Source organism: Staurois parvus, unplaced genomic scaffold (genome assembly GCF_062004578.1).
Source record: "Staurois parvus isolate SC_StPar_1 unplaced genomic scaffold, SC_StPar_1.0 ptg000006l, whole genome shotgun sequence".
Lineage (NCBI taxonomy): Eukaryota > Metazoa > Chordata > Amphibia > Anura > Ranidae > Staurois > Staurois parvus.
This window is the reverse complement of record NW_028317802.1, coordinates 18,481,487-18,553,575: the sequence shown is the minus strand read 5'-3', so window position 1 is coordinate 18,553,575 and position 72,089 is coordinate 18,481,487.

Sequence of the window (72,089 nt, the reverse complement as noted above, 5' to 3'; positions counted from 1 at the left end):
TTGTGTCCCTTCGGGTCAACTCACTGTGTGGGTGGCCCACATGCACCAGGAAATATATCACCAGGGATGGAACACTAAGGATAACGACCTTATTGATTCTGGATCTTCTCCTATATCAGGGATACTCAAATCCACGTGACCGTAGTAGGACGATATTAAAAACAGAAAAAATCCTCCATCCTGCTTTTTATTAGATATATAAATAAACAAAGCCAATTGCCCACTCACATTAAATAAAGTACATAAACGCCTTTTTCCCATATCATGGGTGTATACTCATGGTTCTGATGCTGGATAACATACAGCTCCACGATAACTCCAAAAATGGCGTCCACACCGGAAAACGACGTCACCGCGTTCCTGGAAATGCAGTCAGTGCGTGCCGACGCATTGCGTCACGATCCACGTGACTTCTTTAGGGTGAAATGCCCCTCCTGACAGCACAGCCTTAAATAGGCAGCAAGGGCGTTGATCCACCATAGGGAGGGACGCCCCTTGCGGCCATAATTCCGGAGACCGGTCTACAGCTCCATATTAATGGTGACAGATATTTCATCAAAACACGGACTAAAACAAACCACTGAGTAGGTGTAACAAAATTAATCAGAGCTGCTGGTCAGAGAACTTAAATACATACAGGAGCATATAGGAAAAAACATCCTAAAATTTATATTCATAAAGGTGCGGAACAGCCTTCATAAATATCCATACCTATCTAAGGCAACAAAAAAACCCAAAACCGTATACTCATAAAGATGCAGGATAGCCTTCATAAATACCCATACATTATCAAAAGGACTAAAAACCCCATCATAAAAAATGGGATGTATACTAGGGAAACCTATAAACCCATACCAATATAGATAAAAATAAAATTATAAACACAGAATATACAAAAAGTATATAAAATTTTTTTATATAAAAAGTATATAAAAAAGAGAGACCAAGAGGGTAATAAAAGCATCATGCCCCATGCGAACACACACGACCCAGGATCACATAATCTAAAACATCACTTAATTCATAAAACAACATTAATGTCTAAAACACAGCATGTGTCTTAAAACTAATCTCAAATGGTACATGTCCTCAAGACTAACCTAAAATGGTACATACATCAGGATCCACAAATAAACCAGATATCTTACTTTGCTCAATGGAACACCATATAGACATAAACATCAACTACTCAAAAAATGTGAATAATAAATAATTTCTAAAAATCACTAATAAAGCAATTAAGGTCGAATTCTACATTGAGACCTTTTGGTATCAACGTCTGCATTAAAAATATCCACTTAGATTCAGCCTTACTAAGCGACCTAATTTTATGGCTGCCCCTTCAATGTCCATTATATTTCTCTATCCCCCAAAACTGAAGAGAGGAGGGGTCCTTATTATGGTGAATCAAAAAGTGTTTTGACACATTATGTTTCAGGTAACCTTTTTTAATATTCTGTGTGTGTTCCAGAATTCACTTCCATAACGGTCTTATTGTCCAGCCCACATACTGAAACCCACATTTACATTGTAGGCCATACACAACCCCCTCTGTTTTACATGAGATAAAATCTCTGATTTTGAACTCCTCACCACCATTAGTGGCTATAAAATTTTTTCGCCTTTTTGTTCATAGCTTTAGTTTCTTTACAGGCAAAGCACCTCCTATAGGGGTAAAAGCCAATATGGTCTAGAAATGTAACAGACTTGTTCTTACCCAGTGGGTCAAGAACATTTTTTACAAATTTTGTCCGGAGTGTGGGAGCTTTTCTATATATAAGTTTAGGATGTTAAGTCAAAATACCACTTAAAATAGGGCCCATCCTCAGTAGTGGCCAATGTTTTTAAAAAATTCTTTCGACCTTTTTATAATGTATGTTGTAGTCTAAAACTATAGCTACCTGATCATTCCCTGCTTCATACTCATTCTTGGTCTTATCGACCAATAAAAGATCTCTTGACATATCACCCACCATTTTACGTTTAGCCTCCACATCCTCATATGTATACCCATTATCGCAAAATCTGTCTGTAATTTTCTCTGCTTGTTCCATGTAATCATCCTGATCCGTACAGTTGTTTCTTAACCTAACGAACTGTCCCTTAGGGATGTTACAGAACCAAGGTGGAAAATGGCAACTGTCCCAAGGGATATAGCCAATACGATCCACATTTTTAAAGAAGGTTTTGGTACTAATAACTCCTTGGTTAATATTAATTTCCAAATCTAGGAAGTGTATCCATGTGTGGCTAACTTCCCAGGAAAGCTTGATATTTCTAGTATTCAGATTAAGTAGGTCAAGGAATCCAGACAAAGCATCCAAATCCCCTTTCCAAAGAATAAACACGTCATCTATATAACGTTTATAAATTAACAATTCTTTGGGGGCTTGATGATACACTGTTGTTTCTTCCCAATACGCCATAAAGAGGTTGGCTATACTCCGGGCAAATCGCGCCCCCATTGCCACTCCTTTAATCTGCTTATAAAATGATTTATTGTACCAAAAATAATTATGTGACAAGCAGAAATCGAGACATCTTATCAGAAATTTCCTTTGCTTCCAGGTAATATGGCTAAAAGCTCTAATTCCCCATTGGGCCGACTCATTGTAAGATGTGAGTTTTTAGCTTGTTTTAAATCAAGTGAGTGACTGGTTTGCATTATGAAAGTTTCCTGTGCTTTCTCATAATTCCGACACCCTGGGGAGAATGAGAGAAAGGTATGGATTGGCTGTGAAAGTTGAATCAGGGGATCAATGGGAGAGGTGGAGAGATACAAAAAAGATCATAGTGGTCCTTGCAGTGACAGAATGGATGGAATCCTTTTTTGGAGTGGAGGAGTGGTGGAACCCTCAGGTGTGGAGAGAAGAGGAAGAGCAGTGACACCTGAGGAGGAATGAAAGTCCTGAAGTGAAGGAATGATGGAACTAGGGTTGCCACCTCATCCCTTTAAAACCATACACATATTAATTACACGGGTTATCTGCTGATTAACCGCTCGCCTACAGGGCACTTATACCCCCTTCCTGCCCAGGCCAATTTCCAGCTCTCAGCGCTGTCACACTTTGACAAGTGCGCAGTCATGAACACTGTACCCATATGAAATTTTTATCATTTTTTTGTGACAGCGCTTTATTTTGGTGGTATTTAATCACCTCTGGGTTTATTTTTCCTTAAACCAAAAACCACTGAAAATTTTGAAAAAAATGTTTTTTCTTAGTTTTTGTTATAAAATTTTGTAAATAAGTGATTTTTCTCCTTCACTGATGTGCGCTAATGAGGCTGTAGTGATGGGCACTGATAAGATTGGACACAGCTGATCACATGACCGAGCCGACATCTTCGGCTCTTTCCGTGGATCGGTGATCCGCTGTGTCCGAGGGACACAGAGCACCGCCGATCGCCGCGCTGCGCGCTCCCTGAGCCGCGCATGCGTGGTGGGAATGGAAGGACATCAAAATACGGCCTATCAGAACAAGAGAACCACCTTGCGCCCACCATTGGACTATATGGTTAAGGTGGTAGTTAAAATCACTTAGTGCCTTAATTGCATTAATTTAGCCCCAGAACCTGTGTATTTAATGTTTGGTTTTAAAGGGATGAGGTGGCAACCCTAGGTGGAACCCCTCAATGCTTTTGTGAGCGCTTTTAGACCTGGTTCATAAGTGGGTCTAAGGATCTGGTGAGTGGTTCGTGCAGGAGGTGGTGATCATGTGGTGATTAAAGCAGGAGCACAAAGAATATACAGCAAGTGAATGAGGACACGGGGCAATTTTTGCAGCACATAGTTTATTTGTTTAGGATATGCATGGTTTGCACAGTTTAAAGGCACAGATTGATGCACTTAAATTTGTACATAATATATACAGTACATTTTTGTACATAGAGGTAATTGATGCACTTTAATTGGATGGTTTGCACAGTGTAAAAGGTCCATATGCATAATGCACTTTTAGGTAAAGGAATTTTGTATATACATGAAATCATTGAATTATATTGCGCTAGTTTAGAACACTTAAGAATTTTTTAGTGCATTGAGAAAAACCTGACAGAAGTTCTATCGCTTCCATACTCTATCCAAAATGAAGTAGAATGTTTTGGCTTGAGCTACTTTTTAAACATTAAGGCTCCATGCACACTAGCATTTTTTTTAAAGTGGCAGTAAACCGCAAAAAAAAAGTTCCCTGCAAGGTAATGTCGCAGTGTGCTAGTCTACATCGCAGACTAGCACATTATGTAAAACTTACCTTAAAACGGAGCCTTCCAACGGCGCACTGTGACCACTGCAGATGCTTCCAACTTCACCTGGTCTTCCTTCCGGGTTTGCAAGCTCCTGTTGTCTGACAGGCCAGGCAGCGATGATGTCCTGGACCAGGGCACACGGCTTTGAAGGATATGCAGTTCCTTCAGAGCACATGCGCCGACTTAAAAAAAGAGAATATCTCCTAAATGGTGCATGTTTAAGAGATCGATTTTAACTACAGGTAAGCTTTTACTATAAGCTTACTACCACTTTAAGCAAAAAAAAAAAAAAAAGCACTGGAAAAACGCTGAATAAAAAACACTGCTTAGGAGTGTTCGTTTTATTAGCATTTTTACAGTACATGCTGGAAAACAAGCTGTTAGGAGCATTTTAGTAGCTTTAGGGGCGTACATTGTTTTTTTTATCTGCTTCTAGAAGCTGAAGCTTGAAAAATGCTTCTAGCCTACATGTGCATGGGCACATAGGATAACACTATTTGCTTCTGCTAGGAACTTATAAAATAAGCTAGTGTGCATGGAGATTCATTTTACTTTTGTGTTTTTTTTTTTTTGTTTGCTTTATTGCACAGGAAACCAAGACAAAATAGGAAGCCTCAATAGTCCGAGTCTGTTTATTTGTTTATTGTTTGATTTTTATAAATTTGCTGGAGTGATCAGAATGTACTGATAATCCTATTAAAGCAGGTTTAATCACTAGATCAGGACCTGTAAAAATCACCATGAATGCCATAAGGACTAAAATGTACATCTAGGTATAAAATCTAAAATATTTACTTTCTTATACCTGTCTTCTGCTTGTGGCTCCTAGGCAAGGGTGATATCAAAATTCGGTGAGAACCTAGGAACGATCTTAGCATTTTAACAAGTTAAAACTCGATTTTAAGAGCCCATATTCAGCAATTCTATTCGAAACACTAAACTACCAGAAACATTTGGATATCAACAATACGGGATCAATTTGCAATGGGATATATTAAAATATATATCCCATACATTCAAATGTATGACATCTACTTCAATGAGAAAAACCTTACAAATATTAATGTTACATCTCGACCTAACACCATAAATATAATCTATAAATGATATATTATTTAAATGTATAAAACAATATTATGTGTGTGTGTGAAAAAATGTGAAAAAGTAATAATAAAAAATCTATAAAACCAGCCAAAAAAATCTAATAAATTCTCAAAGTATTTACCAAGGAAACTATTCTCACAAACAATCATTTCTATGTAAACCTAATAGGGTGGGGATAATAATTTTAATAATATCAGATGGCCACAACTATCTTACCATGTATTTTAATAAAATTAAAAAATTATATGTAAAAATTACAATAATACAGGACAACTTGGGAGCAAGGTGGGATAATATCGTTATTGACCTATCTCCGACGTCAAATTTATCTAAAAAAATCTTAATATATAGATATAAAAAATTGGAAGAACCAGAGCCAATTAAAAATATTATTTTATAAAAAAAGAACTAGGAGGCTAAAACATGGTGTCACCCACAAAAGTAAAACCAGTTACAATTTTCTTTAAAAATATTCATATTATTTACTCTACCGTGGTACTACATCTATCAATACATCATCTAGACAACGCTTATCTGGATATAAAATGCATATTATACAAATAACAAGACTGTTAAATTCAACTTCTACATTTTTTCAAAAGTCACTAATGAAGCAATTTACATCAAAGTCTACATTTAAAGCTTTGGGAACCTGTGTCTGCATAGAATATATCCATCTGGATTCTGTTTGACTGAGAGAGATGATTTTATTACTACCTCTCCAGTTCTTCTTATATTTTTCAATCCCCCAAAACACTAATGTAGATGGATCTTTATTGTGATGTACAGCAAAATGTTTCGATACACTATGCTTTGGATATCCTTTTTTAATATTTTGGATATGTTCACGGAGTCTCTTCCATAAAGGTCTCTTTGTCCTTCCTACATACTGTAATCCACAGGTACATTGCAATGCATAAACTACTCCTTCAGTCCTGCAGGTAATAAAACCTTTGATTTGAAAAGCAATGTCGTTACTGGTAGCAACAAACATGCTTGTTTTTTTATTTCGGCCTTTAGTAGTTTTACATTCATGACGCCTCTTACATGGAAAGAAACCTTTACTATCTAAAAAAAGTCATATGCTTTGTTCTTCATTGGGGGGTCAAGTACATTTTTTGCTAGCTTCAATCTTAAAGAGGGGGCCCGTCTATACACAAATTTTCAGAACATCAGGAAGTAATTCTTGTAGTGTTTTATCTGCTTTTAATAAGGCCCAATGTTTTCTAAAAATCTTTTCTACTTTTTTGTAGTGAACATTAAAATCCAAAATAAACGGTAATTGGTCCCCAAAGTCGTCTCTTTTCATTTTATCACTAATAAGTGTGACATGCTCCATATTAGTCACTTCTTCTGTTGCTCCTTCAATAGACTTCTGTGGATATCCTTTCACTGAAAAACAATTTCCTATCGTTTTAACTTGATCCTAAGTCGTACGAATTGCCCTTTGGGTATATTAAATAACCACGGATGATAATGGCAACTGTCCACTGGAATGAAGCCATTTCTGTCTACATCCTTAAAGTTTTTGTAATAGTGTTTCCTTCTTCCAATAAAATGGTCAGATCTAAAAAATTAATAACTGCCTCATTATTTTCCCAAGAAATTCTAATATTTTTGGTATTATAATTAAGTTGATATAAAAAAATTAATAAGGCCCTCTTTGTCTCTCAGCCATATAATAAACATGTCATCAATTTATCTTTTATAAAGTACCAATTCTCTTGGGGAATTCCTATATATAGCTTCCTTTTCCCAAAAGGTTATGAAAAGGTTAGCTACACTTGGAGCAAACCATACCCCCATTGCCACTCCTCTATTTTGAATAAGGAATTCCCCTTTATGCCAGAAATAATTGTGTTGTAATCCAAATTATAAGCATTCCAATATAAACTTTGTGGCCACTCTAAATTACTCAATTCTCTTAGGGCCTAACTTGTAGCCTCTATAGCAGTGGTGGCGAACCCGTGGCACGCGTGCCACAGCCGGCACGCCGAGCCTTATCTGTGGGCACGCCAGGAGAATCCAGCGGCGCGCTGTCTTCCCGGCTGTAGTGTGCGTGACAGCCGGGTCCCAAGTGCGCATGCACAAGAAGCAGTGCTCCTTGTGAATGGTAAGGCGGTACCTGGGACACATGACAGATCCCAGAAGCCGCCGGACCAATCACAAAGCGCAGCGCTTCTCGCGCATGCGCACTGGGCATCCGGCTGTCCGACGAGCGCCCACACTACAGAAGCCGGGAAGACAGAGCGCGGCTGGATCGAGGAACAGGTAAGATAAAAAAAAAAAACTCTGCGGAAGTAAGAGCGGGTACCTGTCAAATTCAGGTACCCGCTCCCCCTCCCTCCCCAAAGGTCAGCAGTCATCCCTGTGCTGTGTCCCCAGTCTCTGGTCATCCCTGTGCTGTGTCCCCAGTCTCTGGTCATCCCTGTGCTGTGTCCCCAGTCTCTGGTCATCCCTGTGCTGTGTCCCCAGTCTCTGGTCATCCCTGTGCTGTGTCCCCAGTCTCTGGTCATCCCTGTGCTGTGTCCCCAGTCTCTGGTCATCCCTGTGCTGTGTCCCCAGTCTCTGGTCATCCCTGTGCTGTGTCCCCAGTCTCTGGTCATCCCTGTGCTGTGTCCCCAGTCTCTGGTCATCCCTGTGCTGTGTCCCCAGTCTCTGGTCATCCCTGTGCTGTGTCCCCAGTCTCTGGTCATCCCTGTGCTGTGTCCCCAGTCTCTGGTCATCCCTGTGCTGTGTCCGCAGTCTCTGGTCATCCCTGTGCTGTGTCCGCAGTCTCTGGTCATCCCTGTGCTGTGTCCGCAGTCTCTGGTCATCCCTGTACTGTGTCCGCAGTCTCTGGTCATCCCTGTACTGTGTCCGCAGTCTCTGGTCATCCCTGTACTGTGTCCGCAGTCTCTGGTCATCCCTGTACTGTGTCCGCAGTCTCTGGTCATCTCCTGTACTGTGTCCGCAGTCTCTGGTCATCTCCTGTACTGTGTCCGCAGTCTCTGGTCATCCCTGTACTGTGTCTGCAGTCTCTGGTCATCCCTGTACTGTGTCTGCAGTCTCTGGTCATCCCTGTACTGTGTCCGCAGTCTCTGGTCATCCCTGTACTGTCCGCAGTCTCTGGTCATCCCTGTACTGTCCGCAGTCTCTGGTCATCCCTGTACTGTCCGCAGTCTCTGGTCATCCCTGTACTGTGTCCGCAGTCTCTGGTCATCCCTGTACTGTGTCCGCAGTCTCTGGTCATCCCTGTACTGTGTCCGCAGTCTCTGGTCATCCCTGTACTGTTAATTAGTTTGCACTACTGTACGAGTTGTTTTTTCTAAACCAAAAGCTCGATATTCAGGTTTCATTGCAGTGTTGGCACTTTGAAAGAAATAAGTTGGTTTTGGGTTGCAGTTTGGGCACTCGGGCTCAAAAGGTTCGCCATCACTGCTCTATAGCATAGTTATGATTAATTATGGTGTACAGTGACGATACATATGGACTGGCTAAGAATACCGAAGGAGAATTCATTTGTACTTTCTCCAATACCTGAATAAGATGTTCTGTATCTCTGAGATAAGATTGTGTTTGCTGTACTAATGGTTGTAGAAACCAATCTATATACTGTCCCAGTCATGCTTACACCGACTGTATCCCATTAACAAGTTTTATCCTTATGAATTTTTGGTATTGTATAAATCACTGGTATGCTACATGTGTCAGGTAGTAGGTACCTTGATTCTTTTTTAGTCAGCATTTTTTTTTCTACACCTTTTTTTTAATTACATATTCTAGTTATTTTTTATATTTTAATGTTGGGTCCTTTGGAAGCTTGTGATAAGTCTCCTTATCTGCCAGTTGTCCATCTAATTCCTTCATATAGTATTCTTTTGATAAGACCACAATTCCCCCTCCCTTATCTGCTGGTCGAATAACCATCACTGGGCATACCACCACTACTGCTAAACCGGATTTGTATATGCTGATTGGCTGTATTGGTGTATCTTGTATTGTGAAGGCTTATTGGCCCTTTGGGGTCACTGCATGAAGGTGATGGGGCAATCCAGCCGGTGACAGATTCCAATTTTTTCACCTTTATCACCTATTTTAACGTGGAATTTTCACTTGTTTGAAGAGTTCACATGGGGACATTTGTTGCTTATCATTATATTATTTAGTGGCACATTATTTGTGGCATTACGTGGCTAATAGGGTTGTTTTAGGTTTTTTAATTTATTTTGCAGCACATTGTGATATATTGTTGTGACATTTTTATGTGTTTGTGTTTAAACAAATAAATCTCAATTAGGGATTTGATCACATGAGTTATATATTGTTTATTTTTGTCACTTATCACATTTTGTAACACATTTATGTAGAACGACTTTATGTGGTCTGAAAGTTTTTTTTGTTTTGAGTCAGGCTTTTATCCTGACAGTCTCACTGTATATTATTCACGCCAGTTGTGAGTCTTCTGGTCACGGCTCTTTTTTTCAGTCATATTTTATGCCATTTATTTGTGATTTTTGTCATTTGTTTCCCCCCCTATATTAAGGGATGCATGTTTTATTGTCTCACCATTTTCGTCAGTGTGTGATGTTTATTTCTCGTTTTACACATATTTATATATTTTGTTGCATATTATCACATGATATTGTCCTTTCTTGATGCATATATCTCCTTTGTTAGAATTCATTTGAGATTTATATTTATGCACTAATTATGCCATTTAAGTGTATTTAAGGTACTTTGTATGGAAACACAACACCATTTTTTTTTTTTTTATGTTTGCAACGTATTCAGGTATATAGCCAGATGATAGCAGCTTCCTGATCTGTATATTTATTTTTATTCCGAGTAGCACAGGTGGTTTCCATACTACAGCCATCAAAACTGGTCTTTTTATGATAACACTCTAAAACACAATATGGTATCGGTTCTTACTAAATTTTGATCCTGTTTTTTTTCCCTGTTTTTCACTCATCTTCTTTTCCTCTATGTATATACATACAAATGTATATCCAGGCATAGGTATTAGACCTGATCTTCACATTCAGCAGGAACTGTACTGCTGTCTGTTCAACAGAAGCTGGTCTAACGACCGACTTATTTCTCATGGTCCTGTTGGAAAACCATATAGAAAAAACTAGACAGCGCTATGTAATTTAAATGCTTGATGCCAGGTGCAAAAGCATTTTCCAGTTAGTCTTTCTTCACAGAGGTAACACTAATGAATGTATTCTATCCTATCACATCATATTTGGTATTAAAGACTACAAACCCAAAAAGTCAGGTGCATTGGCATTTTGTGCAAAAATAGCATAAACCTACTGTGCCAGGAGCTTTGGCATTTTGTGCAAAAAATAATAAAGTGCATTTACATATAGTGCATGTATAACATATTCATAAAATGCTTTTACATACCGTATTTTTCTCTCCATAAGACGCACTCCCCCCCCCCAAAAAAAAAATGGGGAAAATGTCCGTGCCTCTTATTGAGTGAATATGGAGCGGCCGGCCTGGTATTTCCCCCGTGTTACAACACCGGGCCGGCTGCTTGGCTCTTCTCTGCAGACCTCCAGTGGTTCTACCTGTCCCTCGGTCTAGCGGCGAGAAGTGCCATGCTTTGTGAATGGCCTGTAGTCTTCTGGGACCTGTCATGTGTCCCAGAAGATTATGGGGAGGGAGGGGGAAGGACAACACTGTGGAAGTGGGAACGGGTACCTGTCAAATTTGGGTACCTGCTCCCCCCTCTCCGCTCCCCAAAGGTCCGCAGTCTCTGGTCTTCTGTACTATGTCCGCAGTCTCTGGTCATCTCCTGTACTATGTCCGTAGTCTCTGGTCATCTCCTTTTACTGTGTCCGTAGTCTCTGGTCATCTCCTTTTACTGTGTCCGTAGTCTCTGGTCATCTCCTTTTACTGTGTGCGCAGTCTCTGGTCATCTCCTTTTACTGTGTCCGTAGTCTCTGGTCATCTCCTTTTACTGTGTCCGTAGTCTCTGGTCATCTCCTTTTACTGTGTCCGTAGTCTCTGGTCATCTCGTTTTACTGTGTGCGCAGTCTCTGGTCATCTCCTGTACCGCGTCCGCAGTCTCTGATCATCTCCTGTACCACGTCCGCAGTCTCTGGTCATCTCCTGTACCGCGTCCGCAGTCTCTGGTCATCTCCTGTACCACGTCCGCAGTCTCTGGTCATCTCCTGTACCGCGTCCGCAGTCTCTGGTCATCTCCTGTACCGCGTCCGCAGTCTCTGGTCATCTCCTGTACCGCGTCCGCAGTCCCTGGACATCTCCTGTACCATGTCCGCAGTCTCTGGTCATCTCCTGTACCATGTCTGCAGTCTCTGGTCATCTCCTGTACCATGTCCGCAGTCCCTGGTCATCTCCTGTAGTATGTCTGCAGTCTCTGGTCATCTCGTGTACTATGTCTGCAGTCCATTGGTTTAGAATCTTTTGTTTCCTGTTTTCCTCCTCTAAAATCTAGGTGCGTCTTATGGTCAGATGTGTCTTATGGAGTGAAAAATGTGGTATATAACATACTCATAAAGTGCTTATACATATCGTGTGTGTATATAACATAATTGTAAAGTGACAATGCAAAATTATGTACCTCAAAATAAAGTGAAGATTTTTATATAACCAAATCAATTAAATCAAAAATCCAACACAGTTATTGATAATCCCTAAGGGGGAACGCTTATTGGGCTGGTTTATGATCTTATCAGCAACATCTTTTGATGAGTTGAGACTAGTAGAATTGGTGACAGATACACATTTTGGTGATAATTTAAGGTGCAACAGAGAGGACTCACTGCAGATGAAGAAAATTGTGTTTATTTATACACGGTGTTTGGTGCACCCAAAGAAAGAAGATTTAGAAATTTTGGACTCTGCACACTGATTTAATTTTAAGATATTTTTGGATTGTTATATAGCTAATATTTCATTTATGTATTATTGATTTAATTGATTTGGTTATATACATATCTGCACTTTATTTTGAGGTACATCATTTTGCATTGTTACTTTACAATTATGTTATATATACACGATATGTATACGCACTTTGAGTATTTTTTTATATACGTAAAGGCACTTTACGAGTATATTATATATGCACTATATGTAAAGGCACGTAATTTATAATTTTTTTGCTCAAAATGCCAAAGCTCCTGGCATAGGTATATGCTATTTGTGCACAAAATGCTAATGCACCTGACTTTTAGGGTTTATAATCTTTAATACCAAATATGATGTGATAGGATAGAATACATTCATTAGTGTTCCTGTGAAAAAAGACAAACTAGAAAATGCTTTTGCACCTGTCATCATGCATTTAAATTACATAGCGCTGTCTAGTTTTGTTCTAAATGTTTTAGGTTGATCTATATCACGCAGATAGCTGCTGTATTTTTTAAATTTTTAATTATTTTTTTTTGTTCACATTGAGTTGCCGTGGCGTGCCTTGATATAGAAAATATATCTGTTGGAAAATCAGCATTCAATCAGTGCTTGCAGACAATGGCTGCAGCACTGATCATTATATTCTGACGGGGTATACAGTAGTCCCTGCTGTGAGAATACAATAGTGTAGCAGTTAAGATCCCTGCATCTACATTGCTTGTATGGAGGCGGGAATCTGGGAGTTTTTTTTTCCTTTTTATTCAACCCACTGGTTTAATGAAAAAAAAAACTATGTGCATACCCGGCTTTAGATTGCATGCCACTGCAAATTTTGCTAGCAGATTTGTACTTGCAAGTACTGTGTAGTATTTTTGCTATATAAAAAAGCTAATTTTCAATGCACATGAGAGAATGCATAGTCAACATGAAATTATCCTGACAGTTTTATCTAAATGTTTTATTGGCAACAGAAGAAAATCTATTCTTTACATTTTATTGAAAATGTATTATAATAACTATAATTTAAAATGGAGTCAATGGAATAAAATAAATTTAAATCATGGAAGAACACTTGGTAAATTTTACACCACGTTATATCAACACTGTAGGTTATGTTTTTTATTCTTTTATTTATATCTGTAATTTACATTTTATAAGGAAAACATATTACTCTACAGTATAAATGAATTATTGATCAAATGTGTGAACATGCAGCTACAGGGATTCTTAGTTTACTGTTTATAGATTTGTGCTGGGAATGTCAGAAGGCTGAGTTAGAAGTGTATACTTTAGAGGGAAAAAAACATCCAAAAATACCATGAAAAAAATTCTTGGATGCTAGTATGACTTTCATGCTGGAGTTCCAAGCGCCGGTGTGCCATTATTTTATAACTCTAGTATTTCCCTAATAGCCTAAAGTAAAATAAAGGGTTATCTATTGTTTTGGGAATCCCAGAAAAGGCTCATAAGTCACACCTGCCAAAGACTGCAAATGTTCCGGAAAATAATATATTTCACTGATTATTTTAGAGTTTGTCCAGCTTTTAACAAGGACTACATTTCACTAACAACCACATTCCACCTGCAGCCTCATTGTAAGGCAAAATCTTATATACTGCTCTGCCTGTTCTGAAATGCTGGTACTCTTTGAGAGTTATAATAAAAAAGAAGGATGGAATGTAAAGCATCATCAATGAAAAGAACAATATATGACCACAATAAGGCACACAATATAGTCTAGGCACCCATTAAGTGCAGATTCTAAACAATATCTGTTCTTCACCATGGACCGCCATGGCCTGTCTTGGATTTGTTCGATGTCCCAAGACCAGAGTTCTCAGGTTTTCACACCAGTGACTGTTGAAGATAAAAGAAGATAGCTGAAACACAGCTCAAAACTAAATCTGAAAACAATGTGTCGTCAGGCAGATACGGTTCAGGGAGTTGTTAGTTACAGTTTGGTAAATAATTAAGGTTGTATCCAGAAGATTGACAAAATTTACAGATTACAGTACTGAAACACTACAAATGACCAGGCAGAACATTTTTCTTGGGTCCTGGTTCAGAATGCTGATTTATACATAACATCCAGTGATGACACTTGTTTAACTTGACATGCATGTACAGGATTCTCCTATTTAAAACAGCAGGAACAACACCCATGGGGAAACTGCTGATGAAAGAGTGACATTCAAAAAAAATACAACTGAGTTTTACCAACACTAGGATATCATCAAATTACTATATTGGATATGGATCGGTGGCTTCAACAAATGAATGAGGGGAGAACTGGGTATTTGCAAAAATGGGCAAATTTTGAGTTTTTAACCAAAATCAGTTAATTGGCATTAAAACTGTATATCAAAGACATATGCACCAGTTCATAGGACTGACTATTCAATCTTACCACTTCATGCCTAAGGGTAAAACAAATCTTAACGCCTAAGCACAATCTTGCAACTTTGACATGTGTTAGTAAAACCATTTATATCATCACAACTACTTTGTGCGTAAAGGTGGATTTTACCTTTACATAAAGGTGGATTTGTTAATCATCTCATAGTAATCTGGTATGTCAGCAGTGGTGGTGTACACCCAGGTACAGCATTTACAGTCATGGCCGAAATTGTTGGCACCCTTGATATTTTTCCTGAAAATCAAGTATTTCACACAAAAAAGGTATTGCATTAACACATGTTTTGCTATACACATGTTTATTCCCTTTGTATGTATTGGAACAAATATAAAACAGAGGCAGAAAAGCAAATATGACATAATGTCACACAAAACCCCAAAAATGGGCTGGACAAAAGTATTGGCACCCTTAACTTAATATTTGGTTGCACACCCTTTGGAAAACATAACTGAAATCAGTCGCTTCCTATAACCATCAATAAGCTTCTGACACCTCTCACCCGGAATTTTGGACCACTCTTCCTTTGCAAACAGCTCCAGGTCTCTCTTATTGGAAGGACACCTTTTCCCAACAGCAATTTTAAGATCTCTCCACAGGTGTTCAATGGGATTTAGATCTGGGCTCATTGCTGGCCACTTCAGAACTCTCCAGCGCTTCTTTGCCATCCATTTCTGAGTGCTTTTTGACGTATGTTTGGGGTCATTGTCCTGCTGGAAGACCCAGGATCTTGGACGCAAACCCAGCTTTCTGACACTGGGCCCTACAGTGCGACCCAAAATCCTTTGGTAATCCTCAGATTTCATGATGCCTTGCACACAGTCAAGGCACCCAGTGCCAGAGGCAGCAAAACAACCCCAAAACATCATTGAACCTCCACCATATTTTACCGTAGGTACTGTGTTTTGTTCTTTGTAGGCCTCATTCCGTTTTCGGTAAACAGTAGAATGATGTGCTTTACCGAAAAGCTCTATCTTGGTCTCATCTGTCCACAAGACGTTTTCCCAGAAGGCTTTTGGCTTACTCAAGTACATTTTGGCAAACTGTAGTCTTGCTTTTTTATGTCTCTGTGTCAGCAGTGGGGTCCTCCTGGGTCTCCTGCCATAGCGTTTCATTTCATTTAAATGTCGACGGATAGTTCGCGCTGACACTGATGCTCCCTGAGCCTGCAGGACAGCTTGAATGTCTTTGGAACATGTTTGGGGCTGCTTATCCACCATCCGGACTATTCTGCGTTGCAATCTTTCATCAATTTTCCTCATCCGTCCACGACCAGGGAGATTAGCTACAGTGCCATGGGTTGCAAACTTCTTGATAATGTTGCGCACTGTGGACAAAGGCAAATCTAGTTCTCTGGAGATGGACTTGTAACCTTGAGATTGTTGATATTTTGCCACAATTTTGGTTCTCAGGTCCTCAGACAGTTCTCGTCTCCTCTTTCTGTTGTCCATGCTTAGTGTGGCACAGACAGACACACAATGCAAAGGTTAAGTGAACGTCTCTCCTTTTTATCTGCTTTCAGGTGTGATTTCTATATTGCCCACACCTGTTACTTGCCCCAGGTGAGTTTACAGGAGCATCACATGCTTGTAACATTCTTATTTATCCGCAGTTGTGAAAGGGTGCCAATACTTTTGTCCAGCCCATTTTTGGAGGTTTGTGTGACATTATGTCGAATTTGCTTTCTTTCCTCCCTTTTTTTGTTTTGTCCCAATACACACAAAGGGAATAAACATGTGTATAGCAAAACATGTGTTAATGCAATACGTTTCGTGAGAAATACATGATTTCCTGGAGAAATATCAAGGGTGCCAACAATTTCGGCCATGACTGTATAATCAGTGATGGATGCACAAAGTCCAGTTAATGCTGCACTGATTTGTTCAACCCTCATCTCATTGATAAGTACTTGTTTTCTTAAAGCTCTTAATTCAACATTTAACCAATTCAATACCGGGCAATTTTACACCGTCCTGCCCAGGCCAGTTTTCAGGTTTCAGCGCTCTCACACTTTGAATGACCATTGCACGGTCATACAGTATTGTACCCAAACTAAAATTTTATCATTTTCTTCACACAACTAGAGCTTTCTTTTGGTGGTATTTAATCACCACTGAAGTTTTTTATTTTTTTCAATTTATTTTGAAACAAAAAAAAGTTTTTCTTTGTTTCTGTTATAAAAATTTGCAAATAAATAATTGTTCTTCATAAATTTAGGCCGAGATGTATTCTGCTACATGTCTTTGAAAATAACCCAAATTAGGATGTATTTTTTAGTTTGTAGGAAAGTTATAGAGTTCACAAACTATTATATAGATCTGAATATTGATCAATCCTGAAGTACTGACAACCAATCTAATTTCTTGAGGTCCAAGAATGTCAGAATAGTACAGATATCCCCCAAATGACCCCTTTTTGCAAAGTAGACAGCCCGATGTACTTCATAAGAGGCATGGCGAGTTTTTTGAAGTTGTATTTTTTTTGTTATTTTTCGGAAAATGAAAAAATTAAAAAAATTAGTTTCACTATTTTTGTTTTACATATTGTCACCAGTGCAGTACAGCATCATCATATAACTGGCATGGCGGTGATTAGGGATACTGACTGTGACAGTATAAAAAAAAAATCCTATATTTTTTTTTCTTTTTTTAAGATTTTTTTTTTTTATTTCACTATGACCAAAGTAGTACAATGTTACTATAAGCAAGCATTTACCTGAATGACATCGATTCATTCAGGGGTTTTTTTTTTTGGTTTTTTTTGTGCTTAGCTGTGATTTGGCCACAGTTAATCACATGACATATGCATGTGATTAGCTGTGACCATTCACAGCTAGACACTAATATACAATGTATGGCATGAATGAAGCCATCCATTGTATACAACTGTCATGTGACCTGCTGTGTTTGGTCACAGCAGGTCACATGGTACCGGCAACGGGGTCGATACTCAGATCTGTCATCGGCCGTGTCTGAGGTACACGGCCGGTGACAGATCGCGCCGCTCTGCAGGAGCGCAATCTGCGCATGTGCGGGAGGACGCCATATGGCGTCCACCCGGAACGCTGATGACATTTGCCGGCTGCCATTCGGCCATAGGGCGGGTGGCAAATGGTTAAGACCAGACTTGGTCATGGTTCCCTCCATGGACTGGATGGGGAATAGAATTGATCCATAATAAGAGTAGTTATTCATTCTTTTCATCAATTCTATTCCCCATCCAGTCCATGGAGGGAACCATGACCAAGTCTGGTCTTCTACCCTGAACCACTCTCTCCCGTATCTATGTTTCAAAGGATACCAGGGATGATGGCTAGCCAATAGAGCATCATTATGTTTTCCCCCCATAACATCTATTACTGGTACGAAAGTAGCTAGGTAACAACAACCCTCCTGATCCGGGGGTATCCAGGGGTAACAAACTTTCCCACAGCACACTTGGACTCCTTGAGTAAAAGCTACCTTTACATCAGAGTTGGGGTAACCTGCTAGGGCCAAATAACGAAAACTGGTCCTAATCCATAATGTTTTGGGTGGTCATTGTGGTCACTGATATTTTTAATATATTTCTCCCATTCTTTCCAAGTTGTATTTATTTGGATAAATGAGCCATCTCTAGGTTCCTTTCCAGTGATATTCAATTTGGATTTACTGCAAAATTCTTCCCCTTTCCTTGACCCTTTTACCCAGATGGAAACACCATTTGGGGCTCATAACAACTCCCAATACTCCAAATTTAAGTTGGGTGGTGACATTTGCCAAAATGATGCTCAGATTACCTTCAAACATAGGTGTGATATTTTAAAGGTGCTTCATATATAGGTATGTTCATTGTTTCAGGATGGAGCATACTGACAACTTTTAAACTCCGAGAATTTAGCATACTTATATTTAAACTTCAGTAATGACATGTTTTCAGTTATGGATCTCTTTCATTCCCTTTTTGTCTTGTTAGTATTATCAGGCAAAGCACAATTGAATTTAACAACTATTGTGTTCCTATTTCGAATTTCTAAAATTGTTCCCATTCCATGTACATTTTCTACCTTCCTTGCATGTTCCTTCACTACAATATGAGAGATTGTATCTAGTACCAATGTCCATCTGGCATTGACCATGAGAGGGTATGAGATGTGTTTGGGTCTGCAGTTTCCGTTCTACCAAATATGATTCTGATAAACTGTTCCATGTTAATATAGTGCATGTTCTATTTTTATCTGGTTGTGATGAGGTACAACCCCCCCACCCATCCTGAACTCCCAGGGAGTTTTTGAGCAACTGGTCCCTTTCTTTCATATAAACTCTCCATCACAAACCAAATTGGGACAATGATTGTAGTCACTAATGATAGGATAATAATCATACGTTTCCAGTCCTCATAGGGATCCAGTAGGATAGATAGCAGATTCTTGGGTCTTGACTCCTTCTTCAGTTGTTGGATCATCCTGATCGTGTCCTTCATCTTGGGAAATCCTTTTGACTCTTGATGCATGGATCCAGGTACCTGATCCCTCAGTAAGAAAGGCTGTTCGGGTAATGGCCACAATCACTGTAGTTTCTCCAAACCGGGGCCTTGCCCTTGGATCCAATTTCCAGATCACCACCTGATATCCCACCTCAAAGGGGTGTGTTCTTTGACCTGAAGGCAACGGAAAAGATGCCGAAACATCACCATAATCACTATTTAATTTTTCACATAATGCTCTCACATACTCTGCCTGTATCACCTCTAAATCACCCTTTTGCCATAAGGGGGCTGTGTCTTGTCCGTGGGGTGGGAAATGGTCTTCCCATCAGAATCTCAAAAGGAGATAACCTGCTCCGTTTATGAGGAGTCATCCTTATTTCAGCTAATATAGCAGGCAATACAGCTAACCAGATAATCAAAGTTCCCCCTGTAGCCTTAGCTAACTTATACTTAATGATCCTGTTAATTCTCTCCACTACTCCTGAACTCTGAGTGTGATATGGAATATGGAGCTTCCATTGGATGCTCAATGCATCTGAAACTCCTTGGGTCACTGTTGCAGTGAAGGCCGGGCCTTGATTGCTCTCTATCACTAGGGGACATCCCCATCTGGGAATGATTTCCTTACATAAAACCTTGATCACTGTATCAGCTGTTTCCTTCTTACATGGGAAAGCTTCTGGCTACCCTGAAAATCTGTCCACCACCACCAACAGCTTATCTCCTTCTCTTGATTTGGGGAGATGTGTAAAATCTATTTGTAAATGTGTGAATGGTGCTTCAGGGGGTCTCAAATGTTCATGTTTCCCATGTCGGCCATTCCCAGGATTATTCTGTAAACAAGTAAGACATCTGCCCAGTGTTTGTTGGACCAAGTCATGTAGAAACCATACACAAAAATATTTGTGCATTTCCTGCTCCACCAAATGTCTTCCCTTGTGACCTACTCCATGAAAATTCTGAATGAACAACACAGCGGCAGCTTGTGGTAAGCCCACAATCCCCTCTTTGGACATAAGACCATTTTTGTCTTGTGTCAAACCTCTGCTGGCCCAAAATATAGTTTCATTTTCAGAAGCCTGGTCCTGTAATGTGCTTAAACGTTTATTTGACAGTAGGGACGGGGTAGATAGCATTACCATAGTTAAATCTGCCCGACTATGCAGTTGCCCTGCAGTTTTTGCAGCTGCATCTGCCATAGCATTCCTTTCTGTAACTGGGTCTTTAGCATTAGTATGGGCTCGTACCTTGATGACTGCTATCCTCCTTGGAAGCTGGAGTGCAGCCAACAAATCCTGAATCAGAGAATGATGGGATATTGACTTGCCATCAGCGGTAGTAAAACTTTGGCGTTGCCAAATTCGTCCAAAATCATGTACAACCCCAAAGGCATATTTTGAGTCAGTATAGATGTTGACATCTTGTCCATGATATAAAGTGCATGCTCTTGTGAGAGCCACAAGTTCAGTGGCTTGTGCACTGGGGTATGGGATGGACCCTGTCTCAATGATATTTGGTGGTTCCACAACAGCATATCCTGTGACATACATGGGCCCTGATTTACTATTGGGCGTGGGCGCATATTTGTGGGCGACCGTCCAATTTTTATGAGCGACCGTCCAATTTTTATGAGCGACCTTCTACTTTTACCCCGCAACGAGATTTACTATTGAGCAGCGCCCATAAGTAGATGCCCAATCGAATTTACTAACAAGACACACGCCTGGAATCAGACTCACAAAGCAGACTTGCTAAGAAGCACGTCAAACACCAGGAAAAATCACTGCAGAGACATGTTCACTTAGAAATTTGCTTTGCCAAATATCAGGACTTCACTTTAAACAATATCTGCTATTTCCCAAAAAATTAAGAATGTGTTAAAAATCATTTTTTTAAAGGAAATCGACACAGTGAAAATCTAGACGCCTGTGCAGTGTCTTTGGCCAATATAAATGCACATGTGCAGAACACATTTTAGACGTCTGCCATGGGCGTTTGCTTTTTAGCCATTACTCAATAGTAAATCTCAGTGTGGATTCCTCTGACAGCCGACACTCGGTCGCATCTATTGTGTTAAACAAACAGCCCTAGGCATGTCTTTATGTATTCTAATTTGATTTCCTTAGTTCTAGTGATTCTATTTTTGTTTCTTATCCTTTTATAATTATTTCTGTAATGATTTTACTTATTTTGAAGGTCTAGATAATATTTATTTTGACAGCTGAATGTAAAAATAAAGGTCCGCAATTAAAAAAAAACAAAAAACAGCGTGGGTCCCCCCTCTCATCCATATCAAGCCCTTCAGGTCTGGTATGGATATTAAGGGGGAACTCCACGCTGAAATTTAAAAAAAAAAAAACAGCGTGGGTCCCCCTCAATATCCATACCAGACCCTTATCTGAGCATGCAGCCCGGCAGGTCGGGAAAGGGGGGGACGAGCGAGCGCCCCCCCCTCCTGAACCATACCAGGCCACATGCCCTCAACATGGGGGGGTGCTTTGGGGCAGGGGGGCTCCCCCCCAAAGCACTTTGTCTCCATGTCAATGAGGACAAGGGCCTCTTCCCCACAACCCTGCCCGGCGGTTGTGGGGTCTGCGGGCGGGGGGGTTTATCAGAATCTGGAAGCCCCCTTTAAGAAGGGGGCCCCCCAGATACCGCCCCCCCCTACGTGAATGAGTCTGCGGTACATGGTCCCGTGACTCATTAAAAAAAAAAAAAAGTGTGGTGTAAAAAAAACCAAACACAGTACAGGGTCTTTGACAAGTTCTTTATTTAAACAATGTCCCCCTGACATTTCTTATATAGGTATGGGGCAGGGCCAGTCGGGTGCATCATCCAAGTGACCCGCCCCATGTCACATGCTTGCTGTTCCCGGCTGGCCCCGCCCCATACCTATATAAGAACTGTCAGATTGTCTCCTGCATTCAGCTAGCTAGTTAGCCTCAGTGGAGAGACAGGGTGACATTTCTCAAATAGGTAAGGGGCAGGGATGATGTCCCCGGCTGGCCCCGCCCCATACCTATTTAAGAAATGTCTTTATTTCAGACGGCTGGAAGCCTCCGATAAGACCGGAACTTTTTTCTTTTTTTTTTCTTTTTTCGGTTTGCGCCGCCGCCGTGATTGACGTTGGATCTACTTCAGGGGACATTGTTTTATTAAAGGACTTGTCAAAGACCCTGTACTGTGTTTGTTTTTTTTTTTTTACACCACACTTTTTTTTTTTTGAATGAGTCATGGGACCATGTACCGCAGACTCATTCACGTAGGGGGGGGGGGGGCGGATCTGGGGGGCCCCCTTGTTAAAGGGGGCTTCCAGATTCTGATAAGCCCCCCGCCTGCAGACCCCCACAACTGCCAACCAGGGTTGTGGGGAAGAGGCCCTTGTCCTCATCGACATAGGGACAAGGTGCTTTGGGGGGAGCCCCCCCTGCCCCAAAGCAGCCCCCCATGTTGAGGGCATGTGGCCTGGTATGGTTCAGGAGGGGGGGTGCTCGCTCGTCCCCCCCCCCCCTTTCCTGACCTGCCGGGCTGCATGCTCGGATAAGGGTCTGGTATGGATATTGAGGGGGACCCACGCTGGTTTTTTTTTTTTTTAATTTCAGCGTGGAGTTCCCCCTTAATATCCATACCAGATCCGAAGGGCTTGGTACGGATGGGACGGGGGACCCCACGCTTTTTTTAAAATTATTTTGCAATAAAGGAAATTTATTTTACATTCAGCTGTCAGTGGGGAACCCCGCTGACAGCTGAAACATTAACACATGGCTAATAAATACAATAAAGAATGTTGCGCTACTCCTTAAAATATATGTACACATAAATATTAAGTGATGTGTAATCTCAAAATTGCATCAATTTAAATAAAAATAATAAAAAGTAAAAAGTGAAAGTGATATCAATTCATATTAATTATTAATTTGTGCCCATGATTCATTAAATCTATAAAAATAAATTCATATAATGGAAACAAGTAAGAAACACATTTAAATATATATAAATATATATATAATACCGTGCATATAAAATCACACGTGCCTCTCGTGTAGTGGGAACACCCCAATACAACTATACATCAAACAGTGCTCACAAAGTCCAATAGGTATTGATAGTGATAAAAATAAAAATAAAACACGTGCTTCCGATGACTACAGTTGGTGACCATAAATAAAGAGAAATCATGTGGATCTTTGGGTGAATGTGAATTCTGACAATCCGACCACCATCTGGATTAGCCTTTCACCTCATCACTTCGACCCTTGCGGATCAAAGCGCTTTTGTGGATCCCCCTCACAGATCCTCCAAGATAGCTATCACTCCAAATGCTGCTCCTTGTCGCACCCAAATCTCTCAGGATTTAGTATCCCACCAATGGCTCCTCTCCAGGAAATTTGCAGCATCAATCTCTCAAATGAGAAATAAGATAGATCCTCCCATAGTGCAGTATATTTTATTTTCCACAGTAGGGACAAATAGCATATAACCATATAAAAGTTTATAACTCACGTGGCAGCCAATTCAATACCCCATGCTTTCGGATAGGGGCATGTATGTATGGGTGTACAACTCTGCAAACAGATCCATAACAGATACTTATCTGAGCATGCAGCCCGGCAGGTCAGGAAAGGGGGGGGGGGCGAGTGAGCGCCTCCCCCCTCCTGAACCATACCAGGCCACATGCCCATACCAAATTATTCAAACATTTGTAAACAGACCAATTAACTGAAATGGTTTGGCATTTGTACCCCAAATATGACATTCCCCGAGGCGTTGGTAAACCGAGGTACGCCTGTATTAGTATTGCAATCCTTTGTATTGGGATACATAGAACCAACATACATCTGAATTGGCAACATAGCACAACATTTGTGTCACATTAGAGATATCTGACTAGTTACACTGACCTTGCCCGGGGACTTAGGATTGATTCACAACACAGAAATACAGGCAGGGTTAGCAATGTAGCTCCGTGGATTAGTGGTTAGCACTACTGCCTCACAACTCTAGGGTTGTCGGTTTGAATCCCAACCACGGCAAGGAAGTAGCATGATCTCCGTGTGTGGCTGTCTTCAAATAGATGTTCTGGTAACATCTTTGCTTTCTGTCTAAATGATCCCTAAAATGTGAATTAGAATGAGGCCTTGTCTGTTGAAACACCTTCAAAGCTGCACCTTATGTGAATGTCATACAATGGGATAAGATAAGGGCCTGGACCACTAATAGATTTGATAATGATAGTTTACACTCCACCCACTTTTGTGAAGGATTTGGCAAGCAAAGAGCTGACAGAGAGAGAGAAGAGCGAGCCAGTGAGACAAAGAAGAGTGAGCGAGAGATACATACAAAAGGGTGAGTGAGAGAGAAGAGCGAGCTAGTGAGACAAAGAAGAGTGAGCGAGAGAAGAGCGAGCCAGTGAGACGAAGAAGAGTGAGCGAGAGATACATACTGAAGAGTGATAAAGAGAGACATACAGAAGAGTGAGTGAGCGAGAGAGAAGAGCGAGACAGTGAGACAAAGAAGAGTGAGCGAGAGATACATACTGAAGAGTGAGCGAGCGCGAGAGACTAGAGCGAGCCAGTGAGACGAAGAAGAGTGAGCGAGAGATACATACTGAAGAGTGAGCGAGAGAGAAAAGACTTGGTTGGTGAATCCACACATCAAACTTGTCACAAATACTGGCGTAGATTTTTCCACCAAATGCAAAGCAGACCCTTATCCCAGCAGGCAGGTACCGCACGCCTTCAAAGATTTATTTCCTTTGTTGATTTACCTGCTTCGTTCACACTATATGCAATTGAAAATTACTCTTTAAGTTGGCAATTTTACCATGTTTTCTAGAGAATTACTAACTAGTTGTGTTTTCAATTGTGTGTAGCATTGCGATTTCTATTTGAGTCTAGATGCTAAAAAAATGGCCAACATTTTCAAATACCTTTGAACTCTCGCTGCAACAAATGGCGTATGTTCATACACTCACACTCACATTCATTATATCCAATATCAGGTACGATGTCAATTCACAAATTGAACCTGAAATTGCACACCCTGGATGTGACTTGTCATGCGATTGGCATGGCCAGCAGCTTGCCCTTTGCATGGCAAATTGCACACAATGTTACTGGGGGCCAACACCACTGTCACACCTAATCCGATGCAGCAATTGCCCAACTTACAGTGAAGTTGCACGAGTTCACAATCCAATTGGATGTGAACAGAGCCTACAGTGGCCAATAGGGTGCGACTTGGTCTACGATTTGCAAGTCGCCTGTCATGCCAATTGCATGGCAATCGCAAACAATGTTACTGGGGGCTACCCGGTCACATTAAAGCAGATTTCTAAGTGGTGTTATTGACACCACAGTCACATCATGTGACTTGCATAGAAGTTGCATGATTTCAAAGTCGGGGTACATGGTGATTTCAAGTGCAATTTGCAAGACATCCGACACCGATCTCTCAGCAAATTGCATGAAAAGTAGTGTATTCATTACTCTATTATTACTTGCGGCTCCAAGTTTGAACCACAACAATATGAACGCTCCAATAGCGTGCACATTGAGTGGGACTTAGCATGTGATTTGCACAACATGCAAGTTGTAAATCGTCTGCAAAGTCGCACCCTATTGTCTGCTATTAGAGCGACCACATGGGTGCGTTTCAAACACTGATTTCTATAGTAGTACATGTACTACTTTAGTGGCAATTTGCATAGAGATCTGTGTCAGATGTCTTGAAAATTGCATTTAAATGGTCAACTTTACTGTAAGTTGCATGATTTGTAAATCAGCTTTGCCCAGAGTGTAATGTTTGGTGATGTTTGATTTCTGGAGTGTTTTGCCAATTGATGGGAAATTCACCATACTAGTCAAATTGATTTGTCATTTTCAGTATTGCATACAAGATGTGGTCATGTGACTGTCTTAACTCATGCGAGAATCTGGAGGGAATTGTGACCATAGTAGCAATAAAGGTTCCAATTGGGGTTCCCTTTCACATTCCTGCTCAATGTTCTGTTGTATGCTGCACACGTACATTTCACTGTATATTTCTTTCTGATTTGTGGGGCCTGTATACCAAGGGTTAATGCAGGTAGGAAGCGGATTCATCAGGTGAAAACACTTTCACTAACCAAATTAAGGTCAGTGGTGGGTGTGGCTTAATTGGGTGTGGGGCCTTGTTTGGCGTGCTCCAAATACAACCTAGCTTATATAAAGACGAGCAGTAGTGGGTGATTTGGCCTGTTACTAGGCCGGGTGGTTTGTGACTAAGTCATTGCTTGTAGTGGTTTGGGGGAAGAAGAGATTTTGTGCTGAATTGCCCCAGACACCACTCAGGCTGTGTTTGGAAGTGGGCTGGAAATGTTTGCATATTTTTGGCCTTGTAAAGTGTGTTTGTGTGTTATTGCACAATGATTGTGTTTTTCTCTTTGCATTGAAAGCCTCACACATGTCAATCGTTTTGTTTAAAATCTGCTCTTGTTTTAATTTTGCTTGCTTATTTAGACTCCAATGCATTTTTCTGACAAACCTGCTGACAAATGTATGTGTAGGGGATTTGTAGAGGTGGGAGGGTTTTTTTTTTTTATTTCACATGTGTTTTGTTTTCTTGATATTTTGATCTGTAGACTTTTTTGTGAATGGATCTTTATACTAAGTGATTGTGTAAGTAAATCGTATGTGCACGAAAATGTTACTTGATTCATCTTCCCCTTTGTTTCCTGCAATAACCTGTGCACGCACAGTTCATTAGAAGTATCTCTAGATTGTAAGCTCTTATGAGCAGGAGTGTGTTATTTTCGCCACATCAATCCTATTTTTTTGTGACTCACACCAAGATATTGACTTTACCTACTTGTTCCTGCTGACCAAATAAATGAAGATATATTTGATCAATAAATGTTTGAACGATGTTTTTGTGTTTATTTTATGTTCAATATATGAACAACCTTAATAGTTACTTTGTATACTTATATAATCTGCTCAAATGTAGCTTGTAAGAGCGTGAATATGCAAGTATGTCCAAACTGGCTTTTTCAAAACCAAACACAAAAAAAAAAACCCCTCTTGCACCACAATATTATGTACCAATGAATACGTCATATTCACTGTGCAGCCAGCTACAGGTTTTCTACAATTCAATTTACAGTAATAAAATAGTCCACACTGTGTTGATTTTTGGCCTTTGGCAACAAATATATATATTAGCCAAGGTTAAAAAAAAAAATTCAATGAGAAACACATATGCGTGAAAGCTAACATAGTCGCACAAACATTCGCGATCGCTAACAAATAAATGCCAAACAGCTGTCCTCCTGGAAGTGCGTCATCACGTTTGCGCGAACCTGGAAGTGGTTGTGGGGAGTGTAAGTGGGTGAGAGTGGTTGGAGGATTCTGTGTTTTGTGAAGTTTTTTGCAGTTTGATTGGCATTTGGACATGGCAAGACGACAGTTTGCAACTGAGGAGATGATCCTTATATGTAAAGTAAATGTGGCCATTGCAAATATGTTCATAACGTGTGAGGAACAGGTAATTGCTATTTTTTGGGTGGGGCCTAGCAGAATCTCACTTGGTGCACATGCTACTTATCTGTACATTAGCTCCTGGGTATTGATGGGTCAATGATATTAACCACTTGCCTGCTGGGTACTCATACCCCTTCCTGTCCATGCCAATTTTCATCTTTCTGCACTGTTGCCCTTTGAATGACAATTGTGCGGTCATGCAACATTGTACCCATCTGAAATTTTTTGCATTTTTTTTTAAGACAAATAGAGATTTCTTTGGGTGGTATTGACTAGCTGCTCTGTGTTTTTACTTTTTGCTCGATAAACCACAAAATATCACATAATGAAAAAAAAAACCTGTTTCTATTATAACATTTGGTAAACCGGTAATTTATCAACACTGATGTGAGTTGATGAGGCAGCACAGGTGGGTGGCACTGCTGGCCACAGGTGGGCGGAACTGATCATCGGTGCCCTGATGATCGGTGCTTACCCCTGCTCTGATAACTGCTGGTTCTTGGCAGTACTTTCCCCACATTCTGACAGCATGAGGAAAGTGCAGCCAAGACCCGGCAATTGCATTTCCCTGTGATCAGCGTGTCATTGGACATGGCTGATCACATGGTAAAAAGCCGCTGTGATTGGCCTTTTACCACATCACGTGATCAGCTGTGGCCGTAGGACACAGCAATCACGGAGATCTCTGGGGGCACGCAGGAGAGCGCGTTCTGCCAGGACGTCATATGACGCCCACCCAGAACTGGCTGGACGCAGTGTAGCGTTATTTGGCTATCTGCGGTCGGCAAATAGGTAACCAGCTAGGCCTTCATGGTTAATCTTTGAATATCTGGACATGTATACTGCATATAATGCATTACATTCTACAATGTGTTGGTGTACACGGTATTAGTGTACAAAGTATTAGTGTGCAATGCGTTGCTGTATCCTGCATGACAGTGTACAGTGCATTATGGTCTACAACAGGGGTCCTCAAACTTTTCAAACAGGGGGCCAGTTCACTGTCCCTCAGACCGTTGGAGGGACGGACTATAGTTTAAAAAAAAAATAATATATGGTCATCTCCTGTACTGTGCCCCATCATTGGTGTCAGTGGGTGGAATAGTGCCCCATCATTGGTGTCAGTGGGAGGAATAGTGCCCCATCATTGGTGTCAGTGGGAGGAATAGTGCCCCTTCATTGGTGTCAGTGGACGAAATCGTGCCCCATCATTGGTGTCAGTGGGAGGAATAGTACCCCATCATTGGTGTCAGTGGGCGAAATAGTGTCCCATCATTGGTGTCAGTGGGAGGAATAATGCCCCATCATTATTATCAGTGACACCAATGATGGGGCACTATTCTTCCCACTGACAGCAATGACACTTAACTAGCTGACCCCTGTTCCAGCATGGTGCTGCTGCAGCCAGCATACCTGGTTGCAGCAGTACCATCTGCACGGCACACCTGTCAGCTGTCCTCCTTCCTTCACTTCGGCCTCTCTCCCTCCCTTGATTTTCACGTGGCCGCTCGGCTCTGCTTCCTCGCCAGTGATTGGCCACCTGTGTGCCTTTCCTGAGCTACAGTACTGGCGCCCAATCACCGGTGAGGAGGCGGAGCCGAGCGGCAGCGCGGACATCGAGTGAGGGAGCGGCCGGAGTGAAGGAGCTGTGCTTCCTGGACTGGATCGTCATGGGACTGGAGCCAGGTAAGAGACAGCAGCTCCCTGCCCGACCCTGTACTTAGTGTCCCCTGCTAGCGGCCCGGGTGAATGTGCTCGGCAGGCCACAGTTTGAGGACCCCTGGTCTACAATGTGTTGGTGTACATGGTATTACAGTGTGCAATGTGTTCTACACTGCAGTGTGCACTAACGCATTTTACACTCATGCACTGTACACACTAACGCATTTGACATTTTTAGTGTGCAATGCGTTAGTGTGCAATGCCTTCGACAGTACACTGCATTTGCAGTATTGGTGTATGTTTAGTAAGCACAGATAATTAATCTGATTTTAGTTTTCAAGGAGAAGTCTTCTCTGTCCCCCTGTTGAGGTGGAGGACAATTGTTTTCGGAAGAAGAGAGGAGACTTTTTTGCAAGGAGATCTGTACAGATTTCCAGAGATGTGTGTAGATGGTTGAGGGGCTGCATGTGATCTCCGGAGATAATTGTGATTAACGATCACCTGAGTTAAACCAGTGAATGAAAAGTGTAAAAAACATGTAATGAAAATAATCTGCACTGACCATTGTGCTTTGTCAAGCCACATATTGGCACATTCTGGTTTCACACTGATGCAATGTGAAATTTGCAGTGTTTTCTGTGCAAACGCTGCACCGCATCACAACCGCAACCCCTTCATGCCACCTGCTGCGGCTTTCTAGGTGAAGTTAACAAAACAACAAAATTGGTCCACAAAGCATATTGCGATGTGCAAAATTGGATCACATGCCTATTCACACCCATGTGCATACCCTGAAAAAGGGTCCTGCACCTTTTTGGCCCGGATGCGGTGCAATTTGAGTTGTGTAAAATGCATGTATGTGAAGCCATAATAAAAGTATGTGTATTTTGTCTACTTTTAATTGCGCATGTTAACATTATGTAAGTGCATTTTTCTTCTGTTTAACATGCTGTAGAAATGGAACATGCATTTGGATGTAGTGTTTTTGTATGTGCATTTTGTAAGTATTCTAAACACACATTGACCCTAGGGCCACACCATATTTTAAGCCGCGTTTGTCAGAAATGCTGCAGAGTACATTTAAAGCGGATTTACACTCCACCTATCAAAAAATAACAGTCATCAGCTACAAGAACTGTAGCTGCTGACTTTTAAAAAGTAGCCACTTACCTTTCCCTTGGTCCCGTGGTGTGTCCCTCTGCAGCTCCTTTCACCGGCTGTCCTGGTTTCCAGGAGGACGGCATCTTCACTGTGGGAATCTGGCTGTGACAGCTTGCGGCTTCACAGTCGGCTACCCACTGTGCATGTGTGAGTAGAGCCGCGCTTCATGAATGGTCACATGTCAAATGTCCCAAAATACTACAAGGAGGGAGGACACCTTCCATTTCCAAACGTCTAGGCGATCGTACTGAAAGTGGGAGTATGTACCTGTCAAATTTGGGGAGCCGCTCCCCAAGGGTGCCAATCCTTAAGGGGGAACAGGGGAGCAGTCCTTAAAGCGGAACTTCCCCTTCTGGATGGAGCTCCGCTTTAAGATGATTTCCTATGGGACATGTTTTACACATGTGCATTTTCACATGGCTTGTTTTTTTGGAAAAGGTCATAGCCTTTTTGGAACTCCAAAAGTGTAATGTTTTTGTCAAAATACTTAAATGGAAACACTGCAGACAAGAACGTATTTCATGTTGTCTTCGTTTTGCTGTTTTAAATCTGCCTAGCAACAAAACTGAAAACAGCAAGGCACAAAAAAAACATAAACAAAAAACAAGTGCAAAAACAATGCAAAACCTAATGCAGAGACGGCTACAACACAACCTGTGTTGCCTTAGGCACTTGAGTGCATTTTGTGGGTCAAAGCATGTGTGTTTGCATTTGTGGAAAGTGTATTTTTAATTTAATTTTTGGTGTTGTTTTTTACATATACTTTGGCAAACTGCACATCTGCATTCAACTTTGTGGTGAAAATTAACCAAATAATGTCCCAGCCAAAATGACATGCATTTGGCATGTGTTGCCAGAACACACACAAAAATGCTGTTACAAAATAATCCAAAATACAGGCTCAAACAAGACAAACATGCACATCCAAATTTCAAACAACATTTAAAAAAAAAACATATCTGATGACCAAAAAGCACCAAAAAAGTTTATTAAAAAATACACCACAATGAGAATTAAAATGTCCAACAAAGCAAAAATTTAACTTTTGTGCCCATGGAATGTTGTGTCTTTTTTCAATGTTCATTTAGGTGCGTGCCTAGCATATTTGTTAAATGTTAAAATATGCAGCAAAATGCATGTTTGCTAACAGCACTTGGGGTGCCAATTAACAATGAATGGCACCCAAAAGCACAATGCATATTTAAAGACCATTTGAGCACAATTTACAAGTGCAGCAACAATTGTGCAATTCTGCCAACAATTATGCATTGCTCAGGTGAGAATGCATTGAAAATAACAATACAATAATACTGTATGTATGTATGTGTATACACACACACATATGTAGATATAGTTTATGTTTTAGCTTGCCTTTTGGGACAATTATCCCCTGCTTTGTGTGGGATATTTTGCATGTTTGATTACACAAACCTCTCACGTTTAAATTCTTGACCTTTTTTTGTCATCCACAGATCTTACTGTTACGCAAGTATGATGGTGGCTGCTCCAATTTTGCCAAGCAGACCATCCTGCGCCACTTCAAACATCGGCTGTGGCAGAGATTCAACCATCGCTCCACTGTGCTGCAAATACAGCACAGTTGGAGCGATGTGAAGCGGTGCAACCCAGCTTTTTTGAAAAATGTTGTCCGCCGAATCTTTGGTAAGTCAAGTTGTTCTTAAAAACTTTCCTTTTCTTTTTTGTATTGTGAAAAATGTTTTGCTACATTCATTCTGAATTTGTTGGGCAATAATGTTGTCTTTGTTGACTTGTTCTAGCCACAGCTGATGGGCGCCAGGCGGTGGTCTGCTTGGCAAAAAAGCCACACAGGACAGCCACCATCCTCTTTTGCCGGCCACAGGCAGGGCATCCCCTGCAGAGACTCCGCGTTGTGGAAGGTAAGCATAAGCTCTGGAAGCTTGGACCTCATGACCTTGCCATTGTTGGCATCTCCACACTGATCTCCAGTGACTGTCAATTGTACATCAATGCCACACACATTGCTTGTAAATGACATAACTGTGATGGAAGTGTAGGCAGGACAGAACACACACGGAGGATGCTAAACACACCAAGCGTTATTGTTATATGGAAAGCACTCAATCAGGGTAGGAATTTAGCATCCGGGTACCCAAAATGGGGGAGGAGAGGGGAGTAGCTCCAAACAATTGTAATTCAGCCCACGATAGGGCAATTTGTGTAGCGATGGCCCAAGCATGTATTAATCCAAGCAGGTAGCTCCGGCAAAAGTAATAAGGAGGTTCAATGGGGCAATCCAGGCAAAAAATGTATGAGAGTTCCACGGGACAGTACAGGCAGAGAAAATCGGATCCCCCGGGGGGGGGGTTGTTCAGACAGGAGGATTGGGGCACAGCAGGTAGCAGGCAGGAGTACCCTGGCACACAGCGGATAGCAAGCACCTCTAGCCCCCCAGGTATCAGCAGAGTACTCAGCGGGTTCTTGGAGCTGGGGAGGTCTAGCCTCAGCACAGATCTCCCAACAGCTGCTCATGGCAACATACCGGGGACCAACAGTGGACTTGGTCCTGCTCCGGTCTTTTTAAGCCAGAGCAGGACACTGGCAATGGCCGGCCCAGCGTCAGGTCACCGGGGCAACAAGGCACGCCCCGATCACTGGGGCCGCACTCAGGGAGCATGGCCTTTGTCTCCGGCGGGCACAGAGTGCGGGAAGCCTCGTGGCTGCGCTGTGCCCACCGGGGGGCACGCAGGGACACCCCGGCGGCCTGTGCCATTCGGGACCAGCGGGGTAGCCGACTCCTTGGCAACTTTGCTGAGGAGAGGTGCTACCCAGTGGGTGTTTCCTCCCCTCCTGAACAGCCTTTGATGTAGGCTTGTGCAGGACCCTAGGAATCTGCAAGGGGAAGAGAGGGGGGATGATGAAAGGAGAGCAAGGGGGGAGGAAGGGACAGCAGGCTGGAGGGGCACCGTGACAAGAACCTTTTGTTAATCACTAATAGAGCTGTGTTTGGTGTCATTTGATCCCCAATGGCTGTTTGTTTGTGATGCAGGATTTTTTCCTAAAAATATTATGGCTTAGATGTTCACAAACCTATCCCATCAAAATTGCAGTCATAACATTTTGTTTTTACATTTGACAGAATTGGACTTCTTTTGACCCATTAAATTACAATATGTGTATGTTATGTATGCTGTTTGAAAGTTGCAGAGTATACAAATTATGGAATATTTTGGACTAAAATGCAACTCCATGATGTACAGCCAATCTCATTTGGTGAGGCCCCATAAGATGACAGAACATGAGAAATATTCTACAATGCATAGTATGTTATTATTAACACATTAACACATAAATACAGTATTATAGAGAGGGGACATCTGGGGGGATTTTTGGTTAGTTTTGGGGATGGGGGAATTTCAGAATCTTGGCTTGTCCTTACATTGAGAATCATTGTAACGGAAATGTTTAACATTGTCTTGACTTGCTTACATTACTGCCATGTGGCCTTTTTGGTGATCTGGTATATACAGTCTACAGCCAATCATATTGACCAGGGTGCTGTGATTGGTACAAATACCATGTGATAAGTGTGGTCCAATCCCATTAGGACATTCAAGAGTTCCTAATATCTAAATTGACATTGTGATCATGTCATTGCATAGAAAATACATGATCAACAAGATTAACAAATCATCCTCCTACCATGTCTTGCTATCTGCTGTAGTGCGGTGGACAAAGTTGTGGAAAAGGATGCAGTCTGCCCCAGTGGATGTACATCCAAAGTCAAAACACAACAAATTGGGGACACTAACGCAATTGTGCCTGTATGTGTGGCCTGACACCAGGAAATGGACAGTTGTCATTCAGCCCTGTGGCCTTAGCTTTGGCACACAGGTTTGTGAGAAATGACTAAACTTCTGCCATGTTTTTAGGTTAGTAATGTTCCAATTCTGTGTTATTCTTTTTGTAGAACAAGAGAGTGAAGAGGAGGGCCACCGTAAGTACCTTGAATATGATTGGCTGTTCTCTGTGTGCATTATGTAACTTTGATGTGTGCAATGTGTTTGTTGTGTTCTATCTTGTTGTTTATGTAGCACCAGCTATGTTGGAAGAGGGGGATGAGGAGGAGGGCACGTCCTCTCAGGCTCACTGTAAGTGCATTGAATGTGCTTGTCTGTTCTCTGTGTTCCTTGTTGTCCTTGGCTCTGTCAAAGGGGTTGTTGTTGTTCTTTCCTGTTTGTGTAGTACCAGCAAGGTTGCCTACAGTGGAGGAGGAGGAGGAGGCGGCGGCACCACCACCACCCCTTTCTCCACGGTCGCCTGTTCTGCCAGAGACTCCCTCACCTCCAGCTCACTGTAAGTGTCTTGGATGTGCTTGCCTATTCTCTCTGTGCATTATGTAACTTTGATGTCTGCAATGTGTTCTGTTCTATCTTGTTGTTTATGTAGCACCACCAGCCATGCTGGAAGAGGAAGAGGAGGAGGATACCTCTTCTGAAGCACACTGTGATTTTATTGAATGTGCTTGTCTGTTCTCTGTGTTCCTTGTTGTCCTTGGCTCTCTCAAAGGGGTTATTGTTGTCCTTTCTTGTTTGTGTAGTTCAAGCAAGGTTTTCTCCAGAGGAGGCCCACCAGCTACCTCCAGAATTTGGCCCGCAGCAGGAGGCCCCCTCACCTCCAGCTCACTGTATGTGCCTTGGATGTGCTTGCCTGTTCTCTGTGTGCATTATGTCAATTTGATGTTTGCAATGTGCTGGTTTTGTTCTTTCTTGTTGTTTGTGTAGCTCCAGCCATATTGGAAGAGGGTGAGCTGGAGGAAGAGCAGAGGGAGGAGTGGTCTCCCCCTCAGGTCCACTGTAAGTACCTTCAATGTGTTTGGTGATTTTCCTTCTGTACAATTATGCTGACCATAGCTGTAGGCTAATTTGACTGCTTAATATTGGCCGGAGTGTAGTTTCTTATCTAAGTCGGCCTTGTTTTTGTTTCCACTACTGCAACTTTCCTAGGTGGTTGAAGCATTGGTCCAATACTTCATCTGTCCCCCTTAGGTTTTAAGGGTGGTAACTCTGCTGTGATGGAGCGTAGGCAGGACCAAACACAGAGCAGATAATAAACACACAAAGCTTTCTTGAATTAGGACAGTCACTCAATTTGGGTATGAAGGTAGCGTCCAAGTTCTCGGGGCAGGGGAAGAGCAGGGATGGCTCCCCAAAAAATTGTAATTTGGCCCCAAGAAGGGCAAACTTAGAGTCCCTGTTAAATTGTAATCCAGGCAGGGAAGGGAAAGGAGGGAGAGTTCACAGCCCTTCCATACAGGGGGGAAAACAGGGGCACAAACATTCACAGTTCCGGCAGGGGTTTTCCTGGCTTACAGCGGCCTACAACAGGGGGCGACACTTATCAGCACACAGGAGATGGTCCACTTCTACAGCACACTGCAACACGTGCAATCCTGGCCTCACAGTATTAGGCAGTGTAGCAGCGGGTACTCCTCCTGAGCCCCGAGTATTAGCAGAGTGTTCAGCAGCTAATAATCCTGGTATCCCCAGAGTATTATGCAGAGTGGCTGCAGGGGTCTCGCCTCAGCGCAGACCTCCCAGCAGCTTTGCAGCAGACAAAACACTTGGGAGAATCCTGCGTCAGCTCCCTGTTGCCCTGGCAACGTCCAGCCCAGCGCTGCGTTGCCTGGGCAACGAGGCACGCCCTCTTGACTCGGGCCTTGCTCTCTTTGTCTCCGGTGGGTGCAGGTGCGGGAAGCCTCGCACCCGTGCTAGAGCCGCCGGGAGGGCACGCAGCGACAGGACGGCGGCCCTGCTCCGGAACCCCCTGGTGGGAGGCTATCCCTCTCCTGGCTGTATGGCCGGGAGAGGTGTGACTCCCGCCACAGGGGGTCACCTTCCTCCCATGGGGCTTTGCAGGATGGGAGAAAGTGACAAGCAGCAGGGGGGGAGAAGTGACACTTCTCATCTTGTGCAGCCCAACTTCAAAGGCTGCTACAGGATGAGAAGGGGGTGGGTGAGGGGACACAGGCACCAGGAGCGGGTGGGGGTTTCTGGGAGATCAGGCACACTGTGACATCTGCAATCACGTTTGCTGTCAGCTCAACCCCCCAGCACTTACTGTGCTGTGGAGGGGGAGGCACTGGCAGGCTAAAACTCTTTGTTATTCATGGCTAGGCTGATCCAGTTGCTGCTCCAGAGTCTGCAGTATATCATGACTTGAAAGTCGGTATCTTGATCCAGTCTGGCCATGCTGTGTGACTTCAGTGAATAGAATGCAGCTGTCCCCTGAAAATGTGTCGCAGGAGTGCCAAATGAACTACACTTCTGTAATCCACAGGAGAGGTACAGTCCAAAAATCTTGGGCTGGACTTCCCTTTTAATCTATGTATGTCAGGCTTAAAGTGTAACTAAACCCCGAAGCCCGCATTCACTCTATCTGGTCTACGCAGACCCTGCATTAACTATATCCGCTCTCCCTGGACCCAAAAATTCACTCTGGTCTCCCGCAGTAAACAGAACATGGCAATGCAAGTATTTAAGGGCATAAAAACAGCTCAATACATTTTTAGCATCAGCATTTAGAGCAGTCTTGTGACTTCAGCAGAGCTCGGTTTAAACTTTGAGTATTTTTCTTTCTGCTCTAGGAGGATGTGAATCTTCTGGCCCTCTATGTGAACAGTGCTGATTGGCCCTGTACTGATCACATGCACCCTCCCCAAACCAACACCCAAAAAGTATAGCAATGCACAGCAAACTGAGCATGTGCATGTGATTACGGATTCAGTCTGTATCAGTTGGTCATTTCAACAAGACGAGGGGCAGAGAAGACAGGATCAAACAGTCTTTTTACACAAGACAGAGTATTAACCCCTTAGGTTACACAGTGAGTATAACATCTTCCTGTGAAGCTTCAGATCTGCTGCCGACCTGTGGCAAGGAAGACTGTTCCTTATCATGGCTGTCAGCTGTGACATTTGGGTTATGTCCCAAGGTGATCTTGAAGCATCATCAATGGACAGCCAGAGAGTATGTTAGCATTGTACGATATGAGCAGCTTGCTGGAGTGTGGGTGCCAACAAGTGGCCAAATGAATTTGGCATTAAGCTCTTCTGGTCATCTAGTTTAGTAACCCAAACTGAAAGAGGACTTTGCTATGTTGGTTAGGGTTCGGGCTTACCAACTGGGGCCTGTACTATGTGACTGTTTAACATCCATGTGTTTGTCAAATGTCAGGACTCACATCTTACTTGTGTCTTTTTTTTGGTACTCTTCATGTAGTTGTACTTCCCAATGCCACACCTGCTATGGGGGAGCTACAGCCCCCTCTGGATGCAGAGGCCGACATCGCAGAAGGTCAGTTTCTAAACTGTTTACACATATGCACATGTAACGTATGTAGAAGGCTTCAGCTCCCCCTTGTCTAAATTGTTTGGCCTCATCCTGTGTTTAGGATGCCCCCCACGAAGAAATAAAACATTCACACTAAACAACACATCAGGCAGATAGGGGCTTAATATTCACACTTAGACTTGACAGCTGAGTTGTTCTACATATGCATCCATTAAAATGTTTTTCTAATTAAGAAAGGGCAATAAACAAAGAATATGACACAACAGCCAAGCACTAACCTGACACTCCAGTGATCCAAAACCTGCTTCCCAAGTAACTAGTGTTTGTTCCACTCTGGTCTCTCCACCATCTTAAAGAATCACTACAAATAGTTGTAGCTGACACATCCAGCTTCCTGGGAGATGGACTGCCTCCCTTCAAGGACACACCTGGTTAATCACACTGCCAGCTCTATAGGAATCTCTGGACCTGTGTGGAGGGAGTTAGGCCACTAGCCTCCAATAGGCTCACAGAATTTGCTCAGCTCTGTGCTCTGGCTGTGTATAATGTGTGTAGGGCCCCTCCCCTCCCTGCAGCTAATCGAAATCTAGGATAGATGTCTTTGGGAACTCTGTGGAGGTAGGTGTGGCAAAGTCATCTGTTGTCTTTACTGATGAGATTGCCCTTTTTGCTGTTGCCCACAGATATATTTGTAGTCAGTGAGCAAACACTTTAATCTAGGCCTAAGGCTTCCAAGCTCACTCCCTGGCCCATGAAATCCTCCCAGGCAAGAAATGTAAGATCTGTGTTCCAATTATGAGTTAACAACAGCATAGAGTGCTTTCAGGATAATGGACAAAGTTAGACAAGTATTGCATACTGTTGTTGTTTGTTTTGGAAGCAAATGTGTCTCCTTTTTTTATTGCAGCTAATAATTTTTGTTTAACTTTTTCTACAGCTTTCAACCATCCAACCATACGGGGACTCATAGGGTGGCTGTGCCGGAGAGTACAGATATTAGAAGAGGGAATGGGGGTGGGGCCTGCAGAGGACCAGCCTGCCATAGTGGGGTATTTTAAGCAATTTTATTATTTTTTTTTTTTTTATATTTTAAAAATAAATGTTCTTGTTATATTTGATAGTGCACTGTGTTGTGGCCTTCTTTAACCTTTGCAGGTAGGCAATCTTCTTCATTGCAGTAGGAGCTGATCTGCATGTCCCTAAAGCATTGCAGTACTTGGCTAGCTCCAGCTGCACTGGCCAATCTTGCTTACCTTGAATTTTTGTGAATATCCAAACAAAGTCTTTTCTGGCAAGTCCAGCTTTAGGATTGCATGTTTCAAACAGGTAAACCAGCTCCTTCAATCCTAAACTGGGATATATGAAGATTGAAGTTGTCTGCTTGCTTTCTGCAGCTATTCCCAATCTTAGTTTGCTGCCACTTGTGAAATACCATAACAGTTTACACAGAACACTCCATTCACGTTACGTTGTTTACATTTTATCCAGGGACTTCAACATAGCTTGGTGGAGTGTAGTTGTAAAGATTGGCAAAAGGGGAGGTGCAATCAAGTAGATAATGTGTGGGTGGATGGATCCTGTGGGCCAACTCTGTCTAGATGTTTCTTCTCACCTCATTTCTAATTGGGATTGGCATTACACAGAAGCCACATGACTTGAAAGCTGCTCTTGGAAGGACTATCAGTTATGGATGAGACCACTTACATGCAATGTCCCGCAGCAAAGAAAAGGCCCTAATGGGCAAATTGACTTTCTGCTCACCACACACCACTTGGATCCAACTTGTTGCTCATTCACATTTCAGTGTTTTGTCTACAGGAGGTGGGAAGGGAATGAAGTGAGGAACAAGTGTCCACTGGGCACATCTAGAATCAAGCAGCCTAAGATCCTATGCTCCCCAACCAATCTCGGGGCAAGATGTAACACGGTGTGTAAAGCAAACTTAGTCTGCGTCTAGTTAGTCAAGCATAATGAAAGTCCAAACAACAAAAGTCCTTTATCTTATTCTCACAACTTTTAGGTGTCTGTAGCTTTCCTTGGCAGGCTTCATGTTTGTAAGTCGTGGCCTGGTTTTGCACCTGGTGGCCTGGCTATTGTAGTAGCCCAGGAAACGTATTTGGACAGCAGTGTCAGTCTCTGGGGGAGGCAAGTGTTTGATGCAGGAGTCTTCTTCAAAATCAGCATCCCATAAAGAGCAAAGCTAGACAACAATTTGCAAGCAAGCTGCAATATTTTTTTTCCCATTTTTGGGAAAGTTAGCCTTGCCCACAGAGTCCACTGAGAATCCTTGGCTCAATTGGGTTAGCCAAATTGAGAGCAGACAATGCCCAACTGCTACATGTGGCAGAGAACTTGTCAACTTTGAATGTTATTTAGTATGTGCTGTTTTTTGGAGTGTTAACTGTAGCAATTGTGCCCACAGAGAGGCACGTGCTCATCCATTTTGCTCCAAACCCCTCCACATTGTCTCTCTCTCTCCCAAATCCGATTCCTCTGATATCCCCCCCTCTCTCTCTGTTGAGTGACATGTGGTCTGGATGATGACAGAGATCACAGGCAGCAAACTCATTGGGAGGGCATCATGGCTATAAACCTTAATAGCTGGCGCCCCTCTGTCTGGGAGACTGTTGCTTGAGAAGGGGTTATAAAGCCATAAACCGAACAGTTGCTGAGCTTCAAAAGACATTCCAAGGAATCGTAAAACAGACTTACATTTTCCAAATCCAGTTTTACATATAATTTTATGTCTCTAAATAGGAAATAATTACACAAACATGGAGCACATATTGGGATGGCTCACTTTAAGACAAGTCGCCTGGTATATTACACACCCTAGCTGTCATATACAGGAGAGCAGAAAATGATATCTCCTTAAGCATCCAAGCACGTATCTCATATGTAGACGTTTAGCAGAAGATTGTGCGTATTAATCTACTCGTGGATAGAATGTTCTATGTATCCAGGCTAAGTTATGAACCGTAATATAAGCAATGAGTGATTTTTGGTCATAGCTTGGGTCTCCACCTGCCACACCCACACAAATCAGGCAATTGGTTCTCTGCTTCAGGGAGACACCCTGCTGAGTTCCTAGATAAAGGCTGTGATGCTTGACGTTAAGCCAAGCTGACTTGAGAGAAAATGGTAGAATCTCCCTTTTAACATAGGAACGAACTTTAGGAAATAAGCCCCTTTTGGCAGTGAAACCTGATCTGCTTAACCCAAGGCAAGTACTTTATCCCTCTAAACTTCTGTTCTCTTTGCTTTGTTCTATTCATAAATCTGCTACATCTTTTTCTGAAAATATTTTTCTTCCACCCTTCTGACCTTTTAGTTATAAATAGAGATGAGTGAATCGAACTTGGCGAAGTGGAATTCGTTTCGAATATTAGGAAAAATTCGATTCGCACCGAATCCGAATTTTAGCAAACTTCGGATGCACGAATCAAATTTTCCCCGATCAGCCGGCAAAAAGTGTCACTGCAGAGAGCTCCGCTATTTCTGACAGTTCTCTGACAGTTCTGACAGTTCATTTACAGCGGTTGAAACATTGTATCTATTTGTTTCCATTTAGGATACAGATGTTTTTATTCGGAAATAAATGGATACAATGTTTCAACCGCTGTAAATGTGAAGGAACTGTCAGAGAACTGTCAGAAATAGCGGAGCTCTCTGCAAATACACTTTTTGCTGTACTGGAATTCTTCTTCTTTTCATTCTTCTTCTTTTCATTCTTCTTCTTCTTCTTTTCATTCTTTTTCTTCTTCTTTTCATTCTTCTTCTTCTTCTTTTCATTCTTCTTTTCATTCTTCTTCTTCTTCTTCTTCTTCTTCTTCTTTTCATTCTTCTTCTTCTTCTTTTCATTCTTCTTCTTCTTCTTTTCATTCTTCTTTTCATTCTTCTTCTTCTTCTTTTCATTCTTCTTCTTCTTTTCATTCTTCTTTTCATTCTTCTTTTCATTCTTCTTCTTCTTCTTCTTTTCATTCTTCTTTTCATTCTTCTCATTCTTCTTTTCATTCTTCTCATTCTTCTTTTCATTCTTCTTCTCCTTTTCATTCTTCTTCTTCTTCTTTTCATTCTTCTTCTTCTTCTTCTTTTCATTCTTCTTTTCATTCTTCTTCTTCTTTTCATTCTTCTTTTCATTCTTCTCATTCTTCTTTTCATTCTTCTCATTCTTCTTTTCATTCTTCTCATTCTTTTCATCCTTCTCATTCTTCTTTTCATTCTTCTTCTTCTTTTCATTCTTCTTTTCATTCTTCTTTTCATTCTTCTTTTCATTCTTCTTCTCATTCTTCTTTTCATTCTTCTTCTTCTTCTTTTCATTCTTCTTTTCATTCAATTCTTTCTTCTTCTTTTCATTCTTCTTCTTCTTCTTTTCATTCTTCTTTTCATTCTTCTTCCTCTTTTCATTCTTCTTCTTTTCATTCTTCTTTTCATTCTTCTTCTTTTCATTCTTCTTCTTCTTCTTCTTTTCATTCTTCTTCTTCTTCTTTTCATTCTTCTTCTTCTTTTCATTCTTCTCATTCTTCTTTTCATTCTTCTTCTTCTTCTTTTCATTCTTCTCATTCTTCTTTTCATTCTTCTTCTCATTCTTCTTTTCATTCTTCTTCTCATTCTTCTTTTCATTCTTCTTCTCATTCTTCTTTTCATTCTTCTGCTTCTTCTTTTCATTCTTCTTCTTCTTCTTTTCATTCTTCTTCTTATTCTTTTCATTCTTCTTCTTCTTTTCATTCTTCTTTTCATTCTTCTTCTTTTCATTCTTCTTCTTCCTCTTTTCATTCTTCTTCTTCTTTTCATTCTTCTTTTCATTCTTCTTCTTTTCATTCTTCTTCTTCTTTTCATTCTTCTTCTTCTTCTTTTCATTCTTCTTTTCATTCTTCTCATTCTTCTTTTCATTCTTCTTTTCATTCTTCTTCTCATTCTTCTTTTCATTCTTCTTCTTCTTTTCATTCTTCTTCTTCTTCTTCTTTTCATTCTTCTTCTTTTCATTCTTCTTATTCTTCTTTTCATTCTTCTTCTTCTTCTTTTCATTCTTCTTTTCATTCTTCTTCTTTTCATTCTTCTTCTTTTCATTCTTCTTCTTTTCATTCTTCTTCTTCTTTTCATTCTTCTTCTTCTTTTCATTCTTCTTTTCATTCTTCTTCTGTTTCTTTTCATTCTTCTTCTTCTTCTTTTCATTCTTCTTCTTCTTCTTTTCATTCTTCTTCTTCTTCTTCTTTTCATTCTTCTTCTTCTTCTTCTTCTTCTTTTCATTCTTCTTTTCATTCTTCTTCTTCTTCTTCTTCTTTTCATTCTTCTTCTTCTTCTTTTCATTCTTCTTTTCATTCTTCTTCTTCTTCTTCGTCATGCCCCGTGACTGCCCAAATGAGTGAAGTGTGCGGTGATTCTAAGATCGACGGCACTCATCTGCATGTCATACTGACTGACAGTATTATTTCTCTTCCCCAGCAGACTCCAAGGGCATTTAAATTAAAAGTACAGTGTTCTGCACTAATATAAAGGCTCTCTGAAGCCTAGAAACCCTTTTAATAAGTTAAATTCGCAGCGAATAAATTCGAATCAAATCGAATTTCTCCTGCAAATTCGGCGAATCAGCCGAATCGAATTTTTGAATAATTCGCTCATCTCTAGTTATAAAGCTTACTTTCTGGAAGTGTTGAACTGTTTTTTAAAGCTCTTTAATGCAAAATAAGCACCCCTGTCTCTGAAGAGCGCTATTGTGTGTGTTTTAAATTTCAGTATATCGCTGCCTGCGTTGACAGTGGTATACCGATGCTTATGCAACCATCATAGTGGTATTGCTGATATTGCCAAGTTGCCTCTTTCTCTGTACAAAAAGGAGGTGTTGGCAGTGTGAAGGGTTAATTGCGTCATTAACCTGACCCAGTAACAATTGCTCCCAGGCTGTCGGAACACAGAGTGTGGTCCATTAGCTGGGAAAGGTTTGTGCAGGGTGCAGCATTGTTACGTACTTGACAGCGCTGTTTTAGATTGGCTAGTCCTTCGGTCACCAGTTTGTTGAGAAGGGCTGGGGTCTGATGATGCAATCAACATAAACTATTTAGAATTACTGGTCGCAACACTAAACCTAAAAAACCTGTGTTGGATTTCCTACATGACCAACTCCACATTATTAGTCCAAACACATTTGACAATATTCAGCCACTTTAAAGAAAATTATTCAAAATTTATTATCAAATTATAGGCAGGGGGGGTCTGGCTGGGCGCCTCAGGCTCCTCCTGCTGCTGCTGCTGCGGGGGAAGGGGTATGGGGGGGTATGAGGGCAGGGGGGGAGGTGTCCAGGGCCTGGGAAAGGGTATTGGGTGTAGGCAGATGAAGGGGATAACCAAAAGTGGTGCTGGATAGTGGTGTAAATTGGTTGTGGGGCTGTGAAAGAGTGAGAGGGAAGGACTGCAGAAGAAGGGGTTGAATGTGTGGTTAGGAGGGGTGTGTTGGTAGGGGCATTGAAGTATGTAGGATGTGTTTGGTAAGGGAGGTAGTGGTATTGTGTGGTGTGTGTAGGAACAATGTGAGGGGCTATGAAAGTGTGGGTGTGGCCAAGGGGCAAAGTGGAGCGTGAGGAAGATGAAGTGTGAGGGATAAAGGGTTGATCCTGCACCTGGGGATTTGGGGGCTGGGGTGGGATTTATTGAGGGGGCTCCTCCAGAGTGGGCGACTCCTGAATAGGCACCTCAATATATTGTTCCCCTGCTGCTTCCCCACCACTTCCAGCAGGGGAACTGTGTAGCACCATTGGCATTGACTCCAAACGACTACACAAGGGTTGTGAGCCGCTGGTTGATGGTGCATTTTGATCAGGCCCTGCTTGACACAAAGCTCGGATGTCATGCAGCTGGTCATTGTTTTCCTGCAGCAGTGTGGTATTTTGCTGCATGATTGCAGTCTGAGCCTCAACTGCAGTGGCAATTCGAAGCAGGGTTGAGTGTTGGAGCTGCAGTAAATGTTCAAAATCAGGAGGGGGACTATAATTCCTCCTTTGCTCCAATAATCTCTCCAGATTGGACACCAGCCTTTCCCCAAGCACAAGAAGGGGGCTGTGTTCAGGTGGATGAGGTGCCAGTCCAGCTGAATCCAATGTTGGCTGCAAGGAGAAACAAACAAAAAAATGTATTCAAAGAGTGTTTAACACACAGCACAAGCATACAGTAGGACAGGGGGCTCATCTGACAACAAACACTAGCTCATGTTCTTGTCCCAGCCCTAGGACCAGGTATTGGCAAATGCCTTTCCCTGACATATTACACTGGATGAACATCTGGCCAAAATAAATGATTTGGCTGCTTTACCCAGACTGATACCTTCCGGGTCTGTAATGTGATTGGATTGGGATTTAGACAAAGTGAACAGCTAAAATTCCAAATTGTCACATGCATATCACTCTCTCCAGCTCATGACTAAGCAATGATCCCAAAAAAGTAAGTTACACATCACGTGGCCAAATCCTGCCCAGCCAGGAACAGTTATACTCTAAATGGGTAACTCATTATGGATAACATCTTTAGCATCTCTTACCTGGCGTTGAGGCAGCTCAGATGTCGGTGACGGACTTTGCTGAACTATTGGAGTGCCTGAACATCCCTGCACCACAAAAAAAGGGCATGAAATTTCACAAATACACATGCAACATGCATTTGAACACCCCCACCCAATTACAGCAGTTCCCATACCCCAACATTGGATGCAGATTTTTCACCCACTCTGTCAGCTGGGGCATCCAGGTCAAAAAGAGCTGAAAATAGATTTCAAGATGATTAGCAACAGACACAAGTTTGGCTGTATGTATGATCTGACATTTTTGTAAAAGGTTTGAGGGTTTGCTCATTATGTTTTTCACAAAAGTTTATCCAGAGAAATAGGACACTGGCAGCTACAAGCCACGAGACTGTTTGGGAGTAGAAAGAGGCATGGTAAGGCTCAGGAGCAGGGGCCACAAGAATTAGTGGGCACCTTTCCTGCCAAACAAGGAGGCAGATGTGTTAGGATGGCTACAATATGCCGATAAGCTACTGCAGGCTTTTAGACCTTGGCCTTCAAACATTTAATCCAAAGATATAACATTTCTTAAGGCAACATTCCAAAAAGGCTTAAATACCAACCCAAAATGCTCTAATCAAATATAAAGGTGCCACAAAATATTTACAAAGCACAAACGCATGTAAATGCATCCCAAAGAATTGTTGATATAACCGTGGATCTGAAGAGATCAAGACCAATGCATACAAAAATCCTTGAATCACTTTTAAAACATAGGTCTCATGACAACTCCATGTGAAAAAGAAAATTATCTCATGTGCCAGTCTAAAAATATCCAAAAAGATTAAACAGCCTTTCCAGACAATTTGAAGCTCTTTGAGCTACAAATGGCGGGACTACTCAATATTGAACCATATGGACTAAGATTGAAATGCCATTCAAGTTCATGTGTGCAGAAAGGAAGGCATCCCAGCAGTTTTGCCAATATAGTGTATTTGTCAATGAACAATAGATTAGTCTTTATGATGCCTTTTGGGTTTAAGGTGACTTCAAAGCAGAGGACCTGGGTGGATATGTCTGGCAAAGGAATAGATCTTCCTGCTAGTAATGTGATGTGCCAAACTCAAGCAGTCTAATTATTGGCCTCACGTTTACATGAGAGGCCAAAAACATTATTTCATTTACTTTGTTTTGGGGGGGGGGAAGACACAGTAAAAAATATTTGCCCCTGGAGATTCCTTATTCGTGACTTAGAAAATTAGCAATTGTGTGTGCTTTTAATTGTGATCTGGCTGTGTTTTTTGGCTTGGGGAAAATGGCTCCAAAAATACTCAGTGTTGGTATGTCTTTGATTTTGCCTCTGCATTTTGAGCTATGGTAAAATGGACGCCATCACTTTAAACTTCACAATTGGGTGAGTAGCTACATTTCTAGATGTTGACCTCTAAAGTTTTACTAGGCTTAAGTCCCAGATGACATGATGAAACAAGTCAGGAGAGGGGCCCACTAGATATTACTGGCAGACGTGTCAGCACAGATATTTTTAAACCACTTGCCTACTGGCCAGTTAAAATTCTTTCCTGGGCTGGACAACTTTCACCTTTCAATGCTGTTACACTTTGAATGACAATTGTGGTCAGGCAACACTGTACTCATCTGACATTATTTTCAGACAAATAGTGGTTGTTTTGGGGGATATTTAATGGCTACTGTGTGTTTTTTTTGGTGTTCCCTAAAAATACATAACCACCTAACAATGTGGAAAACTATGTTTCTCTTGTTTTCTATTAACAAATTCTTCAAACAGGTAAGTTTTCACCTTCACTGAGCTGTTGATGAGACTGCAATGATGAGGTGGCACTGATCTGCACCAATGATGGCCAATGATAGGCGGCACTGACTGGTGGCAAGGCTGGGCATTGATCATCATGGCAATGATCATCAGTGCCCTGATGATCATTGCCGAGAAATCCTCTACAAATTGCCAGTTGTTTGCAGTGCATTCTTCACATTGACAGAGTGAGGAAAGTGCAGCCAATAACTGGCAATTGCATTGAGCGTTGATCTGCCATGATCAAATCGTAAAGGCCACAGAATTTGGCAGGTGTGAGCCCCCAGGGGCATGCAGGTGGGCGTCATTTGATTACCTCCCTGGACTGTAGGCCAATGACAACTACAGTGCAGGTGGCAAGTGTTTAAACACTACTCTGGAAATCAGCATCCTTAAGGTGCCCAATAAACTCATTGAATGGAAATGTAAACAAGCATGAGCTCTTTTGGTCTTTACTTTGTCCCCCTATTTGCCTGGAGACCTGCAGCCTTAAAATGCTACTTACTGATTCCAATAGAATTTGAGATGTTGCCAGTTCTGCCAACCATAGTGTTGACCAAAGTGTGTTTGACCTTCTCTTTGTGTGGGCAAAAACCTGAAGTTGAGCGGCACAATTGGGAAGTGATGGGTCCCTGTAGTGGAGCACATCATTTCCTGAATATTGAGCAGGCATGATATATGCACACCAAACACATTGGATATTCTGGGACTGTCAGAGTTGAGCATTTTGACATTGGTCAGATTACGTGTATGTGTTTACATGTGTGGAATGTGTGCCTGTGCGAATTTCTGAAGTTACGAGGGCGAGTCTGATTTGGAACGCTCAGGAGATGTCAGCTAATTAGTGATGTTTGGAACTTTATTACTCTGTTTGTTCCCACATTTGGTTTTGTGGTGTTACCTGCTTGTATTGGTCTGGGGAAACTGGGCCCGCAACATGTGGCAGGGATGAGACACATTTCTGTGTGGTAACATTTTTTCACATTGATTTCTCTACGGTTTTGAGTGCAGTACAGTGAGGAGGCCCAAAGAAATACAGCGTGTTGTGGAGATATATTTGTGTTCACACAGAGTTTAGCATTTGGTTTGTTCTGCATTCCTCAGAGGATGCTCATTGGCTCATCCTGAGCGATTATGATTGTTCTAGGCAAGCACATTAATACATAGGCAGACCTCCCTCCTGGTCTGACTGCAGTGGGTGGAGCCTCTCCTCCTCCTCCTGCTGATGTTGTGCAGTGAATAGGACATTGACATGTGAGATGATGTTTGATGTTTTAGCAGTTTGTTCAACATTACGGGGTGCATTCCCAATGAGTACTTACAAGGAGTGAACACCTCTGGATCAGCGTATCCGTGATCCGAGTCGTCTGAGGGGCTAGCAGGGGCAGCACCTGGCTTGGGACAGGCTACAACACAAGACAAAATTAACAAATGTAAAGCTACACTATTTCACACACTTTGCTTTTCAATAAGATAACACAACTTTATAGACAATATGGACATGTGTAGTGTACTTACCACTCTGCAAGTCATCAGAATCTGCACGAGCCGTCACCCCCAAAATCGTGGACATGCTGATGACTGGGAGAAGTTCTTGTTCGTCCCGAGACAGGAGCTCATAAAAGGTGGGATCCACACCTTCGTGGGTCACATGCCCCTGCTTAGCCCACTCAGCCAACTTTGACTTTAAATGACGTCTCAGATCATGCATACGCTTCTTGATGTTCGGGAGGGTCCGGCGTACCATCCTGCCCACTGCATTCACGACCACTGCAATCTCCTCCCACAGACGGTCCTTGGCCGCCTGACCACTGCGGGAGGAGCTGGACCCCAAAATGCCTTCTCGCCTTGCCATGAAGGCATTGATCAGGGCCCAGTTCTCAGCGCGGGAGAAGGGTGGAAACCTGGCCTCAGTAGAGGCCTGAGGCCGGGCCTGGCCCCGGCCCCAGCCCCGTCTGCCTCCCCTTGATGTCCCTTCACCAGGACTAGAAGGGGACACAGCAGCCGCAGCTTCCACCTCTTCTCGGAGGGAAGCCTGGCTCCTTCTGCCACCAGCTTGGCACCCCCCCAAACCAGAGCCAGACCCCCGGGCCTCCATGCCCCCCCTGCCAAATGGCCCAGGGGAAGGCTCAGTGCCCTGGCGGACACCACGGCCCCCCCTGGGTCCATGGCCTCTTCGTCCCACCATGGGAGGACAGGTGGGCAGGGGGTCTGGCTGGGTGCTGTTTGCAGCAGCAGCAGCAGGATTCTATCCAACCAGAAGATATCTGAAACACAAAAAGTGACATAAGGGCAAGGGTTAGGTGTCTGGCCTCCAAAGACAGCACATGCCCTGGAGGAAGGGCCACACTTACCAATTGGAATCCACTTGAAATGTTGGCCAATATTAGTAGCCCCTGCCTGGGGGGGGGAATACATCAGAAAACTGCAAAGAAAGAAAAAAGACAGGAGGGCCAAAGTCACGCTTCCGCTCTCCAAACACAGCACATGCCCTAGTGGGGACCACACTTACCAATATAAGTATCCCTTGCCTGGGGGTGGGGGTAATGTGTCAGAAAACTGCAAAGGGAGAAAAAAGACAGGCCAAAGTCACGCTTCCGCTCTCCAAACACAGCACATGCCCTAGTGGGGACCACACTTACCAGAATAACTTGCCCCTGCCTGGGGGTGGGGGGGGGGGAAACGTCAGCAAACTGCAAAGAGAAAAAAGACAGGCCAAAGTCACGCTTCCGCTCTCCAAACACAGCACATGCCCTAGTGGGGACCATACTTACCAGAATAACTTGCCACTGCCTGGGGGTGGGGGGGGGGGGGAAACGTCAGCAAACTGCAAAGATAGAAAAAAGACAGAAGGGCCAAAGTCACGCTTCCGCTCTCCAAACACAGCACATGCCCTAGTGGGGACCACACTTACCAGAATAACTTGCCCCTGCCGGGGGGTGGGGACACGTCAGCAAACTGCAAAGAGAAAAAAGACAGGCCAAAATCACGCTTCCGCTCTCCAAACACAGCACATGCCCTAGTGGGGACCACACTTACCAGAATAACTTGCCCCTGCCGGGGGGTGGGGATACGTCAGCAAACTGCAAAGAGAAAAAAGACAAAAGGGCCAAAGTCACGCATCCGCTCTCCAAACACAGCACATGCCCTAGTGGGGACCACACTTACCAGAATAACTTGCCCCTGCCTGGGGGGGGGGAAACATCAGCAAACTACAAAGAGAGAAAAAAGACAAAAGGGCCAAAGTCACGCTTCCGCTCTCCAAACACAGCACATGCCCTAGTGGGGACCACACTTACCAGAATAACTTGCCCCTGCCTGGGGGTGGGGGGGGGGAAACGTCAGCAAACTGCAAAGAGAAAAAAGACAGGCCAAAGTCACGCTTCCGCTCTCCAAACACAGCACATGCCCTAGTGGGGACCATACTTACCAGAATAACTTGCCGCTGCCTGGGGGTGGGGGGGGGAAACGTCAGCAAACTGCAAAGAGAGAAAAAAGACAAAAGGGCCAAAGTCACGCTTCCGCTCTCCAAACACAGCACATGCCCTAGTGGGGACCACACTTACCAGAATAACTTGCCCCTGCCGGGGGGGTGGGGATACGTCAGCAAACTGCAAAGAGAAAAAAGACAAAGGCCAAAGTCACGCTTCCGCTCTCCAAACACAGCACATGCCCTAGTGGGGACCACACTTACCAACTCACAATTGTTTTTTGAAGGGGCCAAAATCTGGAGAGAAAAAGGTCATACATTAAGAGCAAAAGTCTTTCCAAAAATGCAATTTTTGGCCAGGCAAACAACACATTATAAGATAAGTAAATGCTTTGGGCACTGGCACATTACAGGTGCTACAAGCAGCTGAAAATGAGTTAAAGCACATATACAATTCCAAAAATGTGTAAATTAAGTAGAGAAGGATACATTTGTTTTCACATAATAATTGTCTAGCATATTTGTAGCTGTTTCTAGTAACAAATATCAGTAAAATTATACTTTTAAATAACATTGTAAGCTTACCTTATAAAAGCTTGTAGAGCACCTCTGCTGCATGAGAAGACTGACTTTCCACGTGCTCTCATTTATAGTCGTGCGCCAGTGATGCATATCCGTGCGCCGGTGACGCATATCCGTGCGCCGGTGACGCATATTCGCGCGCCAGTGACGCACTTTTGCACGTAATTTCCGTGTGCGCATAAATAGGCGTGAAATCAGCCTAGTCTTCGTGGGTTAGAGATGGCGGGTATGAGTTGGGAGGAGAGGTTTGCTGAGTTGGATGAGGCATGCGATGAGTGCATCAATGTGGCAGTAAATGTTTTCCTACACCTTTTTTGTAATGCTGCTGCTGCTACACAGCAGGAAACTACACCACATGCTTTGGTGCCCTTGCGCCAACCAAGGCTCTTTTTACCAAGAGCATATTTGGAGAATATGCGGGACTCTGATATCCGGCGTTGGTTCCGTTTAGGACGAGAAGCAATTCTGTACCTCTATGACCTCATAGAGGAAAAGATTGTGCCTACCACAAGGCGCAGTCATGCTGTACCCGGGATCGTCAAATTGCTGGTGACCCTCTACATTTTGGGTCGGGGCAGCTTCCAAACCACCTCTGGACTTGTAGTTGGATTAAGTCAACCAACCGTGTCCAGGGTTTTGATGCAGGTCATAGATGCCATTCTTGACCTGGTGACACAATTTATTCACTGGCCACAAAATGAAGATGAGTGGAATGCTGTGAAGGTGAATTTCTACCTCCGGGCACAAATGCCACAAGTCCTGGGTGCGATCGATTTGCACCCATGTTGCAATACAAGCACCCAGGAGAGAAGAAAGAAACATTCGCAACCGCAAGCAGTACCACTCACTCAACGTACAACTGGTTTGTGACGCCAGACAGCGGATTATGAGTGTCAACTCAGCTTTTCCAGGGTCGTGCCATGATGCTTTCATCCTCCAGCAGTCGGGTGTATTCCGAAAATTTGACAGTGGCCAAATGCCAGACGGCTGGCTTCTTGGCAAGTTATTGTGTGTGTTTGTGGCTACACGTGAACTATAATATTGCATGCATGTTACCATAGCTGATATAGGCCCAGAACCTGCAGTTAGGAGGCCACTATGCTTGCTAATCACAGCAATAACATGATCATAAAGCTAACCTTTGCACACATACATATAGCTCTTTCTCTGGCCCCTCTGAGAACTGTGCTGGGAACACCCTCTCAGCCCAGCCAAAGATTCAACTTACGCCATATAGATGTGGACTCTAGGCCCTAAACCAAAAACAAGAGGATACATATATCCACCAATCAGCAGATAATGTGGGAAAGACATAAGTAAGGTCCATGTATTCCAACACTGACTTCATGCTCTAAAGTACTTTGACATTCACATTGTACAAAACGTGGTCACTGTACAATGGAGACAGGCTATCAGTTGTGTCTAGGTAGAAAACAACCTTAGAAATAATGTACGGTTTGAACATCTATATAATATATAACCATACTAATGCAATGACTTGACCACATTTGTTCTTTTTTTTGCAGGGGATGCCAGCTATCCGCAGCTGACGTGGCTGATGGCTCCAGTCAGGTACCCCCAGAGCCTGGCCCAGAAAAATTATAACAAGGCTCACGTCAAAACAAGAGCCATCGTGGAGCAGACCATCGGGGTGCTGAAATCCCGATTCTTGTGTTTGGCCAGGCCTGGGGGTGAGTTATTATACTCTCCTCAGAAGTGTTCCAGGATCATCCTCACCTGTTGCCTCCTACACAACATCTGCCAGGTGAGGAATGATTCCTGGGAGACTTCTGAGGAGAGGGAACCGGAAGTCCGTCAGCTGCGGGTGTCCCGAAGGTCCAATACGAATGATGTGATGGCCACGTGAACTGACCTGATCACCCGCTACTTCACATGTACGTATTCTACCATAGGTAGAGATTAAATTTGTTGCAGTTGCAATCAATTGGGTCCTTGTTTTGGTCTTGAACAATCGTTATCTTAAATGAAGTTATATCTTTTCAATCCATTGAATTGGCTAGTATATCTGAGGTGGGAAAATATTAATCTTAGTAACAGACTACAATATTACCAAGAATAATCTACACAAGGATGGCCAAATACAGGTCTTATTTATTGAACAAGAAAGTAAAAGTTTGACAAAGCATATAGAAATTGGAGAGCAAAGATTAGACCTAATGTAAGTTCATCCTCCAAGTTAGAGGTTTTCCATTTGATTTTTCCAACAATCAAACTCAGCAGATATCAAAAAGGTAGCTGCTGACTTGTCAAATACAGACACTCAACGCTCCCTCCATCCATCCAGCAGGGTACTCACCATGACTGGTTTTATCAGCCATCTTCTCGCCCTGGCACCATCTTCAATGTGTGCCCCTGTCTGTGACAGCTTTTGGCTTCCTAAGCAGGTGCCCACTACACATGCTTGAGTAGCACTGCACTTTGGGAATGGTCCCGTAGTCTTCAGGGACCAGACACCTCCAAGAAAACAACGGAGGGGGTAGTAGGGCAATTTACAATTGCAGCACAAGCGGGAGCAGGTACCTGTCCCATTCAAAGACTCTATACACAAAGGTGACAATCCTTAACCAGGAGCGGGAGACATGCCGTAAAATTGAAATTCCCCTTTTGGGTGGAGCTCAGCTTGAAGTGTCTTTTCTATCACTGGCTCAAAAATGGTAAGAGGGGCCAAATCTGCCAATGAGATTTATACTACTCGAAAGCCAACACCCATTCAATGCTCGTGAACCAGCCCATATTGTTCTCTGGCCAAGAAGTTAAAATTTTTAAAATAGAAGGGGGCATCACTTTCAAACCCCAGGAAGTCCTTTGCTACCATGAACCCTACAAGAAGTAAGTGATTTGCTCCTCCAGGGGGGCCCACTGTATTGGCAGGAATCTTCATGTCCCAGGGCAGCATCACAGGCTACGTGGGTCACACTTTTGGGTGCAGAAAATCAGCCATTTTGCACAGTCACACCACTCGTGTCTGTGCTCCGGCTTTTTTCCCTCCCTAAATCACAGGGGTGACCTATGCAAGAACATCCTTTGCTACAAGAGGTCACTAATGGTAAGTCATCTCACAAACACCCTGCTGTATCAACTGATTTGCTTGTTGCCTTGCAACAGCTGTAAATGGCATGTTTGCAGACTCTCCCTCCCATGGACACAGATGTTAACCACATGCCCTCCTGAGGATTTCACCCCTTCCTGACCAGGCCATTTATAGCATTAAAGCAATGCATTACTTTAACTGACAATTGTGTGGTCATGCAACGCTGGCCCCAAATGAAATGTAAATCCTTTTGTATCCCAGAATTTGAGCTTTCATTTGTAGAAATTTTGTGACCTGTGTGTTTTGTAATTACTTGCGCTAGATCACCCAAGCCATTCACTTTTGTGACTCAAGCAATCTTTCAACCTTTTTGAGATTAAACATATCCATTTCTGTAGTGCAAAATGTATTCTGCTCCATGTCTTTGCTGCCTAAAATCACAATACATGTAAATTTTGTTGCTGCTGTGAATGTTTGAGTGTCTACAAATGGCAGACTATATCCTGTTTTAATGGTGTTATTTGTATTAGTAATGGTGGGGAGCAGCAATTTATAGCGGGACTGCGGCAGACATTCTTGCCACTGGGGGGAATTAACTTGCTGTCCCTGACATCCCCAGTGACACCAAAACAGTGATCACGGCTGACCAAAAAGCACTGGCACTGTACTAATGGCACTGGGCAGGAAGGGGTTAATGTGGGGCGAGGCAAGGGTTACCTGTGTGCCGTTTTACTCTGTGCTGTGTCTGTGTGCTTCACTGTAAGGACACTGCTTAGGATGGCTGTGCTGGGCACATCCATCCAAAGCAGTATGCACAAGCTGACAGGGAGGAGAATTGTCTTGTTTACATGCAGTTATCCTCCCCATCAGAGATGCTCGGGAATCAGCGGGCACAGCCAAATCATCAGTAGCAAGGACCCAGGGATTGACAGCCGAGGAAAAATGGCAACTCGGCCAAGGTACGAGCACTCATGACGCCCTGTAGCAGGATATTGGGTAGAGGGTGGGTGCCAAGCATTGGTTGCCATTTTAGCCAGTGTGTAGTCAACATGACAAGTTGTCCTGGCCAATCAAACATTACATGAAGAAATTCTGTGGCTTTGGGCAAGAGAGTGAAGAGGAAGTAGAACAGCTGGCCAGTTGGGCCTATTGTCTGTGCCACCTGTAGATTTCTGAAGGAAAAACCTCTGCTATGTATCTAAATGTGTTTATTTTTCTTTCAGCTGATTAACTGCTGTAGGAGAAGGCAGATGGCGACCCTGGGAAGCCTGTTGCAATTCGCTGTCTGACGTCACAGGTGGGTTTGGAAAAGTGATCTTAACAATTGTTACAAACTACAATAATTAACATGTAAGACTAATGCCGGCCATAGACGGGTTGAAAATCTGAAAATTTTTAGAACGTTGGTGGTAACTTCGGCCCATCCAACAACCGATTTTTCTTTTTGGGTTTTTTATTTTGAAGATCAGCCAATTTTCAACCCGTCTAAGGACTGCTTTACCTGCTCTGAACAGCCGCTTGCCACAGAGCAGCCAAGATCATTAATTTAGCTGCTCCCATGCCAGCATTCCTTGGCCCCTCCCTCCTGTCCATTGCTCCCCAAACAAGCACCTTGTTTTGGTGTGATCCCAAGAACACTCCTTCATGAGCCACGTATACCAGAGAGGCAAGCTTTTCAAGCACATCATGAAATCAGGATGGGGCTCCACTTCAAGTAAGCATTAGTGTGCCTGGGGGAGAGGGGGGGCCTTTTGGCCTTGCCAAACACAGTAGATGCTCCAAGAATGTTTACTTGAACTCTTGAAATGGTTAAAAAGGAAAGACACTCTAGATAGCCTGCACTGAGAATTGACTGTCATGATGACGTGTCAATGATTATTTGCTCTCATTTTTCAGGAGTGGTACTGCTTGCGGTTGAAGCTGGTAGAAATCCACCTTCACGTCCTCCACTCACCTTCACTTGTGGCCAGTGGATATTTTGTGGCCCCAGGCAAGAACTGGCATCGAGGACCTGCATAAAGACCCTGGCATGCCAGAGGTGGTTTGGAAGCAGCACAGCAATTTGACCATCCCTTTCCTCTATGTTGGTTTTAGGGGTGCAGAATTGCTTCTCGTTCGTGAACGGACTGTCGCCGGATATCAGAGTCTCCATATTTTCAAGATATGTTTTAGCCATGTTGGCTTATTTTTATGTTGAGTCAATTAAAGACTATTTTTTGTTACCTTAAAAAACTGTCAGATCCTCTTGATTGTATTCCCGAGACTTCAGATGGCCAGATAATATGCAATCTGAGGAAAAGTCAGTGCAATGTCCTCCACATGTAGTTAAAGTCTGTAATAGGAGGACCTACCAGAACAATGCATTCATTTGGAGTGGGCCAGGCCCATACAGTACATCATGGAGGCTTGCTATGAAGGAACATTAATGTTTGGATACTTGAGCTCATGTGGTTTGTTTCCAAATATTTCTGCCCATTGCAGCGTATTGACTATTGCAGCTCAATAAAGATCAGGCATACAGAAAAGTGTACCTTGTCCATAGAATACCCACTGGGAGGTCCTATCTGGGCACACAGATCTGGCCTATGCATAATTGTGGAAAATGCCAATTTGGTCTGCTTTATAATATGAAGGGGTTAGTTCATGCTTGCTTCAGGGGAAACATTACAACGAATTTTGTTATTTTTCATAGGAAAATGTGGCCGATCCCTAGATGCATTGAGGTACATAGCAGAGGTTCAAGATACTCCATAGAAGAACTTATTGTTCTTCCTAACTATACAGGTGGCACAGACACAAGCATACACCCAGGGCCACTGTTAGATATCATGGGGCCCCATACAGCATACCTGACAGGCCCCCACCACCAGAGAAAATATCCAAATTATATATATGGTAAAAATACACAACATTTTCTTCGTGGACACAATCACAAACAAATTCCTGTTCAATCCAAATGATAAAACTGTACTGAGTTAATAAATCAAACGTTGTGTAATTGAGGGCTCATTCACATGGGTGCTGTGGCCTGTAGAGTGTGAATCAGTGTTTGGTTTTTGTGGCTGTCGCCATTAGCATGCAACCTATGTTACACTATGTGAATACTGCATATCCTAATTTGACAAGCATATGGTTGCAGGTGTACAGCCCTGAACACAGACAGTGAGCATTCAGGGCCACTTCCCCATGCCTTCACACTTGTCAGATTAAAACCTGTGTTCATACAGCTGCTGTGTCCCCATAGTGTAACAGGTGGCTCTAGCCACATAAACAACCCACTCATTCATGCTGTACAGGCCAGAGGACCTGTGTGAATGTGGCATTTTGTGTTTGTTATATTTTTTTTTCCCAAAGCCCATTGAGTTCAATGGGCTGCTTAACATGTGGAAACATGCCAAAATACTGCAGGCATGTTATTTTCCAAGTGTGTTGCACCTAACCGCACAGTAGTGTGGTGCCATGCGTTTTTGTGGCTGCGAATGGGGCTGTTTTAATAGACGTGTGGAAAATGTGTTCTTGCATGCGTTTCTGCACCACCAATGGTGTGAACAAGACCTAAGGGCCAGTTCACACTATAGAAACAGTCTAGATGTGTTCCTGATGGGTTTTTTTCATGCCCTTTTGGCATGCATGTTTAGTGTGTTCCAGTACATTTTGGATGCGTTTTGGACACGTTGACATTGCATTTTTGTATCCCTTGCACTTATTTTTTTCTATTTTCTTTGTATTCAATGTAGTTAGAGACATGTGCGCTTTAGTACATTCAAGGACGTTTCAATGTGTTCCAGTACAGTTCTGTGCAGAAACAATGCAGCGTGGTCAACTTTGTTTACAGCACCTGCAATGCACTGAAAATGCAAGCGCTGATGTGAACTATGACATTGACAACCACATAACCTTCTTTCTGTGCGTTTGTGATGCCGAAAAAGCAACTGAAACACATGTAGTGTGAACTGGCCCTAAAGGTTATTAGAGGTCAGGGAACAGGACTGACCAGGAATTGTGAATTCAATCAGACTAGTGGTGAGATACAATCAGCAATTGTATAATAATGTGAGATCTGAGCTGTAGCTGATAGAAAATGAGACACATTCACTTGATCACTCTCTGAGTTGGTACTTTGACAGGAAGGACATTCCATTATTCAGGAATGATTATATGAACTTATTTTAGCACCATTTACCATTTTACATCATTGATGCAATTCTTTTCACTTTTTGGTTTTTACATGCGTTCATTATTGATCACATGCATTTATAGCGCTGCACTTGTCTTTAACATAAAATAGTTATGTGATTAAAGAGAATGAAGATATAATTATATTGGGATTTGAGATATAAGTTAGAGATGAGCGAATCGAAGTATCCGAAGTGGAATTCGAGTCGAATATCGGAAAAATTTCGATTCGTGCCGAATCCGAAAAACAGCCTAATTCGGACGCGCGAATCGAAATTTTTCCGAAAATGGCGGCTGACATGTGCGGCGACGGAGCGGGGATGTCGGGGAAGGCGCGCAGACAAGGCGCGCTGCCCCATAATGCATTCCTCAACGACATGTGATCGCATCAGCCAATCAGCAGCCAGCCAGCCAGCACTGTGTAATGGTCGAGGTATATATAGCGGCCATTTTGGAAATCTTCATTTGCCTGCAGTCATTGAACAGAGGCAGACCGCTCTGTACTAGGGACAGGGACAGAGTTAGGGCCACAGAAACGAGAATTGGGGACAGAGAGAAGTTACTTAGGGACAGAGAACCATTACTCAGGGACACAGACTTGTTAATGAGGGCCACAGAATCGTTATTTAGGGACAAAGAAACGCTAGTTAGGGCCACAGAATTCATACTCAGGGACAGACAGAATTGTTACTCAGTGCCAGAGAATTGTTACTTAGGGCCACAGAAACGTTATTAGGGCCACAGAATTTTTACTCAGGGACAGACAGAATTGTTACTGAGTGCCAGAGAATTGTTACTCAGGGACAGACAGAATTGTTACTGAGTGCCAGAGAATTCTTACTCAGGGCCACAGAATTCATTCTCAGGGACAGACAGAATTGTTACTCAGGGACAGACAGAATTGTTACTGAGTGCCAGAGAATTGTTACTCAGGGACAGACAGAATTGTTACTGAGTGCCAGAGAATTGTTACTCAGGGACAGACAGAATTGTTACTGAGTGCCAGAGAATTGTTACTCAGGGACAGACAGAATTGTTACTGAGTGCCAGAGAATTGTTACTCTCACAGACACAAAATTGTTACTTGCACAGACACAGAATTGTTACTTGCACAGACACACAATTGTTACTCAGGGCCACAGAATTCATACTCAGGGACAGACAGAATTGTTACTGAGTGCCAGAGAATTCTTACTCAGGGCCACAGAATTCATACTCAGGGACAGACAGAATTGTTACTCAGGGACAGACAGAATTGTTACTGAGTGCCAGAGAATTGTTACTCAGGGACAGACAGAATTGTTACTGAGTGCCAGAGAATTCTTACTCAGGGACAGACAGAATTGTTACTGAGTGCCAGAGAATTGTTACTCTCACAGACACAAAATTGTTACTTGCACAGACACAGAATTGTTACTCGCACAGAGACAGAATTGTTACTCAGGGCCACAGAATTCATACTCAGGGACAGACAGAATTGTTACTGAGTGCCAGAGAATTGTTACTCAGGGACAGACAGAATTGTTACTGAGTGCCAGAGAATTGTTACTCTCACAGACACAAAATTGTTACTTGCACAGACACAGAATTGTTACTTGCACAGACACACAATTGTTACTCAGGGCCACAGAATTCATACTCAGGGACAGACAGAATTGTTACTGAGTGCCAGAGAATTCTTACTCAGGGCCACAGAATTCATACTCAGGGACAGACAGAATTGTTACTCAGGGACAGACAGAATTGTTACTGAGTGCCAGAGAATTGTTACTCAGGGACAGACAGAATTGTTACTGAGTGCCAGAGAATTGTTACTCTCACAGACACAAAATTGTTACTTGCACAGACACAGAATTGTTACTTGCACAGACACACAATTGTTACTCAGGGCCACAGAATTCATACTCAGGGACAGACAGAATTGTTACTGAGTGCCAGAGAATTGTTACTCAGGGACAGACAGAATTGTTACTGAGTGCCAGAGAATTCTTACTCAGGGCCACAGAATTCATTCTCAGGGACAGACAGAATTGTTACTCAGGGACAGACAGAATTGTTACTGAGTGCCAGAGAATTGTTACTCAGGGACAGACAGAATTGTTACTGAGTGCCAGAGAATTGTTACTCAGGGACAGACAGAATTGTTACTGAGTGCCAGAGAATTGTTACTCAGGGACAGACAGAATTGTTACTGAGTGCCAGAGAATTGTTACTCTCACAGACACAAAATTGTTACTTGCACAGACACAGAATTGTTACTTGCACAGACACACAATTGTTACTCAGGGCCACAGAATTCATACTCAGGGACAGACAGAATTGTTACTGAGTGCCAGAGAATTCTTACTCAGGGCCACAGAATTCATACTCAGGGACAGACAGAATTGTTACTCAGGGACAGACAGAATTGTTACTGAGTGCCAGAGAATTGTTACTCAGGGACAGACAGAATTGTTACTGAGTGCCAGAGAATTCTTACTCAGGGACAGACAGAATTGTTACTGAGTGCCAGAGAATTGTTACTCTCACAGACACAAAATTGTTACTTGCACAGACACAGAATTGTTACTCGCACAGAGACAGAATTGTTACTCGCACAGAGACAGAATTGTTACTCAGGGCCACAGAATTCATACTCAGGGACAGACAGAATTGTTACTGAGTGCCAGAGAATTGTTACTCAGGGACAGACAGAATTGTTACTGAGTGCCAGAGAATTGTTACTCTCACAGACACAAAATTGTTACTTGCACAGACACAGAATTGTTACTTGCACAGACACACAATTGTTACTCAGGGCCACAGAATTCATACTCAGGGACAGACAGAATTGTTACTGAGTGCCAGAGAATTCTTACTCAGGGCCACAGAATTCATACTCAGGGACAGACAGAATTGTTACTCAGGGACAGACAGAATTGTTACTGAGTGCCAGAGAATTGTTACTCAGGGACAGACAGAATTGTTACTGAGTGCCAGAGAATTGTTACTCTCACAGACACAAAATTGTTACTTGCACAGACACAGAATTGTTACTTGCACAGACACACAATTGTTACTCAGGGCCACAGAATTCATACTCAGGGACAGACAGAATTGTTACTGAGTGCCAGAGAATTGTTACTCAGGGACAGACAGAATTGTTACTGAGTGCCAGAGAATTGTTACTCTCACAGACACAAAATTGTTACTTGCACAGACACAGAATTGTTACTCGCACAGAGACAGAATTGTTACTCAGGGCCACAGAATTCATACTCAGGGACAGACAGAATTGTTACTGAGTGCCAGAGAATTGTTACTCAGGGAAGACAGAATTGTTACTGAGTGCCAGAGAATTGTTACTCAGGGACAGACAGAATTGTTACTGAGTGCCAGGGAATTGTTACTCTCACAGACACAAAATTGTTACTTGCACAGACACAGAATTGTTACTCGCACAGAGACAGAATTGTTACTCAGGGCCACAGAATTCATACTCAGGGACAGACAGAATTGTTACTGAGTGCCAGGGAATTGTTACTCAGGGACAGACAGAATTGTTACTGAGTGCCAGAGAATTGTTACTCTCACAGACACAAAATTGTTACTTGCACAGACACAGAATTGTTACTTGCACAGACACACAATTGTTACTGAGTGCCAGAGAATTGTTACTCAGGGACAGACAGAATTGTTACTGAGTGCCAGAGAATTGTTACTCAGGGACAGTCAGAATTGTTACTGAGTGCCAGAGAATTGTTACTCAGGGACAGACAGAATTGTTACTGAGTGCCAGAGAATTGTTACTCGCACAGACACAAAATTGTTACTTGCACAGACACAAAATTGTTACTTGCACAGACACAGAATTGTTACTCGCGCAGACACAGAATTGTTACTCAGGGCCACAGAATTCATACTCAGGGACAGACAGAATTGTTACTGAGTGCCAGAGAATTGTTACTCAGGGACAGACAGAATTGTTACTGAGTGCCAGAGAATTGTTACTCAGGGACAGACAGAATTGTTACTGAGTGCCAGAGAATTGTTACTCAGGGACAGACAGAATTGTTACTGAGTGCCAGAGAATTGTTACTCGCACAGACACAAAATTGTTACTTGCACAGACACAGAATTGTTACTCGCACAGACACAGAATTGTTACTCGCACAGACACAGAATTGTTACTCAGGGCCACAGAATTCATACTCAGGGACAGACAGAATTGTTACTGAGTGCCAGAGAATTGTTACTCAGGGACACCTAATCGTTGAATTAAATAGTATGTCAGACAACATGCAGAGGAGTGGCAGAGGAGGCAATGTTTTAGGAGCGAGCAGACGTGGCAGCAGAGGAAGGGGTCGAGGCAGCAGTATTCGCAGCCAGAGGCCAGTGCTCCCGGTGTCATCCAGCGGTCGTGTCTCCACCGACAACCCTGCCGTCATTGATTGGTTGGCTCGGTCGTCTTCCTCTTCCCAGGTCACCTCTGACACCTACAGCCAACGGTCGGTGGGTACGTCAGACACAACCGTTAGTTGGCATGGCCCGGGACCAAGCCCACTGAAATCACGTGTCCTCTACCTGCCCCTGTCCTTTGCTGTTCCCTCACCAAGCGAAGTATCGCATGCTGTGGGCTCAGCCCCACTGTACAGTGAGGAAGAGCTAACAGAGGGCGGTCAGGAACGGGGGGAGACATCGGCCTTTTCAGCAGCCAAGCGAACAAGTACTGGCGAGGAGAGTGGCTCGGTAGCCGGTCTAGAGACAGGTCTGTCTCCTGACCCAGACGCAGCCGAGGGGGCTAGTAGTGAGGCGGAGACCCTACTTGATGATGAGGAGGTTGATCGCACTTGGCAGCCTCGTCGTCATCAGGCAATTTCTTCCGCATCATCAGGAGAAGAGGGTGGCAGCTTGGCAGCGAGCAAAACAGTCGGTGGGTTGCCCAGGAGACAGCAGCAGGGTCGCATCAGTGTCAGTGGAGCCAAACGTCCACGGAGTAGAGCACCAGCTCCACTGCAGCCTACCACCACGGCCAGTAGTGGTGCCGGTGCGCACGGAGGAAGTAGCAGTCAGCCAGTGAAGAGTAGCGGGGGCAAAGTTTCCTACTCGGTGGTGTGGCAATTTTTCCTCAAGCCGCCCGAGGAAGTAAACGTAGCCGTATGTCGACTATGTGGCCAGAAATGCAAGCGTGGCCAGGGGGCCCATGTTGGGACTACAGCGTTGCGTCAGCATATGCAGCGTCACCATTCGGTGGCCTGGGAAAACCGTGATAAACATACGGCGGTTCTGCCTGCCCCAGCCCCCGCTCCATCACCCGCTCCGTTACTTGCTCCGTCACCCGACGTCGTCAATCGCCCTCTATCAGCCAGTCAAGGCTCCAACACCTCTGCTGAGGGGAGTTGTCGCTCGTTGGCATCTTCCGCTCGTTCAGATGCTCCTTCTCCTGCTACTCCTCTTCTCGGATTCCGTCAACAGTCTTTCTTGGAATCCGTATCCAAGAGACAACAGTTTGCGAGCACGCACCCGACGGTGCAAAAGCTGAACGTCCTCCTGTCCAAGTTGCTGGTGCTGCAGTCCCTCCCTTTCCAACTGGTGGACTCAGCACCTTTCCGAGAAATGATGGCTTGTGCCGCGCCGCGGTGGAGAGTGCCAAGCCGTCATTTCTTTGCCCAAAAGGCAGTGCCAGCCCTGCATTCACATGTAGAAGAGATGGTGGGCCAGTCTTTGAGCATGTCGGTCTCTGCCAAAGTGCACGGCAGCGCCGACGTGTGGAGCTGTAACTACGGTCAGGGACAGTACATGTCATTTACGGCCCACTGGGTGAACGTGGTGCCGGCACAGCCGCACCAGCAACTTGGACAGGTCACGACGCTTTTGCCTCCACGTTTGCACGTCCTTGGTCCAGCAAGCATGTCCGCCTCTACCACCTCTTTTTCCGCCGTGTCCTCAGCCGCCACCCCCGTGCCAAGTCCCATTACCCGACCGGCATATCACATGTGCAGGGCGCAACGGTGTCACGCTGTGCTGCACCTGGTATGCCTTGGCGAACGTAGTCACACAGGGGAGGAACTGCTGAGTGTAATGAACAGAGAAATCGACAGATGGCTGTCTCCGCGCAAACTAAAAATCGGAACCATGTTGACTGACAACGGAAAGAACATGGTGTCTGCTCTGCGTCAAGGAAGGTTGTGCCATGCGCCATGCATGGCTCACGTGTTCAATCTGGTTGTCAAGCGGTTCCTAAAATCCACCATCCCACTGCAAGACATCCTTAAAATGTCACGTAAACTGTGCATGCATTTCAGCCATTCCTACACCGCAAAGAACACCCTCATTGAGCTGCAGCGGCAGAACGGAATTCCACAGCATCGCCTGATCTGCGACGTTGCAACAAGGTGGAATTCAACCCTACACATGTTAGACCGCCTTTACGAGCAGCGAAAGGCCATCACCGATTTCCTGATGTTACAAGCGGATAAAGGTACTCCCCTGTGTAACTTAGATGTCAGCCATTGGCAGCTCATGCGTGACACCTGCCGCTTGCTCAGGCCCTTTGAGGAGGCCACGCTATTCGTGAGTCGGCAGGACTATGGGATGAACGACGTCATTCCTCTGTTGCACGTCCTGGAACAAATGCTGTTAACAATGGCTGGTCAGGGTGCGGTAGACGTGGCGCACAGATCTCAACGCCACATGACCCCTGTGGGGGCAGGACAGGAAGAAGAGGAGGAGGTAGAGGAGGACATTTGTGCTCAGGAATTATTGAGTGAAATGGGTGGTTTTTCCACTCAGCGGACAGGAGTGGAGGAGCAGGAGCATCTGGTAGAGGAGGAGGAGGAGGAGACAGAGGACCCAGACGCACCGTGGCAGTATGCTGTGGAGATGGAGGCAGGGAGTCCCTCGCATTCCTTGGCACAAATGGCCCATAGCATGCTCGGTTGCTTGCGTAGCGACAGCCGAATAATAACCATCAGACAGAGGGATGACTTTTGGCTGTCCACCTTGTTGGACCCTCGCTACCGGTCCAAAATGGTGGCCTTTTTCACACCTGCTGAGAGGGAGGCCAAAATTACGTACTATAAAAACCACCTATGTAGTCAGTTGGTCTCTGCCTTTGTGCGCCAACGTCCATCCTCAGACACTGTGGGCCCTGTGCGCTCGCGTTCCGCTGGCATGGCAGCAGGGGAGGGGTGGGGTGGTAGGAGCAGTGGCAGCTCCACCAGCAGTGGCTGCCTCAGTCTGCAGTCGATGATGAGTAGCTTTCTTCACCAGCGCAGTGAGGAAACTACTAACCAGCCGCAGCAGCAGCAGCAGCATCAGGTGGACCTGGAGCAGGAGCTCAAACAACAGGCTTGGGCCTACTTGGACAGCACCCTGCCAACCGAGGTAGACAATCCCCTTGACTACTGGGCAACGAAACTTGACCTTTGGCCCCAACTAGCTGAATTTGCCCTTGAAAGGCTGTCATGCCCGGCCAGTAGCGTGGCATCGGAGCGCGTGTTTAGTGCGGCAGGAGGTATTGTAACTCCGCGGAGGACACGACTGTCCACCCAAAGTGTGGAGAGACTCACGTTTGTGAAAATGAATCAGGCGTGGATTAGTCTGGATTTCAAACCACCAGTTCCTGACACAACTGACTAAATCCGCCATGAATCATGCCTCAAACATGTGCCACTTTCAGGTCTCCTCACACTGCTGGTGTGTTTAATTTTTTGACATAGGGTGCTGGCAGATTACGGGCCTCCTATAGCTGCTGCCAGGCCCCTAATCTGCCATAGGCCCCTATATACCGCCTCCTCATGCTGCTGCCAAGTCCAGAGTCTCTCATGGGTCCCTGTACGGCCTCCCATTGCTGCTGTCTCCATCGCCACACTCTGCTGCCATGTGCCACTTTCAGGTCTCTTCACACTGCTGGTGTGTTAAATTTTTTGACATAGGGTGCAGGCAGATTACGGGCCTCACATAGCTGCTGCCAGGCCCCTAATCTGCCATGGGCCCCTATATACCGCCTCCTCATGCTGCTGCCAAGTCTAGAGTCTCTCATGGGTCCCTGTACGGCCTCCCATTGCTGCTGTCTCCATCGCCACACTCTGCTGCCATGTGCCACTTTCAGGTCTCTTCACACTGCTGGTGTGTTAAATTTTTTGACATAGGGTGCAGGCAGATTACGGGCCTCACATAGCTGCTGCCAGGCCCCTAATCTGCCATGGGCCCCTATAAACCGCCTCCTCATGCTGCTGCCAAGTCTAGAGTCTCTCATGGGTCCCTGTACGGCCTCCCATTGCTGCTGTCTCCATCGCCACACTCTGCTGCCATGTGCCACTTTCAGGTCTCTTCACACTGCTGGTGTGTTTAATTTTTTGACATAGGGTGCTGCAAGATAACGGGCCTCACATAGCTGCTGCCAGGCCCCTAATCTGCCATGGGCCCCTATATACCGCCTCCTCATGCTGCTGCCAAGTCCAGAGTCTCTCATGGGTCCCTGTACGGCCTCCCATTGCTGCTGTCTCCATCGCCACACTCTGCTGCCATGTGCCACTTTCAGGTCTCTTCACACTGCTGGTGTGTTAAATTTTTTGACATAGGGTGCAGGCAGATTACGGGCCTCACATAGCTGCTGCCAGGCCCCTAATCTGCCATGGGCCCCTATATACCGCCTCCTCATGCTGCTGCCAAGTCTAGAGTCTCTCATGGGTCCCTGTACGGCCTCCCATTGCTGCTGTCTCCATCGCCACACTCTGCTGCCATGTGCCACTTTCAGGTCTCTTCACACTGCTGGTGTGTTAAATTTTTTGACATAGGGTGCAGGCAGATTACGGGCCTCACATAGCTGCTGCCAGGCCCCTAATCTGCCATGGGCCCCTATAAACCGCCTCCTCATGCTGCTGCCAAGTCTAGAGTCTCTCATGGGTCCCTGTACGGCCTCCCATTGCTGCTGTCTCCATCGCCACACTCTGCTGCCATGTGCCACTTTCAGGTCTCTTCACACTGCTGGTGTGTTTAATTTTTTGACATAGGGTGCTGCAAGATAACGGGCCTCACATAGCTGCTGCCAGGCCCCTAATCTGCCATGGGCCCCTATATACCGCCTCCTCATGCTGCTGCCAAGTCCAGAGTCTCTCATGGGTCCCTGTACGGCCTCCCATTGCTGCTGTCTCCATCGCCACACTCTGCTGCCATGTGCCACTTTCAGGTCTCTTCACACTGCTGGTGTGTTTAATTTTTTGACATAGGGTGCTGCAAGATAACGGGCCTCACATAGCTGCTGCCAGGCCCCTAATCTGCCATGGGCCCCTATATACCGCCTCCTCATGCTGCTGCCAAGTCCATAGTCTGTCATGGTCCCTGTACGGCCTCCCATTGCTGCTGTCTCCATCGCCACACTCTGCTGCCATGTGCCACTTTCAGGTCTCTTCACACTGCTGGTGTGTTAAATTTTTTGACATAGGGTGCAGGCAGATTACGGGCCTCACATAGCTGCTGCCAGGCCCCTAATCTGCCATGGGCCCCTATATACCACCTCCTCCTGCTGCTGCCAGGTCCAGAGTCTCTCATGGGTCCCTGTACGGCCTCCCATTGCTGCTGTCTCCATCGCCACACTCTGCTGCCATGTGCCACTTTCAGGTCTCTTCACACTGCTGGTGTGTTAAATTTTTTGACATAGGGTGCTGCAAGATAACGGGCCTCACATAGCTGCTGCCAGGCCCCTAATCAGCCATGGGCCCCTATACCGCCTCCTCCTGCTGCTGCCAGGTCCAGAGTCTCTCATGCCATGTGCCACTTTCAGGTCTCTTCACACTGCTGGTGTGTTTAATTTTTTGACATAGGGTGCAGGCAGATTACGGGCCTCACATAGCTGCTGCCAGGCCCCTAATCTGCCATGGGCCCCTATATACCGCCTCCTCATGCTGCTGCCAAGTCCAGAGTCTGTCATGGTCCCTGTACGGCCTCCCATTGCTGCTGTCTCCATCGCCACACTCTGCTGCCATGTGCCACTTTCAGGTCTCTTCACACTGCTGGTGTGTTAAATTTTTTGACATAGGGTGCAGGCAGATTACGGGCCTCACATAGCTGCTGCCAGGCCCCTAATCTGCCATAGGCCCCTATATACCGCCTCCTCATGCTGCTGCCAAGTCCAGAGTCTGTCATGGTCCCTGTACGGCCTCCCATTGCTGCTGTCTCCATCGCCACACTCTGCTGCCATGTGCCACTTTCAGGTCTCTTCACACTGCTGGTGTGTTAAATTTTTTGACATAGGGTGCAGGCAGATTACGGGCCTCACATAGCTGCTGCCAGGCCCCTAATCTGCCATGGGCCCCTATATACCACCTCCTCCTGCTGCTGCCAGGTCCAGAGTCTCTCATGGGTCCCTGTACGGCCTCCCATTGCTGCTGTCTCCATCGCCACACTCTGCTGCCATGTGCCACTTTCAGGTCTCTTCACACTGCTGGTGTGTTAAATTTTTTGACATAGGGTGCTGCAAGATAACGGGCCTCACATAGCTGCTGCCAGGCCCCTAATCAGCCATGGGCCCCTATACCGCCTCCTCCTGCTGCTGCCAGGTCCAGAGTCTCTCATGCCATGTGCCACTTTCAGGTCTCTTCACACTGCTGGTGTGTTTAATTTTTTGACATAGGGTGCAGGCAGATTACGGGCCTCACATAGCTGCTGCCAGGCCCCTAATCTGCCATGGGCCCCTATATACCGCCTCCTCATGCTGCTGCCAAGTCCAGAGTCTGTCATGGTCCCTGTACGGCCTCCCATTGCTGCTGTCTCCATCGCCACACTCTGCTGCCATGTGCCACTTTCAGGTCTCTTCACACTGCTGGTGTGTTAAATTTTTTGACATAGGGTGCAGGCAGATTACGGGCCTCACATAGCTGCTGCCAGGCCCCTAATCTGCCATAGGCCCCTATATACCGCCTCCTCATGCTGCTGCCAAGTCCAGAGTCTGTCATGGTCCCTGTACGGCCTCCCATTGCTGCTGTCTCCATCGCCACACTCTGCTGCCATGTGCCACTTTCAGGTCTCTTCACACTGCTGGTGTGTTAAATTTTTTGACATAGGGTGCAGGCAGATTACGGGCCTCACATAGCTGCTGCCAGGCCCCTAATCTGCCATGGGCCCCTATATACCACCTCCTCCTGCTGCTGCCAGGTCCAGAGTCTCTCATGGGTCCCTGTACGGCCTCCCATTGCTGCTGTCTCCATCGCCACACTCTGCTGCCATGTGCCACTTTCAGGTCTCTTCACACTGCTGGTGTGTTAAATTTTTTGACATAGGGTGCTGCAAGATAACGGGCCTCACATAGCTGCTGCCAGGCCCCTAATCAGCCATGGGCCCCTATACCGCCTCCTCCTGCTGCTGCCAGGTCCAGAGTCTCTCATGCCATGTGCCACTTTCAGGTCTCTTCACACTGCTGGTGTGTTTAATTTTTTGACATAGGGTGCAGGCAGATTACGGGCCTCACATAGCTGCTGCCAGGCCCCTAATCTGCCATGGGCCCCTATATACCGCCTCCTCATGCTGCTGCCAAGTCCAGAGTCTGTCATGGTCCCTGTACGGCCTCCCATTGCTGCTGTCTCCATCGCCACACTCTGCTGCCATGTGCCACTTTCAGGTCTCTTCACACTGCTGGTGTGTTAAATTTTTTGACATAGGGTGCAGGCAGATTACGGGCCTCACATAGCTGCTGCCAGGCCCCTAATCTGCCATAGGCCCCTATATACCGCCTCCTCATGCTGCTGCCAAGTCCAGAGTCTGTCATGGTCCCTGTACGGCCTCCCATTGCTGCTGTCTCCATCGCCACACTCTGCTGCCATGTGCCACTTTCAGGTCTCTTCACACTGCTGGTGTGTTAAATTTTTTGACATAGGGTGCAGGCAGATTACGGGCCTCACATAGCTGCTGCCAGGCCCCTAATCTGCCATGGGCCCCTATATACCACCTCCTCCTGCTGCTGCCAGGTCCAGAGTCTCTCATGGGTCCCTGTACGGCCTCCCATTGCTGCTGTCTCCATCGCCACACTCTGCTGCCATGTGCCACTTTCAGGTCTCTTCACACTGCTGGTGTGTTAAATTTTTTGACATAGGGTGCTGCAAGATAACGGGCCTCACATAGCTGCTGCCAGGCCCCTAATCAGCCATGGGCCCCTATACCGCCTCCTCCTGCTGCTGCCAGGTCCAGAGTCTCTCATGCCATGTGCCACTTTCAGGTCTCTTCACACTGCTGGTGTGTTTAATTTTTTGACATAGGGTGCAGGCAGATTACGGGCCTCACATAGCTGCTGCCAGGCCCCTAATCTGCCATGGGCCCCTATATACCGCCTCCTCATGCTGCTGCCAAGTCCAGAGTCTGTCATGGTCCCTGTACGGCCTCCCATTGCTGCTGTCTCCATCGCCACACTCTGCTGCCATGTGCCACTTTCAGGTCTCTTCACACTGCTGGTGTGTTAAATTTTTTGACATAGGGTGCAGGCAGATTACGGGCCTCACATAGCTGCTGCCAGGCCCCTAATCTGCCATAGGCCCCTATATACCGCCTCCTCATGCTGCTGCCAAGTCCAGAGTCTGTCATGGTCCCTGTACGGCCTCCCATTGCTGCTGTCTCCATCGCCACACTCTGCTGCCATGTGCCACTTTCAGGTCTCTTCACACTGCTGGTGTGTTAAATTTTTTGACATAGGGTGCAGGCAGATTACGGGCCTCACATAGCTGCTGCCAGGCCCCTAATCTGCCATGGGCCCCTATATACCACCTCCTCCTGCTGCTGCCAGGTCCAGAGTCTCTCATGGGTCCCTGTACGGCCTCCCATTGCTGCTGTCTCCATCGCCACACTCTGCTGCCATGTGCCACTTTCAGGTCTCTTCACACTGCTGGTGTGTTAAATTTTTTGACATAGGGTGCTGCAAGATAACGGGCCTCACATAGCTGCTGCCAGGCCCCTAATCAGCCATGGGCCCCTATACCGCCTCCTCCTGCTGCTGCCAGGTCCAGAGTCTCTCATGCCATGTGCCACTTTCAGGTCTCTTCACACTGCTGGTGTGTTTAATTTTTTGACATAGGGTGCAGGCAGATTACGGGCCTCACATAGCTGCTGCCAGGCCCCTAATCTGCCATGGGCCCCTATATACCGCCTCCTCATGCTGCTGCCAAGTCCAGAGTCTGTCATGGTCCCTGTACGGCCTCCCATTGCTGCTGTCTCCATCGCCACACTCTGCTGCCATGTGCCACTTTCAGGTCTCTTCACACTGCTGGTGTGTTAAATTTTTTGACATAGGGTGCAGGCAGATTACGGGCCTCACATAGCTGCTGCCAGGCCCCTAATCTGCCATAGGCCCCTATATACCGCCTCCTCATGCTGCTGCCAAGTCCAGAGTCTGTCATGGTCCCTGTACGGCCTCCCATTGCTGCTGTCTCCATCGCCACACTCTGCTGCCATGTGCCACTTTCAGGTCTCTTCACACTGCTGGTGTGTTAAATTTTTTGACATAGGGTGCAGGCAGATTACGGGCCTCACATAGCTGCTGCCAGGCCCCTAATCTGCCATGGGCCCCTATATACCACCTCCTCCTGCTGCTGCCAGGTCCAGAGTCTCTCATGGGTCCCTGTACGGCCTCCCATTGCTGCTGTCTCCATCGCCACACTCTGCTGCCATGTGCCACTTTCAGGTCTCTTCACACTGCTGGTGTGTTAAATTTTTTGACATAGGGTGCTGCAAGATAACGGGCCTCACATAGCTGCTGCCAGGCCCCTAATCAGCCATGGGCCCCTATA